A 72,089-nucleotide genomic window follows, 5' to 3' on the forward strand; every position below is an offset into this window, starting at 1 on the left:
AACCAAAAAAAAACTAATGAAGGGAAACTCCAGTTTATTGATAGCCATGCACAAGTTATATGTTAATTACTTTTAAACCAAAATAAATTAACATCTAGTTTAGAAGTTTGCTCGATTTCTGCCATTCATTGGATAACAAGTGTATGGCGTTGGTGGCATATACGACATGGTATTGACGGTTTGACATTCAGCTAATCCATTAAATTTTAAACTGCTTGGTCGGCGTAGTAGCGGCCGAGGCCCATAATTGCATTGCGGGACATAGGAAAACTTTGGCCTACGACACGAATCCAAACCTGATTTGAAAGGCATTGTAGTACAATTTCGCATTCCATTACAGTGTGACATGGGGGCAGATGGACAGCAGCTGTAGTTTGGAAAACACTCCAATGAACCAGCGCATGTGTATGGCTGGAGAGCTCTGGTTACGGAACCAAAGTTGCTGGCTATGTTAGAAATGCAACAATTGGCATCTATTCCAAGCACTACTTCGTCAGGAACCTCGCAGATAATTCCACTATAACAGAATTTAAGGATGTTAATTTATATAGCATTACAGTTAAGGCACTCTATTACACTTACTTCATTTTGGAATATATATTGCAATAAAGCTATGTTGAGATCAGTACCAAAAAGATCTGGAGTGTTCACTCGAAAATTTTGAAGCTATGAATTTTCGAAACTAAGTGAAGAAATAAAATTTTTTTTTACAATATTTTAATATTTAAATTTACTATCTAATATTTTCTCGAAATTTCAAAGCCTATTTAGAAATTCGAAAATTACACAAATTTCTTTGGAATTGAAATTCTATGATACATCATTGTGTAACACCAAGTTAAGAATAATAGCTTTAGAGTATATACTATTTAAAAAGGTACATGGCAAAAATCGGAATAAATGTATCCAAAACCACCGTCTAAACGCGAATTATATGTGCACATGAATGATGTTCTTTGCCGTTTTTCGCTATATGCTGCTATATATAGTATGATCCACCTGACTTCAGTTTTGAATATACTTCTGCGTATAAAGCATTTAAGAATTTTTTAGATTACCACAAGGACTCGCAATGAAAATATTTTTAAGATTATAAAACTTTCTAAGAAACTGTTTTGTGCCTTTCAATAGAATGGTTAAAAACAGGAATTAAATTTCTCAAATGTTCGGAAATGAGCGAAGTTTAGTATGTCACCGATATGGACTTTGACCATCGGAAAATGTGAAAGTGTCTCCCTATTTGTTTATTTCAAATTTATATGTTAATTTCTTGATTACTTGATTTAAAAAAAATACAGATATGTTTTTCGACCAGGTTATTTGCATAGCAAATTTGTAAAAGGGGCAATTCTTAGACTTGTACAAACAAATCATTACAAAATCAAACACATTATTATTATATTACCTGTCAACAACACTAGAATTATTGGTTGGTTAGCAGAAAGCAGTAGTGTATTGCATGATGCAGTCCAATGTAATACACTGTATGGCCTAAAACACTGCATCAATAAACGAGTGGAAAGGAACGACAATATACGTTTTCGGTTCTTAGTTGTTGTGCGCAAAAGTACACCCAAGAAACGCAACGAATAATATTGTTGGCATCTAAATATACACTTTATGGCATATGGAATATAGGCATGTTAATTAAGTTTTATATATTTTAAATTAAAAATTAAATGAAATGGATTATACTGTAGTTTGAAATTATATATATGTAGGTTGCAATTATATATAATTATTTCAAGAATAAAGACGTTGTGAAAAGGTCCTAATATTGCATTATAGCATGAGCATTATTCTGTTTTCTAGATCTAACTAATGTTATGCGTCTATAACATTTAATAAACTTAACAAATTTTATGGGTTTCTATTATTATGTATTATTGCGATGAAATTATGTTCAAGTCAAATTGAAGTGTAAAAGTGTAACTTACACGAATATTATTATTTCATTATAAATCAATGTGAGTTGTTGCTATAAATAACTTGGAGACATTTAAAAAAAAATCAATTGCTCATACTACTGATATGTAGAAATACCGCTTCCGATTACACGTAACTACATTCATTAGTAATATTATCAGTATATTAAAAAATTTTGAAAATTGGCTTTAATAAGAAAAATAAATAAATGATGAGTAGGGACTTAAAAATGTTTAATAGTTATCAGTTTGGACTTTGGAATGTGAATTTTTCTGATGTGTACATCACTATTTTATTCTCGTAAGTTTTTGTAAACACTGTTATATAGAATTGAAGCCTCAGACATTTCATTATGTGTCCTTAAATAAAAAGATTCATTAATGAAAATAATTTTTAAAAAGCACTATCTTATCATGAACTGTTTTTAATTAATTCAGAGGTTATATAAAAATAATTATCTCGACGCAAAGATTTCCAAATATTTGGAGCCTTACAGCATTAGCAATGAGAAAATATTTTGCTTTAATCAATATCATCCAAATATGCACCAGATTACTGAAGTTATATAAAGTAAACCAAAATAGACTCAATGTCGTTCAATGAATGCCATCATTCAAAATCAAAATTATAATCCATTTATTTTTCTCTTTGAGATCTCTGTAGATCTTAAGATCACTGATATATTGTAAAATTTAATAACACTTAGAGTTATTGGATCTGAAGTGACAGCAGGCTTATTTTATCAATTCAAAAAACAAAATACTTCTTGTCGGTGGACTTGGTGGCAAGGAATTATGATTAATTTTTAATTAATAGAGACTTGGAAAGATAAAAAGTACTTTAAATGTACTTTTTTCGCTAAAGTAATACATTTGTTAATGTTTGGCAAAAGTGATCTTAATGTTTTCAGATACTCTGTAATAACGATGTAGATTTTAATAAAATGTTAACAAAACGAGAAACGGCAATGTTATCGGAAAATCCTACATTTTCAGCACGAAGCAAATGTGGTGTGCTGGATGCATACCCACAAGTTTTTCTTCCACAAAGTTTCCAATATACCGGCCACATGATTCAGTGGGTTAAACAACTGAAATCGGGATATAATTGTTGCCAATATCTCTCCACATAACATCTACTGTTTGTTTTATTGTATACGACTCTTGTGATATAAACTGCTGAGTATATTTGTGGAGAATATGTTCTTAACAGCCTTTTTTTCAAACGTTTCATGGAATTCAAGCCTTGTTCTGCAACAGGTTAGAACATGTATATATTGCATAAAATTTCATACATACATATGTTAATAAGACAAAATTAATAAGATGTAATATTTTATCGTTACTGTGATTACGAGTATATAAAATTTTGTTTCCTTTGAATTTAAGAAGGCTCAATTTATTGGTAAAAATACTGTTTCGCTATCTTACGAATAATCAGTTTTTAAATATATTTTTTAATATAATCAGATCAATATAGATCTCTGTCATTAATGAATTACAAATAAATGTTATTTCGTTTTGGAGTTTTGCGGCCCTGTGCCCCACTAGGGAAAACGGACACTATGAAATGTTATTTCGATTTGCAGTTTACACTATGAAACTTGTAAGTTACACTGTAACTTGTAATGATCCTGCTAGAATATAATTTTTTATTAAATAATAATAATTAATTGAAGAAGCTGTGCGTCTAAAAAAAAGTAAAATAAATAAATTACACGAAAGTTCAAGCGCCAGATAACCGCACCAAAAAAGTAAAAAAGTACGTTAACTGCACGAAAATCATGGATTAAAAATAAAAAAAAATTCTGCCGTAAAATTATTTTTAATGTTAAAAAAATGTTCATAAAAGAAGTAAATAAAAAGATATACGACTGTACTCTAACTGTACAGTTAGAGTGAGAATTTATATTGGAATTTGTTCGCAAACACCGGATTTCAGAACTGTGTACTGCTTGGACCCTAGTCCCGGAATTAAGAATTAGAATATCTTACGATATATTGTCATTATTGAAAATTATTTCTAGAGAGCAGAAAACATTGTCAAATAAACATAGTTGAAACTGTTTGAAAAACATAAAGAATCTGTATTTGCATATCAACCAATATCAAATTTTAAAGTTAGAATAGATTGGTAACGATAAAAATTTTGTTTTTATTACCTCCATTTCTATATAACCAATGGAGAAACCAATTGAATAAATCATTTAATTCAATAATATGGCATTGCAAATACTATCATAAAAAAATCAGGCAATTTCATAAAAACAGTTAATTGCGCTACTCGCACTTAGATGTAAACATTAATGGGCCCTCATTAAACATGTTAATGCCTGTTTAAATGCTCCTAATGTTATATCTAATACAAACTGACACAATTATTGCGATTTTAATCAATGTCTCAGCAAAAATTCTGATTAAAAGTTTTTGCGTGTTGCCTCTTTTAATAAATTATTATTATTTAAAAATTCTCATGTGTGTGATAATGATAAAAGTTCAAGTGACTGGGAAACGTTCTAAATCATAATTTTCTAATTGAGGAGATAAAAAAAACGTGTGACTAAAAACTTAGATAGATAACAAAGGTCCGTCCATATCTTTATTGGTTGATTGGTTGATTGGTTGTATGCAGGTATGTATGGCATGTATCATGTATGTTGTCTAGGGAATCACTCGCGAATAACTGAAATTCGGAAAATGAGTGATGGAGCGGTGGGGTACTGATAAAGAATTAATTTGTTAATTACTTGCGCTTATGGGAAGCACCTAGTGGCGATGTTGAACGTAGCTGAGAACATTGTCGCAGGCGTCAGGTGTGCTTGTCTCAACACTTTGGAATTTCATGCAATGCGCTACTCATGTACTAAGCATGTAGAGGCGAGTTTTTTGCCCAAAATAGGTATAGAGACGCTATAAAATTTGCGCAATGAGTAAGCTTTTTAAATTATATAGATCGTCTCAATAAAAGTAAAAGAAGTTAATAAAAGTATCTTAACCGATAAAATTTTTTACTGGGAAAAAGAAATTCGTTCATATGTTCATAATTCGCATGGTCTCACGACTGCTCGACTGCTCGTATACCGTAGAGCTTCGTGTCCGCAACGAAGAGCGTAGTATTGAGTTAAAATATAGAGATAAGGTTCCTTTGGCTATAAATAGGTGAGAGTTATAAGCAGTTAAGCTAAAAGTAAAAAGACATTCACACAGCAAAGGAATACGGAAAACTAGTGAAGCAAAAAGTTGCTAATCAAAAAAGTGAAAATAAAGTATTTAGAAATTGTCGATAAAGAAAAAACTGAAAAACGGACACTTGCGCGTGTATAAACAAAGAAGACATGTTATCGTTTTGTAAATGCATATATATAATATTACTAACAATAATTTTAACACTAATGGTGGTACTGGCTACAAATGTACCACTGCCGGCAAGAAAAATCCCTCTTGCTGGCACTTCACCAAGGGTAACTTATGGATTTATGCAAAATCGTTTATCACACGATGGTCAAAGGCAAACGGAATGGTCAAAGGAGTTCTTAGCGAAACGTGAAGCGATGCCACACTCAGCACCTTACACTGTATCAATACAATTAATGACACCAGACCAAGGCCTTGTACATTACTGCGCCGGGACTATAATCAATGAACATTGGATATTAACGGCAGCTCACTGCCTCAGTTCGAGGCAAGTAGTTGAAAACTCTGTTATTGTTGCGGGTTCACATGACATACATGCAACAGAGGAACAAGAACATGTGCAAATGCGTCATATCGATTATTACGTCGTGCATGAATTGTATTTAGGTGGTGTCAATCCATACGACATTGCATTAATCTACACTAAATCACCATTACAATTCAACAAATATGTGGAAGCTGCACAACTGCCTACACAAAATGAACAACCTGAAGGTTATGGCACACTGTACGGTTGGGGTAATGTATCCATGACTGCGGTTCCTAACTATCCACATAAACTGCAAGAAGCTAACATGCCAATATTAGATTTGGAACTATGTGAAAAAGTGTTGGAAGCACAGGGATTCTCACTACACGAAACTAATTTGTGCACTGGCCCTTTAAGTGGCGGTGTTAGCATATGCACAGCAGATTCTGGCGGCCCGCTTATACAAGAATGTTGCACGTTTTTTGATAAGACATACACCGTTATTGGCATTGTGTCTTGGGGCAAAATACCTTGCGGTCAGAAAAATGCACCATCTGTATTTGTCCGTGTATCGGCTTTCACAGATTGGATCAAACAGATCATTACAACTGCAACCCGCATTGAATAGTAACAAAATTGAAAAATATGAACCAAAGGCTGCCAACCGAAGACTCGAAGAATAGTAAATAAGATATTTAAATATTAGTCAAAAAAAAAAAAAATAAATAATTTATTTATTGTATGTATATAAAATCTCATTAGAAATAAGACATATGTAATTTATGTATAAAAAAATAATTAATTAACGGATAATTTAATTTGTTTTAAAATTAAATATGAATTTTCTGAAATTCTGAATAAATACTCTATTAGTATTACTATTAGTATTAGAAAATCGTTAAAAATAAATGTTTTTAATAAATGAAAATCTTATCGTACTAAAAACTAATGTTTTTATTTCATATTTTTTATTTCTCAATATTATGAAATTTCTCACATAAAAGGTTCTTCTTTAATTTATCTATTTTTACATGAAAAAAGTAAAAATTTTCTCATTAGTCATTATTGGTTCAAAGTACATAAAAATAAGCATAGCAATACGATAATACGCAGAAATTAGCAGGGAAAGACTTATACTTATGTATGTAAGGCTCTGAACACATAAAAATTTTTAATAGACGATAACCAGTTCAGAATATGCATGACGTCGACTTTTTTCACGTGATATCACCTTAATAAGCGAATATGAAATTAAGGTTTAACTTTCATAAGAAATTCCACTGGAGTATCTTTGAGATAAAAATCTACTGGTACTTAATAAATAATGGAATATTAGTGATTAAATATAATTTATAGATTATTTTCTTTTTAATTTTGCCAAAAATATTCGTCTTTTTCACTCCTCTGATGTCATATTATTTATTGTAAAGTATTATCTTTCATTGCTGCTCTTTGTGTAGCTCGAGTTGAGGCTCTCTGGTATTGTAAAAGCCTAGCAAATAGGGAATAATAATGGAGAGAGCAGAATTTTTCCTGTATTCTGGTTATGAGGCCCAGTATAGTAAAGTACTTTTATAATGCTGCTTAGTAAAAGACGATCGAACCTGTAAAAGATAAATCTGGATTTAGAACTTTAGATCATCACTAGTTTCATCCCTGTAACACCTTTTGTTGGCGTACTAGACATCTTGAACAAAAACTTTGAAAATTTATAGCACTCTTTCAAAAATACCCCCTAGCTTAAATATAGTAATATAAAAAACTGTTATATTTAACTATTAACATCGAATAGTTTATAACTAATCTAATCGTGTAATGGAGTATTGTTCGTCAACGAAAATCCTTCTGTTAAGGTCGGAGTACAATCAGTACTCTAAAGAAATTCTGAACAGTGCTGAAATTTAAGTGGAATAAAAATGTTAACATAAAAATATCAACATAAAAATGTCATCACACCACGTATAGCCTATATATGTATATATAAAATAATATATATTATATGAAATACATATATGAAATGGTATTTATTCAATGAAATTCATAATTATGAATAGCAAATAAAAAATAAAGAACGAAATTCAGTTGCTGAAACTTGAAGATTGACAGGTGATAATATGAATATACCTAATATTTGTCTTCAACAAAGACAAGATTAAAGTTGTTTATCAATTTAAATATACAAAAAGGTTACTGCTTTTTGCCAGGAAAACCTGGTCATGACTTTGACCCGAGGTAAATAGCACAGCAGGTTCTGCTTCAGCTTCTGATACTTCATTATACATATTATGGAACCGTTTTTTTTTTCTATGTTATGTTAAATCGATATATTAGCTGAGATATGCAATGGGTTCATATAAAGGTGGCTTGTTATCAGACTGTTCTTAGAATTCATCTTTAAAGTAATAATTTATTGCCTTATTAATGTTACGTTAAATATTTGCAGATATTTTTAATATCTGTTTTGGACATTTTTTGCCTAAGTTATTTTCGCATAGAATCCATCCACAAAGTAAATTTTAGATAAATAAATTCATTAATAAAATTATATAGTATAGAATAAATATTCTATCTAATCTTTGAAGAATTTGCTTTATTATATGTGAGCAGATTGTTCAAGACATAGGAAATCACGGGTTTTATTGCCAAAAACAAAAAGTACAAAAAATTTAGAGTTGTGTTCTAATTATATAAATAAATTATATTGTTAGATTAGACGGATTTGTAATACATATGTATGTATATAAATAAAATACTTATTGTTCTTAAGAGTACTCAATTCAAGAAAATGGCATAATCAGGCTCTGCTTAAATACCCTTCATACTAACTTAATAATTATTTTCTATGAAGAGTCTTACAGATTATGTTCTTTCATTTAAATAAATACATAGGTTCGTTAATATTGTTGACAACGATATTCGATTTAATTTCAGCTATTCAGCTTTCACTAAATTTGTAACGTATGTTTATATATATATTCGAAATATATTATCCTACAAAAACAGGATAATATGGGAATATATTGCTTTGCAGTAATAACTCGATTTAAACCGATAAATTCTATTTTATTAACAATATTCAAAAACACATGGCTTTAACATGTTCAACTGAAAAGAATTAGCTGTGCCAAAATTCTTCATTATCTCCAACCGCTATTCAGAAATGAAAATCTCAATGCTAAGAACAGGAAACTGATATATAACCAAATAATTCGTCCGTCACTTCTATATGGTTGTGTAGCGTTTAGCAAAGCTTCAAACACTACTATTCACCAGCTAGAAATTGCACAAAGCCAGGCTCTGAGAAGACTTTTCAAAGTTCCATGGTACATTAAAACGAATGACATCCTCAGGGACATCAAGATTGATCCCACCAAAAAATACATAAAGGAAAGAGTCCTGAAATTATTATTTGTGAAATCTGACAGACTTACCAACACCACGTTATCAAATCTCAGAATGGTTACAGGCTCTTCGGGGAGGTATGCAGATCTGAAGTCAATTATTGCTTAGTCTGATGAAGTGATAAACAATAATCTAGTCAAGGTGTAGAGAGGGGTTTTGAAGAAATCTCGAGTTAAAAAGAGTATAAGTGCTTAAGTGCACTAGCTCAAAACAGTTTCAACATAATATAATATAATATAATATAATATAATATAATATAATATAATATAATATAATATAATATAATATAATAATATATTATAAAAAATATAATATAATATATAATATATAATATATATAATATAATATATAATATTATAATATATATAATATAATATATATAATATAATAATATATAATAAAATATATAATATTATAATATAATATATATAATATAATATATAATATATAATATATATATAATATAATATATAATATATAATATATATAATATAATATATAATATATAATATATATAATAATATATAATATAATAATATAATATATATAATAATATAATATATAATATAATATAATATAATATAATATAATATAATATAATATAATATAATAATATAAATAATATAACATTACTAATACAATTTTGTATATTGTGGCTATAGTTAAATTCGATCTGATCTACAAAGTTTTTATTAGCGCTACATAATAAAAATTATAGTACTCAACATCAAAATTTAGTTAAAATTTTTTTAAAAATGTGTTTTGTTTATAAAAACATATATTAGAACTATCAGTTTCCACGCAAATTATATCAATTCTAAACCAATTGGGATGAATTTGAACTTGCCATTATCCACATTTGTTACACTAAATGTCAGCTAAACATAGCTGGGTAGCTGGATGGAATCAAGCAGACGACATCAAAGCCCTTAATCATGCATATTGCAGAAGCACGGTATGTGTAGAAGTATTGATCCACACTGGGTTCTTATTCTTAAGATTAAGAATGATGCGGTAATAAAGAAAGCTACGAGTATCAAAACTTCATCATATTTTTTAAATAAAATTTCTTAAAATTCTCCCAAAAATTAATTTTTTCACTAATTTCTTATCACAAAGCTGCACATATGTTACACACTTTCAAGAGATTATGACCTATAATTTATTTGTTGTTACGTGACGCTACGTTCAACTAATTAAAAACTCTTTATTTATTTAATGAACAATTTAAATAAATAAATAAAAATCCGAAAATACCTAATTACTTTATACATTTTTATGACTCTACGGTTTTCTTTGAATTGTTAGTTTTTAGATTTAAAATAATTCAATTTGTTTACAGGGTGTAGATAAATAAGTTAACGTATGTAAATTAACTTATATACTTAAATTACAATATAATTTAACCTAAAAAATAAATATAATAGTATTGTATACTAAATTTTGTATATCACGATCATAAATCAAATCTACTATTGCTTATATCAGTAATTAAATAAACTTTATCAGCTTAGAATGCGTGATAATGCAAAATGCAACATGCAGATACTTAGATTGACTATCTCACCTTCGAAAAATGTTAATTATAAATTAAGTTAAGATTAAAAAAAGAGTATATTATTGACTAGTTGATAAGTAAATAAGTAATTTAATATTTCTATCAAGATATGCAATCTATAAAATTCACTTTGGCAAGAGATACATAGCCATTTAAACTAAGCTACAGTTCTATAAAAAATAGTAGAGACAAGACCATAGTATAGCAAATTAACCCATAGGAGGTGAATTTATGGAGTGTCTTCGATAACGAAAATACTCTACAAAACTAACAAAAATTCAAGAAGAGAGACAGTTAAAAAATTCGAATAAAATGGAAGGCCAAAGAGAAAGATTAACAAACAAAAATAAGAATCTCCTTAACTTAAGAAGAGAACACATAAAAAATAATACATTTGTGCGGAAACCATTCCATAGTTGTAAAAGCTTACATCAGTTAAAAAGAATACTATTTATTGATAAATCAATCATTTAGGTAATGTTCGTCTTACCCATCTTAGAATTAGATCAATACAAGAGATATAATGAAAATTGTATTATGACAACAATATTAATTTTACGGGGATGTTATTATATATGTATTCTTTTATCTAATTTTAATGTTATCTTGATCTAGTCAATGGTTCGCAATAAAGATGTTTTAAAAAAAACAATACCTATTTATGTAGTATATATCATTTCATTCTTACATTTCAATTTTAAACGACAAACATGTTCTTTGTAGAATTAAGACTTTAAAGGAGCAGTTATTATTGTAGTCGCACCTCGAACCCTATCCATCTTTGTAAAGGCCATCAAACGGAAAGTAAAAGTACCAGAAATTAAGAAATAAAAAGTTCGAAAATGAAGCGAAGTAATAATTTTTTAGAGAACATTCTTTTAAAAATGTTGGTTTTCTGATTTGGTTTTAAGATATAACAAAAATGTGAATCTCAGAAGAATTCGATTGTGTGTGTGTGAAATAAAAATCATTGTCATTAAATAATAGACACAATTTAATTTTTCATGGGTTGTTCTGTTTCATGGGTTATATGGTATTTTAGAAAGTGGATAATATGTGAATTCTATCCATAATTTGAATGCGTTTACTTTGTTTAAGTACCTGTTTAAGTTTAAATGCATTGTAAGACTGGAAAATATTTTTGGTTTCATTTGAACAAAATCTTGTAGAACAAAAAATTCTAGCTACAGAACAATATCTGTGGAGGCGATAGAATAAATATCTCAACGGAGGAAAAAATTAAAAAATTATATATGTACACAGAAAAATAACTACAAATGTATACTTATAGAGAGAGATTTAAAAAAAGGACTCTGGACTGAAATGAGATCGTTGATTATGATCTTAATGTGTATTAAGAGATAACTGAGTATCTGTTAATACACATATTGAGATGAACAGATGCATTATAACTTTAAATAGTTTTTCAGAAATTATTAAGCATCCAGCTACAATAAACTTTTATTAATTACAAATATTTCATGAAGTCGTATGTATCGTAAAAATGTAAAAGCAGAATGAAATTTTTTAGAAATTCAATAAAATCTTATCTCGTGTTTCCACTCGAGAAATATCACCTCACTTGTGCGTCTGGCTGTTGCCAAAAAACTCACTTATGTAACCAATCGTTGTTTGTCAAGTGCGCAATTTTACATTTTTGTGAAGCCCGACAGATATCACAGTGGTAGAGGCTTATCATATTGATATTTAATAACTTATAAACACGGAATTACTAATATATTAAAATTTTAAATAAACATTGGATTTGAGCCATTATCATTTTTAATTTCATTAATTACATTTTGTTGATATCATAATAATCAATTCGATTTTATCAAGACCTTTGAGTCTTTCAAAGGTTTAAAATTAAAACTATAGTTAAATTATAATATACGCAGTAGAAATATATTATTTTAAAACATATATGAGGAGAGTTCACTAAACAAGTAAAACTAGAAAATTGAATTAAAAAATTGTGAGAAGTCTTGATTTAGTATAAAACTATTGTAAATTGAACATAATTCATACAAATTGTTTATTAACTTTAAAAAATATATGTAGTTGATGTAACGCTTCTGGCTGCCAGAAAACCTTGACGTCACGAACAAAAAAAAAAAAAAAAAAAAGACATACATAACCGATAGGATAGGATGAATGGAAAGGCTAAAGAAATATGTAGGAAAAAAAGGTAAGTGGGGAAAAGGGAGTTGAGGTAGTTGATTGAAAGTACCTTAGATCAGGACGACAACAAATCTTGACTCCATGCGGCAACGACTTAGGTCAATAGGACTCAAAAATATGCGCTCCCTCGTTCAGAATTAATACCAAACTTTTCAATATTCCTTTTACTTTAATTTATTAATATTTATGTATATATATATTTTTTTTTACAATAAAAATAATTTATAATATAAGAAAAGAAATAATAATCTTCAACTGTTTACCTAAACTAAAATTAACAAAAACATACTTTTTAGTGGATATGAGGGAGTAAATATTAGCTTATGCTGGAGTTATAGAGAATAGACGATCATTATTTTAACAGATAATGTATTTATAATGTATTAGAACTATGCATCTAATAGCTATAACTCTACATAAATTATAGACTCCTATACATATAACCGAATAATTCGTTTAACTTATACATTTTGTAACGATAATTTTGTTTATAACTACAGCTTTGATTTATGTTTCTAATATTTAATAATTTGAATTTCATTAAAACATTTTTTAAAAATTTTATATTTAGATTGATTTACTTTTGCATTTTTCGGAGTTATGATGTATTACAATAAAATTGAAAAAATTTATAGTTATTACTATGGCTGTTTTATTAAATATATTATTGCTTTTTTTTTATTAAACTGTTTCATGTTCCTTTAGAAATGTAATTTTTTTTGCAATCAATTAACACTGTTCGAAATTCGTAGCTTAAAATGGATTTGTTCCAATGACGTAGAAAGGAATTTTTTAACTAAATGGTATATATTTTGTTTAAGTGATTTCTTCTTCATTAGTAGTTATTTTATTGATTGCTGTTAATCAGATATTATCTACTGAGTCAGCGTCATCTTCTGAACTTATCTCATCACCAAATTCAATATCTTCATCAAAGCCATCTTCAACGAACGTGACTGTGTCGTTAATACGCACTGATTCTGGGAACTCGCCGTATGTTTTCAAATTCCTGGCTTCATCAGGTGTGTACTTTAGGATGACGTCAGCTTTTGAGTCTTGATAGTCACGTAAACCAACTAAAATTATGTCACCTTGATTTATCCAAACCTGTACATAGTAAATATTCCTTTGTTAAAAATTTATTGTAATAAATTAATTATATAGCAGGGATGTATGTTATTTGGAGTAAGAAACGGAAGGATCATTTAGAATACAACAATTTGTATTAGTAAGAAATATTGGCATATTCCTTGTTCTCCAAAAAAATATGTATACAGCATTTTCTTTAAATTGTTGATATAGTTTCAGGTAGTGAAAACTACTCCGAAGTGATCTTGATTCTTTGATGCTATTTATGTATACTTAATTGCTGCTGCAAATATTTTTATATAAAAATATTGCTACTTAAAAGCAAATAGTTTAGCGCTTTCAGGCTTCATAAGGTGAAAATAATATTCGTTAGGTACTAAAAAAACATTCATTATATTGATTTTACTCAATATAGCAATTAACATAATTTGCAAAATATTTGGTAGTTTTACTTATCATCATTTACTGTTTAATTAATTCATATTTATTTTTAAATATTATGTACACATACTATGCTTTCAAGCAATAATGTCGTACGTTGTATATAATGAATTGCAATATTTCTTTGTTACAAACATGTACACAACATGCAGGAAAGTAAGTTAATTAAAAGTATTGTTGTTCATATAATTTAGTAAAATTTGTTATAAAATGAAGCAGTTACTTTTATCATTCATATTTCATTTAGAAAGGTATAAAAAAAATAATAATGTAATTGTCAAATCTTCTCAAAGCATTCACATGTGAATTAGTTTACATTACGCACGAACATACACACCCACATACCCAAGTATATTAACTCAGGTTAGAGCTCTTGGAATAAAACTTACCTTCTTTCTGAGTTTCCCCCGAATGTGGCAAAGACGTTTGACACCATCAAAGCACATAGCCTCCAAGCGACCATTTCCCAACATCTTTGTGACCTGTGCATACTCCTGTTGATCCTCCTTGAAAATCAACTCACGTTTTTCAAATTCATTTTCATTCTTTCCACGACGACGATTTTTTCCTCCTTTACCTTTATTCTTAGGCATTTTACTTTAATATTTCAGATATTTTATTGTCGTATAGTAATCTGCGCTGCAGACTTAAGCTAATTATTATTTGAATAGATGAGACAATATTAATTTATAAATCCTTAATTATTTATAATTTTTACAGAAAATTTCACTCACAAATTATACTTGAAGCTGTCGTTTCTAGATTCAAGACTGAAAGGAACGACAAACACCACTTATTTCTTTGTATCGTCTACCTGCTGGTAAGAATGAAAAGGCTTGACTATGATGTGAAAAAAATATGGCAGTCAAGTACGAGTATGAGATTTAGTGTTGCCACGGCGTTAAAATAAATTTAATATGTTTATATGTTTATGTTAAGTAAATATATTTTCTTGTGTTAATATATGTCAATATTTTAAAAAAAGCTATACCGAATTATTATATAACGAATTATTTTTTAGCAGAACGAAACTGCTACAAAACCGTTTGGATTTTTAAGTATATATTATTATTGGATGTTTAGTTTGGTTAGTATGATTAATAGTAGAACTTTTTATAATTTTTACTTAGAATATTCGCGCTAATATGTAAATTTTATGTTAATTTGCTAAATTGAAATATCGTGAATGCATATTATGAATTTAGAGTAAGCCTCGCTGCTCAAGTGATTAAAACCACTATATAGGCCGTGTGCGAGTTCGAGTAAATTAAGGTAAAATAAATTGAAATTTTCTAGGTATTTTTAGCACTGCACTTATGTAACTATTTATTTATTTATTGCACGTATTTTTTATTTTTGGTTAAAAATTTTTAAATTTTTACAATGATAACACCTAATTTACCACATATCTAATTTACCATACCCGAAATTTTGGTAAATACCAACATTCGCTGCCATACCGACATAATTTACTATTTCATTCAATTTACCATCAATTTACTCGAACTCGCATATGGCCATAAAAATGTATTTGTGGATGTACTGAAAAAAGCTGATTGGACCATACAAGCAACAATTTTGCATATTAGCATGCCTGACGGTATGTTAAGCCATAGCAATATTAACAATAATTAAAAATATATGATCTTTCTGTCATAGTAATTATTAGATAAAATTGAAGTGAACTTTACTTTTAGCAAATAAATATGTAATAACATTAGTTATAACAAATTGAGGTAGAATAAAGCAACATAAACAAATATTTACAAGTTTTGTTTAAATAAAAAAGACTTTGTATTTAATGCCGTTCATTAAAAAAAAACAAGAAATATATATAAAATTGTACAGCATTAGTCATTGCTTGGTTCCCGAAATGCAAAGATGTAGTTAACCGATCTCACCAAAAGAAAAGTCTTCATGGCAATGATAAACACAAATTGAGCCGGTCTAACATACCATGGAAATGTGATATACTGATATACTATAGATAAAAGTTTCAAACTTGTACTTTTCTTTTTTTTTAATCCATTCAATATTTTTACTTCGGATACTAAGGTCGTGTGCGAGTTAGGCTAAGTTGATGCTAAACCAAAAGGGAGATTTTTTAGGATGTTTTGCACTGCACACATTTAGCCATTTATCAACACGTATCGTCACATCACTACATTATCGGCACAACTTAGAATTTCCCTCATTTAGAACGCAACTTAGGTCGTGTGCGAGTTAGGCTAAGTTGCGTTCTAAATGAGGGAAATTCTAAGTTGTGCCGATAATGTAGTGATGTGTCGGTATGTGTTGATAAATGGCTAAATGTGTGCAGTGCAAAAAATCCCAAAAAATTTCCCATTTGGTTTAGCATCAACTTAGCCTAACTCGCACACGTCCTTAGCCTAACTCGCACACGACCTAAATCTCTGATTAACTAAAATTACAAAAGTTTTTGTAGTTTTTCTGTGACTAGTCATTAATGACGTTTTCGTAACCTTACATTTTTGTAATTGAGGGGTGATTTTGCTACTCTGGCAAAATATGTAGAATACTATACATTAATTTAGGGTGTTATACATTTCGCTCAAGATTAACCGATCGAAAATGAAAATTGCATTTACAGTGAATCTCGATTGAAAAAGTTGCCTCAGATTTACTGATCGAAAACAGCATAAATTTGCATTTTTTAATAGTTCGGCTCAAAAATCGGCAAGTCAATTAAAAATTAAAATTGAGCTTATATTTAGCACATTATTTGTTAATTTCGATTTTAATTTTATTGTTATTTTTTATTATGTATAATCTTATAGGAATTTAGCAATTTTATTTTTAGTATATAGTCAATTATTTTTGCATATTTTTAATGTTAAAAAATTTCTATTTGAATTTAAAGTGAATGGCAAATTAAAAATAAAACAACATTTCATATTATCGGTCACAATACAGAACTGCCATAAATATACTATTAAGGTCGTGTGCGAGTTAGGCTAAGTTGATGCTAAACCAAATGGGAGATTTTTTGGGATTTTTTGCACTGCACACATTTAGCCATTTATCAGCACGTATCGACACATCACTACATTATCGGCTCATCTTAGAATTTCCCTCATTTAGAACGCAACTTAGGTCGTGTGCGAGTTAGGCTAAATTGCGTTCTAAATGAGGGAAATTCTAAGTTCAGCCGGTAATGTAGTGATGTGTCGATACGTGTTGATAAATGGCTAAATGTGTGCAGTGCAAAAAATCCCAAAAAATCTCCCATTTGGTTTAGCATCAACTTAACCTAACTCGCACACGACCTTAGTCTAACTCGCACACGTCCTAAATAGTAGTTCAAATGAACTTTTGGTTATAATTCTGTATATAACTCCTATTTGTATTTACATCTACATTTTATTATTTCAATTTCACATTTTCCGTATTGTGTTATAATTTTCTTGAATACAATAAACATGTATAATTTCTATTACACGGTCCACGATTACAAAAGTAATTATCAAACAAAATTTTGTCCCTAACATCATGTTGGACCGTGTATGTCGGTTTAACATATGTTTTAGGTGTAAATATTTTGACATTTTGCATTATTATCTTGAATATATGTAGAGTATATATTTAAAAACCTAGTTTTAAATTATAATATGCCACCAAAGAAGGATGCAAAGGGAAAGGACAATAAAGCTGCCGGTGGTAGTAAAAAAGGTGCTGCATCAGGTGGTTCAGATGAAAAAGGTAATCATACAGTTTCGTGCAGTATTTTGTTATTAATATTTTGATTTAAAGGTAAAGAAAAAAAAGGAGGCAACGCGGTTAAAGTAAGGCATATTTTATGTGAAAAACAGGGAAAAATAATGGAAGCAATGGAAAAGCTAAAGGCTGGTCAAAAATTTCCAGAGGTTGCAGCAGCTTATAGTGAAGACAAAGCAAGGCAAGGTGGAGACTTGGGGTGGCAAATACGTGGTGCTATGGTTGGTCCCTTTCAAGATGCGGCATTTGCTTTACCTATTTCTACAGTTAATAATCCTGTTTACACTGATCCACCAATTAAAACTAAGTTTGGTTATCATATCATAATGGTTGAAGGGAAGAAGTAGAATTCCTAACAAACCTAACATTTTTATACGAAATACATAGAAATTTTTGAAAAACTCGACATTTAACTATATAACTCAATTGAAAGCTGCAATGATTATTTTAATAACGCTTGCTTTTACTTGCCGGGATTGTACGTTTCTAGTATTCAACTCCGACTATCCGTTGATATAAAATTATATCTGAACAATAACTTCAGCAAAATTCGTTTAAGTTAAAATTGAACGTATGGAATTTAGATTGATTTTTAATCAATCTGAGTGATAAAAAAGTGATTTGTTGCCCGAAAGAATACCAACCTAATTTAGACTTTGTTGTGCCAGTCTATTGCGTGTCTAATTGCAGAATGTTTCTGAGTGGCGAAGAGATCTTCAAATCTATTTTTATCAAATTGATTTGTATATAAAGTAAACACACGCATATTTAAGGCTGTTTGAGGAATTTATAAGTTCATTCTTTGACAATTTATTTATACTAATTAAGAATTATGTGTACAATTTAAAGATATAAAAAATTAAACAATGTAATTTTTTTGATATCTTTTTTAACATCGTGTCGTTGACATTTTGAAATATTAAAGGTTATTTTTGGTACCTTGCTTAGAGCGAAATATTTGAATAATAATTAAGCCTTTGTACATTTTTATATATGTGTATTTCAATGATACTCATTTTCTCTACTTACAAAATCTTTATTAGCGAGTTTGTTTAAAACATAGTATAGAAAAAATTGTTATTTTTTACCTGCATCTTCTTTCAAACCAACTGTACGATTAAATACAATGCGTTCATTATTTGTATCGGGATCAACAGAAAAAAAGCCAATTCGTTCAAATTGATATTTTTCATAAACTCTCACTTTTCCTAATACTTGATCAGCCATAGCCCACAACACAGTCATAGATTTTTCATTTATATCAGATAAAAATCCACCAGGTACTTCGTTTGGATCTTCAGGATTTTTATGCTTAAAAAGCATTTCGTAAAGACGTACTTCTAATACTATCGGTTGGGATACCCATTGTATAAAAGCTTTTGGTTTTTCGGCTTTTTCTGTGGGCTGACATTCACATATAAGTTCAAGTATAGCTCCGTCAACATCTTTCTTTACTTCTTTAACCGATATAACTAATCCAGCATGTCTCAAACCAACGTTCTGTTCGGGAGATAAACGGCGATAACCTTTTTCTGGCAGTATTTTAAAATCGCTTTGTTCGATATAAATAACGCGATCGAGTAGAATTTTATGAGTTCCTTTTTCGGGATTTTGTGGGAAATTTGGTATTTCTAACTCAATCGGAGCCTTATGTGGAAAATTCGTTATAGTAACTTTCAGTGGCTCCAGTACGACTAAACGTCTTGGTGCTGTTACATTTAGCACATCACGAACAGCTGCTTCTAACATAGAAGGATCAACAGATATTTGAGCACCGGTTACACCCATTTGAGCACAGAAATTATTGATGGCATCGGCTGGAAAACCCCGTCGATGCAGCGCTGTTAAAGTAAATAAGCGAGGATCATCCCAATCGTTTACGATCTGCTCAGTTATAAGTTTAGCAATTTTTCGTTTCGATACTAAAGCGTAATTCATATTCAAACGCCCATATTCCCATTGTACCGGACAATAAATTTCTAGAGCATTGCAAAGCCAATAGTAAGACGAACGACGGGATTGAAATTCCTTTGTACACAGCGAATGCGTGATATTTTCAATTGAATCACATAGGCAGTGAGTATAATCATATGTCGGATAAATACACCTGCAAAAAAATAATAATTAAAAAATAGGTTTAATAATTTTGTACATTATTTCACCATTTGTTGCCTGTTCGATGGTGAGGTATAAATTTAATACGATAAGCAACGGGGTCCATTTTGCCTTCTTCTAAAGTTACTTTAAGGCGTAAAGTAGCGGCGCCTTCTTCAATTTTACCATTTTTCATGTCTTCAAAAAGTTGTAATGATTCTGAAACAGATCGGTCCCGCCAATCACTAGGTTTCACGTTGAATCCTTTCATATCATCCGCCGTTTGATGGCATACATATGCCAATCCTTTTTGTATCAAAATCACAGCCCATTCATATAACTGTTGGAAATAATCAGATGAATGAGTAATTTTATATGGCTTGTAACCTAGCCATTCCACCATAGCTTTAATGCCGATAAAGAATTTTTCTTCTTCCTTTTCGGGGTTTGTATCGTCGTAACGTAAATAACAAACACCACCCTGTGAAGCAGCATAACCAAAATTGATGTTTATAGCTTTAGCATGGCCAATGTGTAAAATACCGTTCGGTTCTGGAGGAAAACGCGTATGTACTTTGCCATTAGTTTGAAGTAAATGCTCTTTTAGTAGGCGTTCAGTATTTTCAGTAACTACGTATCCATCTGTTTTGTAATTTTCACCAGTAGCATGAAAATGTACTTTAGTTTTCATCAGTTCGGCAATAGTGCGGGCCCCGTCTGTTGTTTTACTTTCAGGTTCAACGGCTGTAGTAACTTCACTTGTAATAACTTTATTACCTAAAATGAAAGTAATTATAACGGATATTAACTAACACAAATTCAAGTTTCAACCTGTTGTGCCATTACTTGTTACTTGTTTAAGTTTTTCCTTTTTTTTATCTGCTTTTACCAGCGGTTTTAAATCATCTTCGGTTTTTGGTCCAAGTAAATCAAAAATTTCGACATCGATAGCAGCTTTTATGGATTTGGCATCGGCCCATTTTAATTCAGTACGTACTTCTTGCATAATTTTAAATGAATTAAAATGATAACGTTGAGAGAGCAATGAGTCCTTATGCAGTTTAATTTTTTCTTGAACAATGCGTTCAATTTCTTCCGGTGTAACTTCTACGCCAACACCGCATGCCCGTTCAAACTCCACGATATTTACGGCTATATCTTTTTTCTGTACATATTGAAGTAAATAATCCAAAGCTGCATCAATACGTGTAGTCGTATCCAATTTACGATCGACTATATAATCAACGAGAAATGGCAATTCGTGGATTATTTGTGGTTTTAATTTTGAAGCCATATGGTAAAGCAGCATGCCAACTCCATCATCAAGTTTTTTATTTTTGATATGCGTTAATGCCAATTCCAAATTGTTTGCAATGTTAGCATTTTTAATTGTTTCTTTGGCTTTTTGTTCACTCATCCCAAGAGACCGAAATTTAGTTATTATGTCCAATTCTGCCATTTCACTTCAGTGTTTAATCAAATCTGAATCCAATATTGTTTATAAGTAAATAAACAAGTCTGATGAAATTTTTTTATAATTAACCAATATTCCGCAATGTGGCACCGGGATTCGTATTTCACATATAGAGTTGCCATTTCTGTAAATTTAAAGCTTAAAGTACTAATTATTATATCATGTTTACATTTCGAACGTTTTTTAATGAACTTTGCTAAAGTTGATTCCCAAATGTCAAACGTCTACATTATCATTAAGGGTTTTCATTTTGACAGTTGTTGCTTTTTTTTTAATATATTAGACGTGTTTCAGTAAACAATAGTTGCATTTCACCCAACAATAATCCGTTCAATTTATATGCAATACAATAACAATGGGACATACCAGCAATTTATATGGTTCACATTCTGGTTCAATGTGGAAAGTGTATAAAAAATAAAAGTAGAACGTATTGTATGAAAAAAGTCATTGGAAATGCGATTTTAACATGACACTATGCAATAAAATATATAAACAAAACAACAAGTGAAAACATAGAGTTTGGCGGAAAATTAACGCTTTATCTTTATTTTTAAAATTGATATTATGCAAATTTAAATAACAAAATTTCCAGTATTATGTCCATGCTGATGCACTTCATCTCCCGTGCTTAATACACTTGAACTGGACTAAGAAGGAAGAAGAAGAGGTGTTTTCACTGTGATTCGATTTTTCTATTAAAATCTGCAATTTTCATTTAATTACTATAGAGTTTAAGTTAAGTTTTAAAGCAAATAATAAGCAAAAACTGATATTTAAAAATTCTGACATATCAGTAGATTATATATTTTTTACATTTGAAATTTTTTCAATTATTCTTTTAGCAGCAAAATTACTTACATAAATCAAAACAAAATTTTGCAAACAAACACAGCTGATATTTATACTGCGATGGCCAATTACTTTTACATGTGATCAGTAGGTATTCTTTGTTTAAGACCATATTTTCAACACTAATTACCTCTTGCATATTTAGTTTCAAGTTTTCAAGACCTTATTGCGAATGATACTATCTACTTGATTGTTTGATTTTGTATCTATTTTACGTCCAAAAATATCGTAACTTCTGGACAAAATCTGCATATCGAAAATGCGGCAACAAAAAGTGGACCAATAATGAGGTAAATCTCATTCCATGTTTTCTTGAGGATACAGAAGGTTTTGAAGTAACATATATGTTATATATTTGTCTATCGAGTTTATTTATTTTTTTATTGTATTAGACTCCAACAGCGCAAATATTTTAAAGGAAACTTGTAGCAAGAAAAAATATTAGCGCAATTTGGAATATGTTGCGGTTTAAAGTGCGCCACTTAAGACAAAGTTACAGAAAAGCAAGCGATTGGTGTAACTCAACAGGTTCAGGCCTTAAAAGAAATTATCATCGTTAAGATAAATGTAATTTAGTAAACTCTTCATCGTTAGCTAAAAGGTTTACAATTTTGTGGTCTTATTGTCTATTGGACTATTGTCTTAATAGTCGTGAGGACATCAGTGGACTATTCAATAAATTTTAGAAGTTTTGATGAAATTCCATGACGGCCCATAAGCACTGTGGAAATGTCTTTTACTAAATCGCAAGTGTGGCAAAAAAATGCATGCTGGCCTATATTGGCTACGCCAGGCATTGGCATAACGGTTGCAATCTGTTAAGTGTTATGTTTTCACAAATAGCAAAAAAAGCATAATGCAAGCAAATTTCATTTTGTATAAAAATATATAATTAACATAGATTGAAAATTAAAATGAGTACAAAATTAAGAGGAATGGAAAAAATGTTGAATATTTCAAAATAAAACACTAAAACTTTTCTTTTTTCCAATTTTTAAACTTATGAAATTTTTGAATTCTGTTTGAATTTTTATTTTTATTTACATATAACTTTTGACATTTGATTGCAATATTCGTTGGAGTTTCCAATGAAGGTTCAAAATAGTTCGCTTATTGCGTTGGTAACACTGTTTTATTGGCCGAGATATATAAAATAATGTTGTACTGCTCTGTTATATATATAATTACAAAAATCTAAATTAATTCTGCAATAGCAAAATCCAATTATTATAAGTAAATAAATACAACACAAAAATATTCTAAATGTTCTAAATATTTACAAGACTAATATGCATTCACGATTATTTGAGTTTGTAATGATGCACAGACATTTTGAATACCTCATATGGCCTATGCGAGTTCGAGTAAATTGATGGTAAATTCAGGAAAATAGTAAATAATGTAGGCATGGCAGCGAAAGTTAGTATTTACCAGAATTTTTAGTAGGGTAAGTTAGATAAAAATTATATAAATTAGGTATTACCATTGGGAAAATATTAAAAGATGTTTTAGAAATTAATTTGAAAACTTTTAACAAAAAATAATAAATAAGTGCAATATATATATAAATAAATATTTACATAAGTGTATTGCAAAAAATGCCTAAGAAATTTTAATTTATTCGAACTCGCACACGGTCGTATTTAATTTCATATGTAGATTCTAATATGTGTGTTTTGGCAGCACTAAATTTGTACAATGAAATGCAACACTGTTGGAAATTTACAAAATTTATGCAATTTGTTTTTTTAGCAAGAATATTTTTTGTTTGCTTTTGTTTAATGAGTGTTCTTCAATAATATTGTTTGCATAAAGTGAATTGGCTAAAATGTCGAATATAGTTACTACTAATACAAGCCTGATTCCCGGGACACTTACAGTTAAGGAAGAAAATCCACTAAAAAACATAAACAATTTGACTGACTTAGAATTAAGAGACACTAAGTCTCGACTAGAAAAGCTATTGGAAAGCAAGTACGTTTTAATATTTTGATGTTGAAAAGTAGAATTTTAATAATTGTTTGCTTTAATTGCTAAAAGAATCAGACTTTCAAAACTACCGGATAAAGGGAATCGTGTACAAACTACATATAAACGTGTTTTGTCGGAGTTGAAGCGGCGTGAAGAAGTTCAGGAAGCGGCTACCATGTTTTCTAAGTTAAATATTGCTAAAATTGGTAAGGCGGCATTAAGTAATCTAGAGTGGAATGGAAATATTTCCGAACTTCAGAATAATACCTTTCAAGTCGTTTTGGATAGTGATGATGAGGAGGAAATTGATCCATTACGTTTACTTGCACAAAAAAAAATGCACCGAATCACAAAGGTTTTACCACCTGAACCTAGTCTAATAACAGAAGAAGATATTCAAGAAATAAAAAAAACTCAACACACAAGTCGACATGATGAAAATGCAAAATCTAATGTAAATAACAATGAATACAATAATGTTTTAATTTATAATCAAATTAAAGAAGAAAATTTACAAAGCAAAATTGAAATAGATCATGTTGAAGAGTCTGCATCTGCTGACTCGTCCAATCTTGAATGGATTGATGAACATGTTAAGTATATAGTAAATAAAGAAAATCAAATTGTCCAACAGCGGGAAAAGTTTAAACCATATAAAACCACAGTCTCCAATGTACATGATCCCGAAAAAGAGCGTATCCGTAAAAAACATCAACATTGGGAAGTAACAGCAGCAACTCCACCATTGATTCAACATAAAGCCGCACAAAAGTTGACTTTGACGGACTCTTGTGAGCTGCAAATTCAAATAATGAAAAGGATAAAGGTAAAAGTCATTTGAAAAGTTTTCGTTTATAGATATAAAGTGTTTTTTAATTACAGGAATCACAGGAGAAATATGCACAAGAACGCTTGGCTGCTAAACTGGAACGTTTGCAAAATATGAAAATAAACATACCAGATGCGGAGGAACTTAAGAAAATGTCATCGTTCACAACATATCGGACTGCAAATAACGTTATTGAAGGCAATCTTGTTTTGTCAGACCATGAATTAAATGAAAATGATTAACAAGCAATTTAAAGTAGGATATGCAGAGTACAAAATTATTAAAAGTTTATATTATAATTTTTAATTAGTAATTGTAGATATTTCTTTTTATTTAACATATAATAGAACATTACATAAGCAACATACGTTTTTATAATAATAAACTAATAATAAAAATAGTTAGAGCTTAGCTCATGGAATCTACATCTATGTTCTAATATTTTAAACTTTTTTATAACATTTGTAAATACACATTTTAAATAGTGCATAAATTTTATATTGAGTAAAATTGGGTTGCAGTGGAAGCCTGCAATTCGATTTGACCCATCTTGAATTGCAAACGTTGTAACCACTTCAGCAGAGCTTCTGAAGCGTTCGTCTGCTGTTCTTCATAATCTGGTGCGTAGTCCCTCACATTTTGGAGACGAACGTGTAGAGTATCTGAAAGCTAACAATCATTTCATCAATATTAATGAAATATATTAACATACATAATTATAAGTATTTATAAATTTTCTTTTATAAAAAAATAATTATCAATTTTAGGGTTTTATAAACTTTTTGGGATACTTTGCCAATGGAGGCTTTCGTTCCCTCCTTTTGTTTATTTATATCACTTTCCTGTTAAGTGAAAGTAGTATGATTAAGCACATTTCTTGACATTTCTTTGTACTGTTACTTTGTACATATTTATGTTTAGAATTTTTAGTTTTTTACCTGTGTTTGTGAGGATAAAACTGGACTCCATAATGGTAACAGTTTTGCTAATACTGTGGAGTTTGTTTCTTTAAGTGCTTCCAATAGACTTAGAAAATGCAAGTTAACCATTTCTGACAACTGCGTAAATAAAATATTAGAACCATTATAATATTTTTCGATATCAAAAATATTCACCTTTGCATTTGAATTTTGGGTGAAATCAGTATTATCCTTTGCAGGTTTAGCATGGGAAACTAATTGCAGTATGCATGGGGTGACTTTTGCCCAAAATTCGAATAGTACTCCCATAGTGCTTCCTTCGGTATTGCTTGTGGTATGTGCAACTTGCTCCAAATAGACTGTCCAAAGTTGACACAAAGTAAAAGCATGAAATAACGAAGACATATGCAACACTGATGTTTTTGATTGCTCTGCAAATCCTGCAAATATAACTTGAATATGGTCGGCAATATGACATGATGCTTCTTGCGGCACGGGTTGAGACATAGGTGCACCATGGTGTTGGTGCTGATAGTGCACTGTTGTTGGTACCGCAGGTATGGTAGGTGCTGAATGTAAGCCCAGTGGCCTTTGTGTAAGTGCCATATGCGTGAGTGAGCCAAGAAGTAGCCATGACAGCAGTCGCATGTGTCCCACACATTCGGTGAACTCCTTAGGTCTGTAAATATTTAAATACATGTTTTGCTGAAATTTATATAATGAAGAAGTATTATTTTAACCCTTGTTGAAGTGATGATGGAGCATTGTATAGCCAAGGAAGATAACGTGCGACAGCTTTATTATCACGAGAGTTACCTCTCGACATTTCCAAAGCAAGATATTGAGCTACAGCACCTTTTAATACACCACCAAGTGTGTCCTCTCCTAACCCATTTTGTGTTTGACCATTTTTAAAATTCTTTGAATAATTACATTTTGTTAGTCGAATTAAGTGTCATATTGATCTACTAGTATATCTACCTTTATTTTGCTCAGAGTATGAAAATCCGCTAGAAAATCAATAACATCATTTATGTATTGTCGCAAACATTCTGCTGCATTTGTAGTTAACACCGGTGAAGTATCTGGAAGTCCCTGTATGCTGCCCGGCGGTAGTGTGCCTCCGGCATCCTGCAGTACAAAACCGATAATCATGAGTAAATTATGATCAGGTATATTAATTTTGAATTTTAAGGCTTGCACAAATTCGAATATAAGTTGCCGACAGAGATACATTTTATCGCGATCCTTGGAAAACGATCGCCCATTCAAGGTGCATAGATCATACAACACGCTATGCTCCAAGATCGTATGTTGCACACAGTATGCCAGTATTTTAGAATATGGATCCAATAATGTTTTTGGTACACAATTTAATCGTAACGACGACACCATCAAGTCTAACATATATTCATGGTGAGTCAGATTTGGCATAATGACTATAACTTGCCGTAATAAAGACTCCATAGCTTGCATAGCCTGAGCCCATACTACTTGACCTATACCACCTTCTACCAATACACAATGCAAATATTCGGCCATATTACGGAAAATTGTAGGTAATTGATCGATGGGCAAAGATTTTTTGGCTTGTAGTGATTCACATACCATATAAATAGGACTAGTCGCGTTTAGTTCCTGAAAGTCTTGTAAAGCTTTAGCTATACTACGCAAGGAGTTGCGACGTATTTTCACTGCAACGAGAAAAACGAATAAATGGTTGTAGGATATTTTGGTTAAAACATTTTTATTAGTATTACTTTTTAGTTGTGTTTGAAATATTTGGACGAATATGCCATTTGGTGCCAACTGATGTAACACGCATCGTATAAATTGCAAAGCGACCGCTTGTGCACTGCAAGCCAATGGTGGTCCATTTTCACCTTGCCAGGCATGAGTGCAGGTCAAGCAGGTTCTATAAATAAAAAAAAGTATAATGCTAATATTATATTTGATGTAATATTAGTAAATATGAATCTACTTTGATATAAGTGTTAAAATTTCTGGTAAAAATGGTGCTGCCATTGCTGGCTCGCGATGTATAAATGTTCCAAGTATAACAATTAATATTCCGATTTCTTCATCTGTATATTCTTCAATGACTGCACCGCAGTCTGTGCAACGCTCACATACTGTATAATCACCTACACGTCTTGTGCTCTATAAGACGTAAGACATTCATTATATTTAAAAAAATGTATTTTTCATGTACAAAGAAATTTACCACTCTATTTGGTTGTTGAGCGGTATCATGTCCATTTCCGTTATCGTTGTCATCTTCAGTATCTTCAAATGGTTCCTCTGGTGGTTGGTATGGTGGTGGGGGCCAAGAACCAGCAAATCGTGATCTTATATCTGGCATGGCATTAGAGTCCATTGTAAATGGTACTAATTTCTGTCTTGGTTTTTTACCAGAATCTGCACGTGTTGCTGATACATTGGTACCGGTACCAAAACCATTGGTTAAATGTGGCTTAAGCTCTTGACTCACAGTTTTCAGTATCGAAGTGTGCAAATCCTGAGTTAGTGCTGTTGTAGCATTTGGTGGTGATTCCAAAGCGACTTGTTTAATCAGACGGCGTGGGGAATTTGTGCGGCTGCTTGGCGTCACATCATCTTTGGTACTCTCTGACACATCTAAGCTATCTTGTTTAAGATGACTTATGTCTGGTAAATTAAGGGCATCTCGTACTCGTTCTACTAACGCAGTCACACTTTCTTGTGTGCCAATGGGTAGTAAACGTTCTTGAGTCGGAATTTCAAGTGTCGTTATACTTTTTGTTCCTGTCATCTTTCCAATACTAGCTTCATCTGTTGGATTGGGCATAACATTCATTTTAGATAGAGGCGAGTCTGGTGACCCATATGCTTTCTCGGAGCGTTTAAGTGTTTTACTTGCGATTTTTTTATGGCTTGTACCTAAACGTGAATCATCTGTGCCAGTAGATGACGAAGTTGATGTACCAGCACTGCATTCAATAATAGTCTTATGGCGTCCAATAGGTTTTTTGGAAATGACTTTTTGATGTTGTTGTTGTTGTTGTTGTTGCACATTGCATGATGTATGTGGAACGCTTTGTTGGCGTTTTTTATCTGTACCTTCCGAACTACTATTAGTTGAACGATTGCCATTGCTAGAGGCAGAATGATTTTCTGAAGGTTTTGTTTGTATGTCTTGTAGGGCGCCTAGTGCTTTTAAATGATTAGAGGCGATAGCAGCGAACATTTTAGATGTGGAGGCTGCAGCATTGTCAGTTGTTTTATTTCGTACAGTTATCGCACGGTGTACATCAACCGGTGGGCTTATTATAGCTGTCTCAGCAGTTTCAGTACCAACGAGAGGTGTAACGATCATACGCACGCCTTCTTGTAGACTGTGTCTTGAGTGTGTAGTTACCACCGTAGTGCTAACAGTTTCAGTAGCAGTGGATTTAATTTTAGTGGTATAAGTATCACCTGTTTTAGTAGTAATCATTGACTTCATTGTTTTTGTAGATTTCTGTTAGAGAAATATAAAATAAAACACAAACAGTTAAGTCAGTTAATGCATATATTTTAATATATACTTCATCGGTATATTCGCTAGTGCGTAGAGTACGGTTTCTTAGCGTTTCCAATTTTGATGGTGCAACTTCTTCAAAATGTATTGTATCATCGAAAGAACCCTAGTGTATAAAGCAAGTGTGTTAAAGAAAACTATATATTTATTAGAACCATAAGCTTACTGGGGCGCTACTGCCATGCAATGTGCTATCCGATAAATCACTTTCTGGTATTGCAACGAGTTCAGATTCAGTTTCATCAGCATCAAGGCTGGAGTCGTTATATTTTCGAAATGCGTGTTGTAGTTTTGGTGTAAAAGCAACATTTTGTCCTTTGCTCTTAGAAGCAGCACTTGTGCCTTCTGATGGGAACATAGGACTTGCCGGTGGACTTTGTTCTTTATCATCGGGATCAGTACCTAATGATGGTTGGCTCACATCACGGGAACGTGCAGTGCCTTGAATATCAAGTATGGTTGTAGTGGGTATACGTCTACACTGATGAAAGTGTCCACGTAAACTATTCATAACCATACGTATAGCAGATATAATATAGGCGCTTTGAGGCGGTTGGGTGTAAGCGTATTTGTAAAGTACCACCAATATAGTAAACATCCAATTACGGCGCGGATAATATTCTAGATTCCAAAGTGAATAGTTAAATACTAAATTTTGATAGCAATCAGCTGCAGAGTTATTGGGATTCGGTGCAAAAAGTATTATTTGCATAATGGAAGGTAGTATTAAACCACCGATTAAGTGATTTTGATCCAATACTTGTGGTAGATTAGCGAGGAATGCATTAAAAACAGCAGAAGCGCTAAACAAGTTATAACAGATATGAGTTTTAATAAAAGCAAAAATGTAGCTGTCTCACCGTAGGGCTTCAGGAGTAGTGTGAAACGTTTTATCTATTTGATTGTGTCCCAACAGCAGGAATAAGTGTTTAAGTACAATATTTTGTGTTTTTGTAACTGGTTTATCCTCGGATGGATACGCTTGGTCGGTACGAGACATAAACTGCATAAGTAGAAATACCAGTAAATGAATGGTTTCTCTATCCGATTCCTCCAGTTCAGTTATTCGACTTAACAAGCCAATGAGATTTTCATCATTAATGCCGCCTAAAGAGTGTATGTGTCCATCTATGATAATTTTAATAAAAAAATATTAATCCCTGGATATTTTTAAATATGTAGAACACAATACGATGGGAACGAGCTATATTATTTTATATATTTTAAATCAAGTTTCCATCGTTATATGCACTTTAATTTTTTATACATTAAACATTCATTTATATTTATACTCGTATAAAAAAATTTATAAGATGGACTAAAAATTTATTTGTAGCAATAAAAAGTTGTTTCATTATAAATTATGAATTAAGTTTTAGAAGTCTAAATTGTTAATCCATTTTATTTTATTTTCGTATTTACAATTATGATTTAAAAAAATTACATATAGATTCCATTAGCACACAATATATACACATATACATTACATGGCAGGCGCACAAATTATATTTTTTACGTTTTTATTTCCAAGAATAATACATACCAGTTTGGAAGGGAACACATATATGAGAATTTTTCAACTTGTTATATATATATGTTATATATATATAAATATATATATAATGAATATTTAAAAACATTTAAAATATGTACAATTATAAAATGAAATGAAGACGAAAGCTGAGAACAGATAAAAAAGATCAGATGTGAATAGATTGAATAATAGATATTCTACAATATTGTGAGAGAACAGAAATCTTCTAATTTTTTTGATGTATAATATAATAAAGTAATTATTAAAACTACGAGTATCAGATAAGTAGTAAAATTTTATATGTTAGGCATATATGCATAATGTAAAATCTATTTAACCCTATGAAATAGAACACGTAGAACCATATAATTTAAACTAAGAAAGGATCAATAATAATTTAGCCATCTACCTAATTATTAAACAAAGAATTTACGCATAGTTAACCAATCCCCAGGAATGGTTGTGATTCAAACCACAATATTTAGACGCACAATTAGTTTTAGTATTAAAAGCAATTCGGATAGAATCTAGAGAATCTATATGCGGTGGATGAATCAAAATGGTTAACAGCAATCTCTATTATTCAAGGTAATTTTAATTGAAATCAGTCTTCATACGTACTATATCACTCGTTAGTATACTATAAAATAGCAATACGTTAAGCTCTAACGTATTCTAATTGTAACGAAGGATAAGGATAATTGAATGTGAAAAGCTACGGTAACTCGAAATAATTTCTAATAATTTTAAAATAGATAAAAATAAAATTAAAAAGTATCAAAATCTAATTTTGGACACAGTTTTTAGCTTTAGAAAAGAAGAAACTGATACATATGCATAAGGTCAGATCTGTAAAATAAGTTTCAAATGATTTTCTTGCGTTGACTGATCACAAATTACAACTCAATCACTATTTTTGATTGATGAACTGCGATTAAGACGTTATTCAAAAGAAGTACGCGGGTCTACTTCAAAGTCTCCCACAATATATAAAATAATTTCAATTTCAATTTCTATATGACTAATTATAAAATTTATTGATCGTTTTTTGACCACTTGTGACATCAATCACTTTAATTAAACCCCCTCGGTTAAAAAGTTATTAAAAAAAAAGTTCTAGGGGCTAAATTCTTAGTTTCCTCTCAAAGTCACTAAAATTTAAATCACAACTTCTGTCACTGTGACCATTCTATTGGTCATCGTTTGACCACTAGAGTTAGAATTAAACCAAACGATATTTAATATATTAGGAATAATTTGTCAATTATGTTTGTGTTGGTACCCGTCCGGAATGTATGTGAGAGTATATTTCTCTTTTTTTCCTAAATAGTCAAAAAATTTCAATTGCTGTTCAATAATGCTCAATTGAAATGACTTATATTATATTTGGAGGAGCAATCTGTAAGTTGTATTAAGTATTAAACTCGAGTTGTATGGTAGTGTATATATGCAACAAAACAGATCCTATATATCTAAAAGTCAATGGGAAAAAATAAAAGAAAACAAATATGAAAATTTTTTTAAAATAGTAATAACAAAAACGGTTGAGTGGTTAATACAGATATTAAGATGTCTTGTAAAATAAGGTGTGTTTATTAGTTGCGCTGCGGAAAAAATACACTCGGGTTCAATACCAAAGTTTAATAAGCCATTCAAGGTGGTTTCGAAATTTTTTCTACGTTGAGTGATAGATCGGAATAACATAACAGTGAAGCGTCAACTAGTGTAGCTCTGATATATGATGTAAGCAGTACCAAAATATGTAGGATTGATGATATGAATGCAAGACTGATTAAATGTGATCTTTCTGTGATTGTGATCGGCCTATTCTTAAGAAAATATGAGAAGTAAAAAATACCTTGAATTTGTGGGTGAAGAATCCATTGCACGTGGAAAGCTATACAGACCCAACAGTATTATCTATAGGAAGTTTTAAAAGAATGGTTGCAACTTGCAACCCTATGTTCCATTCGAGGAAATGAGCACAAAAAGTTACTTTATTACTGTATTCTACAAATTTATTCATAGCTCGTATAGGTAAGATAATATTTCTGTCAATTTAATGTCGAAAATGGTTGTGATTTGGTTTACCACTAAGGTTAAAAAGTTAGGTGGTTTCGCGTATTTATCATTAGTTTCACTTCATTCTTTGTTTTACTTCATCGGTTATTTTAATTGTGGCTTTTCAAACTTGATTAATACTGCTCATATAAACACTTATGTTATAGTAGGCTAAAAATTGCTTGGTCTATGTTAAAGGCATTAAAGATATATGAGCATAGTTCAATGTACAATATACAAATTTTGGCAATCTCCATTGCTCAAAATACATGCTGGTTTCATTAGTTAAAGATACTTAAAGTACCGGAAAATAGAGGAAAAGGTGTAGTACACAGTTTTGGCTACTAACTGAAGTGTAAGAGTCGGTTGTACTAAAAAATATTAGTGAAGTTTAAATAATCAATATTGTCTATATACAATACATATCAAATAGGAAAATTAGTTACATATTGAAAAAAATATTGATAAATTCATTATTTGTTACAGAATACTACAGAATAAAATTAAATTTTCTTGGTAGAAGATTATTTTTAAAATAGTAAAATAAAGTTATAAAATAGATAGAGGCATTACGACGAGATTTCCAAGTAAACAATGCACATTAAATTTATCTATGGAAAAAAAGATACGTTAAAAATAAAAAGTTACATCACTTTGACAACGATAGACAAACATGCTCTACAACCTACCTTGGGTAGTCGTTGCGATAGGTGCAGGCGCAGCGGTTGTGCCACCCCCACAGCCGACATCACAAGTACAATGCATCTGTATTGCTGAAGCTGTAGGACTTGGACTTGGTACAGGAGCACCACTCGGTGGTGGTAGTAGATTTGGAGCAGAAGGATGTCGTTGAAAATGTGAATGATGGAAGTAATGTTGGGGCTGATGTGTCTGTGATTGTGTATGTGTATGTGCATGTGTATGAGTTTTACATGTATGGGAATCAGCTTCTTGCAGAGTTGGCATTGGACTATGTGCTGTCAATTGACTAGGCGCGACACAGTGAACTAAGAACTGATGACTTTGGCTATGGGCTGAGGTTAAAGTTGATGTTGTTGCTACTGGTGTATAACTACTTGAATGAATACAATGATAGGCGTTGGAGGAGGTTGGAATTGTAAAAGGAAAATGTGTAGTAGTTGTAATGGAACTACTGTGTGGTTGCGGGTGATGAATAGGGCAAGGATAATTGGCTGGTGCTATTTGAAAGGATGTGGTAGCATATTGTGCTGATGTATGTGTGGGTAGAGAATGACTAATATGACCGCTTGGTCCCAATGGACGAACATGTTGTGAATATTGTGCTTGATTACTACTAGTTGGAATCGTGTGATTGCCGCTAGACCCTAAAAACTGACCCAATCCAAAGCGTGAAGTTTTCCTTTTAAGTATGGGTGCCGATACCTGACGACTATAAATTTTTTCTTTTTCGAGCACTGTAAATATATTAAATATGTTTAAGAAACGGTTACATTTTAACACACTTACTTACCAAATTTAGAGTCCTGTCTAGGAACCATACTAGCCGGTGCTGACATGGTACGTTTATAGGGCCATTTTGTGCCGAAAGAAGCACTAAGTGTTTTTGCCATACTACCACTAGTATCCGATTGGCTAAGTGCTTCACGAGCTTTTAATATTTTTGATGATAACGCTTCACTGCCATTTTCTGAGTTGCGTAGGTCTCGTAGATATGAAATGTCACCACATTTCTCCAAATTGATTTGTGCTTCTACGAAAAGTGTATCAAAGCGATTTAAAAAGAATTCCCAGCTAAGTACTTTGCGATCTGACAGTGAATTATGCAAATGGTAAACCGATTGTAGGACAACAGGGCGATCTACTATAAATAAATCAAATTGTGATTCTAAACAAAATAATAACGACCGTATTGCTGTATCGTGTATGGTTCCAATGTAAAGGGTAGCTCTCTGCGCTACATAAACATTGATGTCATCCATACTTGCTATTAGGTGACAGAAAGCAGTAGCTAATGCGGTTTGTAGTCCCACTTCGGTACGTAATGGTGTTGAGTCCATAAAACGAGTTATAACGGTAACTCGTTCTACAGCGGTAAAACGTATACGCCAATCAGTATCATGGAAAGCTTCTTGCACTACACGCCAAAACACATCTGAACCCAAAGGCAGAGTAATGCAGTGTAATAAAAGGGGAACACAAGCTTGACAGATATGTGAATGTTCAGCATTGCTAAGCTCCCATAAACTGTAAACATTCATAAAGTTAAGTTGATCAAATTCATTTTGTTAACATTATTTATGGTTTGACTCACTTTTTAATTAACAAATTTTCTTGACACCAAATAAAAAAACCGCGATGTTCGCGAGCAGCTTTTGCTAATGCATCGCCGTGCAGTGCCATGACATTGAGACATTGTAGAACGTAGTAAAGAATTTCGGGCTTTTTTATGGTCGGAATTTCCTTCAAATAATAAAAATTTAGAAAACACTAAACAAGTGAAATCTATTAAGTTTTTATTAAGTGTAAAGAGGTAGAGGTGGTGTACTTATTTTAGAGTTTTAAATCAAGAAACAAATAAGTATTCGCCCAAGTGGCGAAGTAAGCTGACTAATCATCTCTCTCTTTCTCTTTTTTGTTGAGAACTGGTGAATGGTTCACCGATATGAATGGATTTGCAATTAAAGTGCCTAAAAGTAGACTACAGAAATACATCTTTTATGCTCGAATGTCTATTGAATTATTTAAAAGATGTTTCTTATAGTAGGTACCGTTTATTAAAAAATAATACAGATCGTCCTCTTAATTCCTTTTATTAACACCTCAAACTTGAACAAGATGACCTTCCACAAATGTGTTCATATATTGTTAGCAAAAGCACCACGTGGGTCATTGTAGTCTCAAGCATAGTTACTCAGTATTCATAGATTATAAAAATGTTTTTAATTTGGTAAAAAAATCCGACTTTCAAAGAAATTATATGTGTAACAAAACAAATTGAGTGAAGTCATTCAACCCTCGCAGAAATTAAGCCAGAAAGCCTGCTTTCATATGGACTGCATTTTTTGAGCTGAAGTAAGCGTATCGTGTCCTGTTACTACATATTAGTGTATTGAGTCGGTAATTAAGTAGCTATAAACTGTAACTGATAAAGATGATTTGAAGAAACTAAATGCCTAATAGTTTACCAAGTTCAAACGAGGAGAATGTAAATGATAAGATTAAAACTAATCTAATTGTCGTTAAAAGAGCCTGATATCGATTATTAAACATATAAGCACCAAAAGACAGTGACTATTGATAAACTAAGTTAGGTAGGAATTGAGATCTAAGAAAACTGAAATTATAAGTTATTTGGCACAAAGCAGATAACATAAAGAAAAAATGTATATAACAAAACTATTAAATTGTGTGATGAATTAGGATGAATAGCATACGATAGGAACAAGTAGAGAGATCTAATAGAAATCTGAACTTCTGTATGAACAACTAAAAAATTAATAGTACATACTACAGATTAATTAATTAAAAATGTTTTAAACATATTTCTGTTAATCTAACAAACTTACCGTTAGTAATTGATGTATATACTGTAGAGTTTGAGGTAACTGATCTAGGGTAAATTTAAATTTACCTACTGAGGTATGCCAAAAATCTTCACCATCTTCTTCATCTTCATCTTCATCAGAAAGACTACCATTATCACCACCTCCAGCTCCGGTACTTCCATTACCTCCGCCATTCTCTCCAAGTACAGAAGCTTTAGTTACACTAACATTGGCGCTGCCTAATTAATAAAGAAACTATTGCGACAAAGAATTTTAAAAACGTTAGAATATCCAATACTTACCAACGTCTGCGTCGGATAAAGTTATAGAACGTGCTATTGCCCTATCCGTTGGTATAATAGAAGCCAGATCTAATTGCTCAGATACTGTTTCAACAGTGGCGGTCATTATCTAATTTGATTTAATCAGATAATAAAATATTTTACACGTTTCAATTTAGGCACATACATATATTTTTCTACATATATGTAGATATATCATTATATACACACAGAATAATACATTTGGGTAACTTTATATGTATTATATATAATATTATTACGAGCGAATACATAATATACATATACGAATATAAATTTGTTGGTGCACGAAGATGACATTAACACACAAAAAACATATTAATATTTTATTGAAATGAATTGTATTAAATTAATATTTGCATATAGATTATGAGTATAAAAAAGTATCTAAAAATTATTATACTCAGTGATTTTTTAATTAATTTTAATTTTGTGATTATCTTGTGCTGTACAATAAACATTTTGTAGTTGAAACATGCACACATTTAATAAATAATAAAAAATATTTTATACTAAAAAATTATATAAATAAAATAATTGAAAATATATTTACATAATATTTTGGTTATTTAGTAATGTTTACAATATATATATATATATTTTATTAATTTTTTTTTTACATTTCAGTTTGATTCCTTGTTTATATTCACACACATACAAGATACTTTGAGACAATATAGTAAGAAATGAAATAAATTTTTTGGTAAATAAAAAATGAAACAAAAAATGTTTTTTTCTAAGTTTTATAAAGATTTTGAATAAAACAAGGAGATTTAATATTTTCTGGAGATACTGATTTCAATACAGATCACAACGAATTTCAGTTTTAGCACAATACTTGCAATTGTCAAAAACATTCAGTAATAAATCTTAAAAGTTAAGTTTAAAGAATTAAAAAAAAATAGTTATGTCAATATATACAAGTCCCGTAGAAATAATAGGTTAATAGGTTTCTTATTCATTTCAAAGTGAACTAATTATATGAAAAACTTTAAGTGCCCAGAGCGGACGGATATACGTGCCGAAGCCATACATCAACATTAATAATAAACTCCCATCATCACTGTGATTGCAGTTTCGCAGTAACTCAAGAGGGCATGCCAAACAGAACTCGTGGCCTTCAAGCGGGCTTCAATAACATCAGAAACACATGAATTGATAATATAGAATTACAAGTATTCAAGCAAAATATTCTATCTAGATCTGCGGACCTCAGGCATATTGTCGGTCATTTTGAGCTCTCACTGAGATCCTCTTATTTTGAAAGCTTCAATGACTATTAAATGCTAGACATTACGGTGGTCTTATAGATCTTAATTATACGAACATTTTTAAACAATTCTATAAGTTAATACACTAGGAGGTTATCCTTACACATTTATAATTTATGTCTTACGATTATGTTACGATAAGAATGAATAGCATATAATTTCTCTCTATGTAACTCGATATCATATAGGTATAACAGTTTCAATTGTATAAGAACATAAACTTTCTTAATAATCTTAGTATGGTACACTTCATAACCATACTTTGAAAAATTTTTTAAGAATGGTTAAAATGTTGTCCTGCAGTAGAAAGTATTAAAAGCTTGAAGATTCTTGAGCCTTGTCGATCCTGTGTGTGATCGAATTTTACAAAAGGAATTGTGATTAATTTAAAAATTTTATACTTACGCGATTAGTAGAAGTGAATGAGTTTTTTAATCGTATCTTCAAAAGTCAAGAACATACTTAACATTTATAGTGGTTGCACAAATATTGTCTAATTCGATTTGGACTAAGGCTAGCAATGAATATTCAGGTCCCTAACTAAAGTATGAAATTTTAAAATCACTGAAAACATTATTAAAAAGCACGTCAAGTAAATATAAAACTCGCATAATTTGTATTCAAAAACCAACCAGACTTGAATTAACTGGATATGTGGATGACTGTAATTAATCTTTTAGTTGCGAAAAATCTATCGAAAATATTAATATATTAATCGAATGGTCTGCAAATTTTACACCACAAATTTAGACATGCCCTGAATTTAGCTGAGCACAAACATAATTTAATTTAGTGAGTAAAAGGTGAGTAGTGAGTAATGGAAAAATAAAATAATGAAATATTTATTTCTTTTCAATTCATTAGTTAAGCTATGCTTTAGTCTCACAAAAGACCCTAGGCTGAGTTTTAAAAAACAACTTAAAAAACTGAGTTTTTAAAGGGTTCATATAAAATGTCTCTTTCCTCTTAAGGAGGGGTTTGCTTAACATTAGCCTGCTCAAAAAAAAGTTTCAACAAATTTTTGAAAAATTTCTCTATTTGGCGGGGAATACGCGGAATTTGAGTAAGAATGTCCAAGGCACAAATGTTTATCTATCTACTCAATTTTTGATTTAATTTTACTAACTTTAAATTTAGTACTTTTTGAATTGTTATTGCCAGCGACCTAGATGTTTACACATATTATACCAAATACCATTGGTAAACTCTATAATCAAAAAAGAGCATAAAGAATTAATTCAGTTATATATATTATGTATAATCGTTGCCACTCTTGTCAGTTCTTAGACAGATTCTTTACATTCCTTCTTAATAAATTTAAAAATGAAGTAATCAAAATATATGATAACAAATTCATCACTGTTAGGATAATTTTCGAGAAGATAATTGGGCTTACTTACTAATTAATATCACAGAAGTAAGCACCCTGATAACATCAAACGAATATTGTAATTTACACGATATTTGAAATATATTTTATCATAATAAGAGCGAAATTAGTAAAGAGGAATGCAAAATGTTTTGTGGATTGCCATGTGAAGGAATGTCTTTATATAGGAATTGAGAGAGTAATGGGTACATTAGGGGCATGGAGTTTAACCCCATATTGTACTGTGATTTCGCTATCGAATCAAAACTTATTCCAACTTAATAAAAATTGATAATGGAGAAATCGGAATGAAAAATGAAATGGTCACCATCAGTTCCATTTTATATGCCTAGCTTAGGGATTGTGCATTATTGCAGAGATAATAGATATGTGTTCAGTCAAAAGAGGGTAGATCACCTTAGTAATTCTTTGATATGTTCAGTCTTCATTAAGATTCAGCAATAAAGAAATGTATTGAAAATTAAAACAATTCTCCTATAAAAGATTTAAATCTACAACTAAGTTGATTATCTATATAACAAATAGTTGATAAAAACGTAAAGTATAAAATGTGCAACTAAAGATACAAATTCATAACTTATAACAATAGACGCTGTACATTAAGATATATACACTTAACATATACAATACTCGTATCAAATAAAATGGTTTAGATTTTAACACCAAATATTCTTCTCATGAAACAGAAAAGCAATTGAATCGAAAGAAATTAAAAAATATATATAAAAAATTTTATGATTTTACTAAAAGAATACATTTTCGAATTTGAATGCACAAAGTACCTCGTCTGTGGCGTGAACTTTTCTCAATTCAATACTATCAATTGAATGCCCATTATCGTTACTCTATAAAAATAAATAGACCAAGAAAAACCAATAAAAAAGATATACGAATTTTGAGAAATCAAGATAGATTTGTTCGACATCGCTGCGAAAAGGCTGTGTGAATTTATTGTAAATTGAAATTATAAGGAAAAAATAAAAATGTAGTAAAAACCAAACAATAATAATAGACGCGATTTTTTATTTGTAATGTAACTATTATTAATAAAATGCAAAATATTTTTCAATACCAATTTTTTTTATTTTTTTATTTAGTAGCTGCAAACGCAAAAAGTGTTTATAATATTTAAACTTAACCTCACTTTTATCTGCAACCTTGAAGTATTTTTTTATTTAATTTATCTAGAAGAACTTAAATATTTAAACTTAAGAAAAATGTGGAAATGAATAAATTAACAAATAATTAAAGTATTAAATTGACTTAACTTTGTATTTGTGTAGGAAATTCGAATTAACGCAAACGATTTAAATTGTAAATTGTATTTAAATTTTTTTAATAATATAATATAATATAATATATTATATTTAATTTATACATATGACTCGATATGGTATACATACGGAACAAACATGTGGCATGTGAACCAATACTCCACCAACGGAATGTGGCTCAGGTTGAGGAACCGCAACTGGCATAGGACCTAATAGTTCAGGCACATTTATAATTGAAAAATATATAAAAATAAGTTTATTAAAAATCTTTTATTAAAATATTTAAAAATTTTAATGAATTAACTTGTAACGAAATTGATTTAATATTTTTATAATTGTTTAGGCGCAATAAGGAAGGTTATAAAAATTTAACAAAAGAAAACATTCTCCAAAGCACCATGCATTGAATTGAAAGTGTGTATATTTCATCTAAATTGATTTTTAAATTTAAATTTATTTTTTTAATATTCATGCATTTAACTGGTGTTCCTTGTTAATGTATGTTTCAAGTGTTCGATAGTACATTATATATAGTATCGTATAGTATAGTATAGTGTATAGTTTATTTAGTAAAAAAATGTAAGTGTAATAATTTAATAGATCTCTAGAGAGATCTAGTTTTATTAAACTCTTTTCCTTGAAACTTATTTGTTGAACAACTTATAGAGTGAACAACTTAAATGCAATTCCATATGTTCTAGACACTGTTTTTTAACTGAACAAAAAAGACGGGAGAATTTGGTTAGACAAAAACAGTAAGTGACTAGTCGGTGTGAATAAATCCATGGTCAATCACCCGGGTGATGAAATAAACTCCTCTGATGTTAAGATTGCAGCATATAAAAGAATTTTGAAAACAGTGTATCAACCAACGACAATGTAATAAATATTGACTTCAAGAGAAGTTTTAAAATGGCGCTTTCCGATTACGAAATTTCCTAAAACGCTTTTTTAAGGTTCAAAATATGTATATGCAAGAAGCATGGGTCTTCTCAACCTGTTCTTATATATGGGTATTTGATCATATTACCTATATATAAGAACTAGAATATAAGAAACAAGATTTATTATTTAGTAAAGTTGTACCTACATTTAGGTATTCATACTTTTCTTTTCTACTTTAAAATTTCTGTATCTTATAGTATCTATATTGTTGTATGATTATATTAAGTATAATTTTGTATTATTATGTTGAACTACTGTTGTGAAATATGGTTCCCATAATGACACTACTCATTACCACTAATAGCTCAGATCTATATTCTGTAAACACGTTCAATAAAAAATAAAATTTGGAGTTTTGTGTAATTTATATAGGCTATTTTACTAGATAAAGTTTCCATTTTCATTTCATTGTTGTCAATCAATAAATTATTTTTATCGATATTATTTTTAGTGATAAGTTATTACATAATGATATGTAAGTATTACATATCATATATTAAGCTTTATATCTATTACATATTATATGTTTTTAAGAACATGGTTTTGCACAGACATTTGGTGCAAGAGCTATATCGATATCTGGCAGAATCCATAAAAATACAACACTGATAGTTATAATCCACATTGTTCATGTAATAAATGTAAAATAATTCTATATAATTTAAATATATAATTAAGTTCCATATAAATAACAACAATTTATTTTGTTGATCTGATTAAAAGTTATTATTATGATATAGGATGTCCTCATGACAGCATCATACAAATTTTGATAGGTACAAACTGGGATAAGATCATTTCTTGTGTTCAATTTAATATTATTAAACAGATCCAATACGATATAATAATAAATTTCATTAAGCCATGTTTTTATAACATGGTATAGTTTTTAAGCATATTGTGTTTTGAAATAAAGCACTAAATGGGAACACCAATAAAAATATTGCATACATATATATAGCTGGGTAATTTCAAGATAATATTTTGTAAAATTTCTTCCCCCCTTTTTGGCACAATTCTCTAACTGTTTTACAATAGCAGTGAGCTACAAAAAAATTGGTGAAAAAATACTTCTCCGCACTCGAAACAATCCAGGCTACACCGCTGCACGAGGCGCTAATTAAATTTGGAAGTTTAATAGAAATATTCTTTTGCGTCTCAATAAAGTGGTCTGTTTAATTAACGTCTATATTGGCTATATCGGACTAATGTTCGAGGTGAAAAAACGAGACAAAACATGATTATCTTATGCCGTGTGCTGGAGAACAGTTACTATATACATCATTAAGTTTTGACCATTAACTACGAAAATATAAATATAGTCTTTAATATTTCAAGCATATTTGTAAATATTAGTTGGTGAAGTTTTTAAACTTATGGACATCCATTGTTCGGAAAAAACTGTGGCGGGGCTTCTGTGTTTGTGGTTTGTGTAGTGTTATTTAGAGTTTTAACAAAATTGCACATTAAAAATGAAATGCGTGTCTAAAATGTGTTTCAATGGAAGTCTAAAGAAAATTCCTCTGGTACAATCCTAAAATTAACATACGGCACTAATCAAGCGTTAAATTAATTATTAAAATATATTGTAAATGTAACAAAAAAAAAATATTATATAGAATATCAACAAAAAATATGCATTTTTAGATCAATTTAAGTATATATATCAGTGTAGCTTATGCGCCATAATATTTATGGTAAAAGCAAATGTATATGCCGGTGTTTTTAAGTAATTGTTTTTAATTAATTAAATTAATTTTTTATCAATTAAGTAAACAATTTAATAAAATAGAAATACGAATTACAAATACGAATTTTGCTTTAAGGTGCTTCACCTGCCATAATAATTATTTTTCCATCGTCTGTAAAGAATTGATCTAGCTTTAAGATTTCTTGTTTTTTAATTTTTGTAATTTTAAAGTTAAAAAAATAATTTTAGATTTTAAATATTAGATTTTGTTAAAGTTAAAGTTAAAGTTTAAGTTTAAGTGACAGATTATATATTTTAAATATTTAATTTTAATGAGTTTTATAGCATGTGAATTTGTTATATATGTATACACGCGTTTGAGAATGAAAAGAGATAGAAACAGATAGAAAGGGTTTGTGAAAAAAGATAAATATTATTGAAAAAGTTCAAGTGTTTTAATTTTATTAGTATAAATAATATTTGTAATAAAAAGTGTGTAGGAGATTGAGCAAATATAATATATATTTCACAGATAGCAGATTGAAGTATACGAGTATATGCATTATCGATCAATTTAAGTTGCTAAGTACGTAAACCATTGCATATCACTTAACTGCATTAAAGTGCAAGTTGGTAAATTAATATTGTTAGAATGATAATTGATAGACAGGATTGACCACTTAAGATTGGATTACTTTTTATTTAAAATTGTTAGTTTTGAGAAACTTTATTTAAATAATGGTTGCGAATGCGTCATTTTATTACACAGTCTACTGACTACTCGAGCGTGGAGTTTAAAGGATTTTAATAACATTTCACATAGGGTGTTTAGTTCTTTAGGGTAAACCGTATTAAATAAATATTCAAAACATTTAATAAAATGTAAAGTATAAAATATGTCCCACCTGCAAATCCGCCTAATGGACCTAAGGGTATTGGCAGAGGTGCCATCGATAGAGAAACATCACGGTCACGCGACTTTTCTTTATCACTTTCTGGTGGACTTTTGCGAGAAGATTTTTCTTCTTCAATTAAATCTTCAATTGGAATCTATAAACAGTTATATAATTAAACCTTTTTATAAAGACATATATTTTATTGAATAAGTTTCTCATAACATACATCTGGTGGTCGCACTGGATTAAGTGGAGCCATAAATTGCACCAACTTTGTCGATAATTGATGCCACATAATAGAAGCTTCGCAATATGCACATTCAGCTACCTGTAAGATCGAGTGTTTTGTTTCTTTGTTGTAATCAGTGGCACATACCCATTTTTACCTTCAAGGAACAGACGTGACTACTAAGACCAACACGCGCTGCTGTAACCATGCATTTAATCAAACGTGAAACGTTTTCGCAGACAGTAGTATGTATTCCCATGTGCTGTTCAATATCTTGCAGTTCCATTTGTTTTAAAAGTATATCTAACATAAGTATGCAGCAAGTGAGGTTATGTTCGGCATCAGTAGAAAATTCGGTATGTCTGTTAGTTGGAGCTTCATCGTCTGAAATTGCCGATGTATTACCAGAATCGTCCTCTACTACGGGTGCTAAATATCAGAAATAATAGTTTACTATTACTATTATATAGATAATAGGAAAATATACATATATTATTTGAAATGAAACTTAATTAAAAAAATTAAATCAACATTATTATTATTAATAATTATACTCAAACCATACTTATACAAAAACATTCTTAAATTCTCAAAAGGTTTCATTACGGGTCATTTTGGCCCGTAAAATATCACCTACATAAACTACGATTATTTGCTAATTCTGAATGCAGATTATACCATGAAGATGATGAGACAACTATGCATATTTACTGTGATTGTCTAGCTTTAACAAAGGCACAGTCTTGTTTCATGTGGAATTTCTGTCACGAGTACATATTAGGTGCTCTTCTCCACATATAGTTTTGGACTTTCTTAACAAACCTTTAGAGAGCTTTGTGTAGTTAAAAGTGAATTTAGTATAATAGGACTATTTTGGCCACAGTACCGGCTGTTGGGCATATAATAACAATAATATTCTTAATACTTTTTTTTGTTCATTCTATAAATTTACAATTAAAAATAATTTATTATATGAGAAGGAGCAAATTATTATGACTTACAAATTGAAGAGCGACGTGGTGGATTTGTCATATCAGCTTTACTTTCTTTTGATGGCGTCTTTGGGCCTTGCTTCTGACTCTCTTTTTCACGCATCAATTCATGTTGCACACCAAATTTCATAATGCGAACACCATCACCGAACATAGCAAATAGTTGTACTAAAGGAATTAATATTTCTAGCTTAGTTAAAATTTGTAACCAATGTAATGCTTGTTGTTGAACTTTTGCGGTTGTTTTTTCAAAACGTATGGCTACGAAATTGTACATGGTTTTCGCGTCAAAACCTAATGGAGACATTTCCGGATCTAATATTTTACTTAAAACAATTTTTAATTCATTTAGTTCCTTTTCAGCAACGTCATTAGTTATTGCCTCCATCCAATGAGGCATAACGTAATCCCAAATTTCCGAAGTAATAACTTCGTAGGGCACAAGACATATCAGACGTTGTAGTCCTTCCTTGAGGTGACTAGTACGTGAGGCTAAAGTCTCCCAATGACCGCCAACTCGTGCATACTCTGGTGGATGAGGTAGCAAGCATGATATAAAAACCTGCAATATAGATTTATATATTTAAAAATTGTACAAACTTTTTAACTAAAATTTAATTTACATTGTAGTGAATACGACAAATTTCCTTCAACCAGTTGCAAACATGTTCCACTTTAAGTTTTTCAATTGTGCTCTCAATTTGTCCTGCAGCTATTAAAATCATATTTTATGTAGAAACGTATATATGTATATGTCACTATTTATTACCATCGTAAGAATATGCAGTTACGTGGAACCAGTGGAACAGCATGCTAAGTATGCGACCTAGAATTTCTACAGGTGTGTCTGGGGTTGGCGTACAGCGGCCTACTAGTAACCAAATACCATATCGACCCAACATTTGTCGCTCATCAAGTGAAATCGTATCTGGTATACCATTGTGGCCATTTTTTTTAGAATCAGAACTTTCCTTTCCCGGTTCAAAATTCAATGGTTTTGTTTCGCGCAACAAGCTAACTACTGATTCCACCATGTGCATTTGCATTTCAGCATCCATTTGCCAAGCAGGTGGTAAACTGCGATGTACCACATGATCACCTCCACGGCGTGCATTATGACGATTGCTATGACACTGTGCACAATATCGTATCGGATGGTTACCATTATAACTGGCACACTCCGTTGAGAAACAAATCGAAAATGCCGATTTTTCGGTTGATCGACAATTTTTATTTTCACACACCATTGAGACTTGTTGCATGGGATGTAGTATATCACCGAATTCAAGATTAGCATGCTCGCGATGTATTTCATTGGCACACTCAATGCATAGATAAAGTGGTGGAGGACAATCGGGTGCATATGTAATGCTTATGCTGTGGTCGAAACAAACTTTTGCTGCTTCCGCATTGCCTGCATTTGGACATTGTTCACGCTGGCAAACGAAAGGCACCATATCATCTGTGGAGATGAAAGAATAATAATATATTTAAAATATAGTGAAACCCATCCTTAATTCTATCCTATAACTTACTGGTTAGTTTGGAAAGTAATACTTTGCGATCAAATAAATTGGCGTCAAATGCAGGCCAATAATAAAAAAGTAATTTTGCTGCAGAAAAACGAGACACTGCAGTTCCGTATGCCACCACACATAGTATATCCTTGACAACATTGTGTTTTAAAGTCATCAAGCATTCAAGTAATTGACAGTGATGTGCTAGGAAAGATTTAAAATAATTTAACAAAAAATTTCAGTTTACGGATTTATAATCTTACCAGGATTACTTGAATATTGTAGAACCATCATTATTACGGAGGAGACAGATTGGCATGCCTGGCATTCCTGTTCATCGGCGCTGCGTCGTGCTTAAATTTTATTAATTTAATTTTTTTTGAAAAATTTGTCAAACAAGATACATACATACTTTCAAAGCGATTTTGCTTATTTAGTACTTATAATTTAGATAAAAGTATTAACTTACTTATTGTAAATGGTAATACATAATAACATAGCGCATTAACAATTTCTTGATGTAAAGCTGGTGGTAGTACAGAAATAGTAGAGCTTACTAAATAGGGTAAATTATCAATTAAATCCTTGTCAAGGAATGGTAGTATACAGCATAGACACTGTAGCAAGGCTTTTCCAAAAACTAAACACATTTAAGTAAAACTAATGAGCTTTTTATTCTTTCATATGAAGGAAATTGAACTCAATTACCAATTTGTCCATATTGTATACAAGGTGCGACATCAATGAGCATAGTTAATGCATTATATAGGTTGCCATATTCTAGATTTGGATAGGCTGACATACGTGTAGGGTCTTCCATTGGATTCCGTATAAGTTCATGTGGAGAAGTGCGTACATCTTTAAGGACAGCTAAAAAGATAGATATGGTGACTATAGTTACAATTTTCAGAATTTGAGAAATGCGAAAAATTAAAGAGTTTATATTATTATAAGATATATGATGTATAATTTTTAATAGTACACATTGATTTTATTTTACTTTGAAAACAAAGTAAAAATATTTATTAATATAAATATATATACATATTTTAAATTTATTTAAATAGTATGCAAATTTTTCTTTTTAATTTCAAGAGACATTTTAATATATATAAAATAATAATTATAATATAATTACATTTATTATAATGTTTATTACATTATAATGAAATATAAGCCTCAACTAAAGTAATGACAAAATACATGAGTTCAATTAGTTTTGATCATTATTATATATAATTTTATATAGAAAACTTACTTAATAGAGTTTGAGAAAAGTATTTGATATTATTAGCAATATCTACGCCAGAGGGCGCTGGTAAAACATTGTGCAATAGGCGTACATGGTATTCATGGAGGCATCTCAGTTTAGCCTGAACTGTACGAATAGATGAAATTTACATTAAAATATTTACTATTGATTCTTATCATTTATATATACTTACAGGCAGCAGCACGAGTGCCCATATTGATGAGTTGCACCTTGAAACTACCAGTCATTATATCAGACAATTCCTTTGCATTGCCAAAACTGCTGCCAAAGGTCTTAGCATTCTTATAAGCGATAAAAACATAAATAAAAAATGATAGTCAATCAAAACTATTACATTAATAATTATTCATATTGTTAAATAAATTCTTAAAAGTACAAATTTTATAATTTCGTAATGCTTTTGCTTAAATATAGGAATGTTGAAGCCTCAAATCCTTTTGATAGTTTTAGCGATATATAACACATATTCAATGTTAGTTTTATTGTAATTTTTATCTTCATATATAAAAATAGAATACTAAACTATTTTTACCTCGAAATTTGTTAATTTTTTCAATATATTTGCAATTTTTTATAAATTTTCTTAACGCACAACTCCGCACAGAAAATGTATCTAACCGAATTTGTGAAAAAGTCTGAAAATTTTTCCATGTGTGTATCTATGAAATTCTGTATAAGGAATTTGCACAGCTGCGTATAGGGTCCACAGTTGAAATATACGTAGCTTTTTTAAAGATATCACATGTACACATGTTGAAAAGTATTTTTTACGTATTTGTATTATAATAATATATACTTGTGTCTCTATTCTTTGATGTAATAATCTCTTTTTATTTAATAAAAAGAAAATACAGGGAAGGAAAACGATTTCATATCAAAAATATATAATTTTTTTGTGGGTGGTTTCTGCTAGTTGTACAATAACTGATAATTCAACAGTCGATATGTGATACTGAGTCGGTACATTTCCCGTCAAAATAAATAGTAAGTCTTGCTATCAGCTGTGTCAAGGACTTGCGCAAAAGTCATCAACATTGTGGTATCTACCGGCAGGCAGCTCGGCTTTTTGCATGTAAACATTAGTGAACAACAAGTGTTTGTTTATGTTTGGAACTAGATAACTAGATGTTTAGATAAATATTTATACCCATGCACAATTATTATCAGCTGCTCTGTTTACTAAATAAATTTGCAGCTGTTGCTTATTCTTTTATCTACAGGTGCTTTTATCTACACGCATTTTATCTACACGGTATAGATGTTAATTGTAGTATTACATGAATGGTTATTGTTAATAAGTAATACATATATATAGTTCGTATTTTTGATACTCGTACAACTTATATTTTCTACAATAGCTAAAGCATTAAAGTTTATATAATTGACTTAGTTGCAGTGGCGGAGCTAGACCAACTCTGCACGTCGGCGACATCAGAATTGCGAGGCCCCCTTTATAACCCAGTTGTAAAAGTAAATAAGTTACATTCACTAATGCGACAAAGTATGATTGAAAGTTTAATTGCTACTCAAATTAAAATAAACACAAATTAAAATAAATGAACTTTCCTACTTTTAGCCTCACTCAATTTTTTTTGAAATTATATCTTAATTTGTGCCAGCTGTTATTTTTGCTTCAGTTTATAGAATTTCCAATGGAGATAGTCTCTCTTGGATCATCATACTTTTCTAGTACGTCTTAATCAATTTTAACTTTGCTTCTTTCTTTCCGTCGAAGCTATACTGACTGGAACTGTGAACCTGAATCTGATTACTATATAAACATTCGGGAATACTTTGAATATGGTTAATGCCATTATCAACCCAAATTGTTGGAAATATTTATTAAGTGCTTAGAATCCACAGTCGGTAAATTTTTGCAAGGCCCCTGCGGCGGTCGCCGACATTGCTGACGCCTAGCGACGCCACTGCTTAGTTGTATTTGTATCTTCATTGTTATATTAGATGAGATACCTGATTAATTTGCATTTATAATAATATCGCAACTTATACTTTTTAAATATTATATCAAAAAAAGTTGATTGTTTCAATTAGTTATTATATTTTAATATTTATTTCAACAGAAAAACAATAAGAAAAAGTTCTTTTATGGAAATACTCAGATTAACAATACAATTGTGTATTGAATAAGGAAAATTATTCTATTTTATTACACCTTAGAAATTTTTAAAGCAATTAATTTTATCAGTAAACACACTCGTATTTACGGCGTTATTCTAAAATTTTTCTTCATTTCGTAACATATCTCTCACATATCTCAATAGTAGGTCCTGATTTCTTTACTGCTTCAGCTGTCGTAGACTCATTCCTTTGGTGCACGGCATAGAGACACGTGAATCCTTTTGTCATTATATACAATCAGATCTAAACATCTAAGAAAGTTGAGAAATTGACTGAGTACTCATAGCATCTATTTGATTATGTGGCACGCAAACTTTTTATCATTTTCATAGAAAATGGAATAGATAAGGAAGTCAATAGAGGTAGGTTGGCACTCTCTTTCTATTAACAATTAAACTGTTATTCTTTTGCATAGAGAACCGAATCATTTAATAATCATCAGTTGTTCTTTTAAATTCACAATTTATACTAACTACTTCAATCTCACATTAATATAATAAACTTATTATCAACTGAAACATATATTATCTTTTCTCCATCCACTTAAATATTTTGCATTAAAAATCAGTACCCAACGTTTAAATATTTAGGTTGTATTAATGTAATATTTTCAGCACTTGTAAGTATTCGGTAGAGCAATTCTAATATAAGTATGACTACATTTTTGGGGTGATATTAATATAAGGCTTAAAAGTAGATTAACAAAGTTTGGTTATGCATTACACAAAATAACCTTTGAACTATTCCGTAAGTAGTAGAACACTGACTAATAATAGCTTTGAGGTAAATATTCAAAACTTTAAACCGTTTGGTTTTATTTTACCAACTGGAAAAATGGCACTTAGGTAAGTGAAGTTTTTTACCACACAACCGGGCGAAAAGCATAAGGAATCTACATTATAACAGTTCATTTAACTGAACCCATATTTATAAATAAATCAATAATATTATATGCTTTTTTAAAAAGTCAAAAGTTATTGCTAAATCTTTTATTATTTTATTATTTAATAACTGTAACGAAACTATACCAAATGAAATTTCGGTGGTGAGTTAAAAACTTAAGCGAATTTGTTAGATATTTCAAAAATTTCATTTTTATAAGTTTACGCTATTCAACTATTTCAACATCATTATAGTGTACACGGTGTTACATATAATTTTGATTGTAATTAAAAAAATTAATTTCTATATAATAAACTTGAGATATATAATGTGAAATGTAGGATTTTGCAATTGTAGTGCTTTAGTCATCTGAGATCTTAAGTGAGTGTATTTCGGCTTCACGCTTCTTTATTTCCTGTTCTAAATCACTGATGCCATCATCATCTTCTTCGGCATCTTCTACCGTTTGCATTGCTGCGGCACTTTGCTTCTTAGAGCCTGACTTCTTGAGATTGAGAGACCTTTTCGAGCTGCTAGATTTTTTAATTCCTTGACCAAAGGAGGAAGTAGCAGCACTACCTAAATTACTTGATTCAGACTCAATGGTGTTAGAAACACTACGATCGTTCGGGACAATAACACTAGGAGTTCCAGCAGTAGATGTAGAGGAACGCTTGAAAAAGGATTTCATGTAATTGGAAATGGAGTTTTTCAAGCTAACTTTATTTTCACTACCACCGGCAACCATTGAAGAGCGTCTATTAAGAGAATTGCTTGATGTTGGTTCAGCAACACTCGCGCTTGGATCAGATGCACTGCTTACTGTATCTAAACCACCACGACTAGCTGTTATTGGAGAACTAGCTAAATGTACTTTGTACTTATGACATTGATTTAATATTAATACTCACCAATTTTTTGCATACCACCCATGCGTAAATGAAAGCGTTTGGAACTTTTACTATCCAAATTTGCGGTTTGATCTGCATCCTCTTCAGAAATAGAATCTTCATTTTTCTTCTTTCGTGATGTGGAAGCTTCAGAAGGGGAATTCTTGTGTGCGTGGAACTTAAAGAAACGCTTTAACGAAGAAGTTTTCGATATTGATGCCATAGTTTCATGTTCAGTAGAATTAGAACTACTAGCTGCACCATCTAGCGAAACCTCTTCCATGTTTGGTGACTCACCAGTTGTACCGACGTGATCAGACATTTTATATGCTTTCAAATGAAATGTAAAGGACTTTCAGAAAATAAATAGTAGATGGTTGGGTTGTAAATTGTTTTATCTGTGATAAAAGAAGTTTATATTTTTTCATATTTTGAAATATATATGTAATAAAACATTTATTAATGGTAACTTTGTTAAAAATTTTTAAATTTTCATCTATTAATTCCAATGAAATAGATATAGATACTTATTGAAAACTAGGTTTAACTATTTGTTTCCATTTTCGTCTCAATTTACTATCTAGCTGTAGATGATTAGTGTGCATTTAAAGTATATTGATTGAAAGTATATTTATTTAATGAAGTATTAAAAAAATTATTGAAAAACGCGTTAAGTGTTGTAGTAAACAAATGGTACTGATAACAATTGTACGACCTCAGCTTAAGAAAGATGATTAGGTATTTTTGCTGGTCATTAAAGTGTGAATTTAGCCTGTTCAGATGATAAGAATTGCATGTGCAACAGCATAGATACTTTGCTGGCAATTAAAGGAGACTAATATCATCAGCAACAAAATAAGTTGAAATTTTGGCAACAAGCAGAAGTGTCTGCAATTCTCATAAACGCAATAGTTTTAACCATCCAATCTCAAATTTTCAAAAAAAGAAGTGTGACTGTAACCAGAATGGAGCAGTTGATTTGAGTAGATGCATTGTTAATGTCAGGAAGCTACAAATAAATATTTTTTGGCAAAAAACTTCAAATATGAGCAACTGCTGCTATTGTAGCTAATAACAATTGCTGAGAATAAAAACAATTGATGCAGCGGTAGTGGTAGAGGTAGTTGAGAACAATATTATCACAGCCATAAACAACAGTTTCTGTTGGACATCATTTGGCAATGACAATGGCAGTCTTCGAAGTTGCATTAGTTGTTGGTTGGAGATGGCAGCAAAAAGTACGAGCATTTGAAAATATGCTTCTGAACTCCAAGTCTGGTAATAATGCAGACATTCATCTTGAGAGTGTTTTTGATTGCTCTGTGGTTTTTATGTTTGTTGGTTTAATGTGAACGTTGCCGGTTAGGTGTTGCGGTTGCAAGTAAACAGCTTGTTTTTTGTTGCTGGCATTTAAACGTAAATATTATGTATATTTGTATAAGTATATTTGTAAAGAAATGATATAAATTTGTTACTTTAAGATAAAATATGCAAACAAAATTCTGTATTGATAAGATCAATTGATTGCCTGCTTAAAAAATTTCTTTTTCTTTCAACCGGCGATAATATATAATAAAACTTTAAGAGATAATGTAGTTTAAGTCCGGAACTCTTTTATGGCTTAGTAATAAAATTTATTTAAATCGATGTGTTTATTTTGCACGTAGTAAACTAACTTGCTTTCGCTCTTTCCATACATTGTATAATAAAATCTTATATAAAATTATTAAAGTGATAAGCCCAAGTGCTATAAAACTGCTTACACATTTTAATTTTATTATTACACACCTTAAATTAATGCGTGAGAAAAGTACAATTTATATTTTTTTAATTTGTTAAGGCCGTTAAAGTAATTACTGCCGAGATGTCAGAATTATTATAGCAACATTGTATCTAAAAATGAGTTTTTTTTATCGATATTTGAAGATTGCTTTAATGTGGACATTAAACTAGTTACTGATATTACTTTAATGCATTATCGGTGTTATTGGAACCAGTAATTGATGGAAAACTTTTGCGACAGAAAGTAGTGTACGTTTTTCGAGTGAGAAAGCCTTTTTCCATGCCTTTTATATTTAGCGTCTTAAAGTTAGTTAAACTAAAAAAAACCACATTTAATCTTGATCATTTAATCATAATGTGATCTTGATTACTTAATCAAGTGCAAGTGCTGAATGAGGGTTTGTTGCTCTTATCGCCCTAATAGTGTGCTTTTTATTTAATTGCATATCTATTGTTTTATGATATTAATTTTTTTCCGAAAAAAGTTTATAATTTAAAAATAAATACAGGAATTCGCAAAAAATGAAGATTTATACAAAGACTTGAGAACCGAGAACGAGCAAAAGTATGTCAAAGACAGAGCGCTGAAATTGTTCGATTCTGTGGAAGTGCACACTAATTCAGAGTTGCACACTCTCAAATCTAAGGCAACATATATTTCGTCAGGAAGATTTCTTGGGCTTCAAAATGTACTTATATAAAATCTTCTAAATAACTTGTTATCAGAATTCAATGGAGCTCTTATTACAGTAGATTATCTAAATGGTCATAGACACTATTGAGTAAAGAGCTTTAGACATTAACTCGCGTTTGATCAAACAAAGAGGAAGACCAAAATGTTATATTAAATGTAACTTTAATTATATTTACAATTTAAACCTGAATAAATGAATTTGCTTTTTCATTTTATTTTATTTTGGACTAAATATGAAATATATAATAATCATTGAAAAGGTTAACTATATTTTTGCTAATTATTCTAAAGTACTAGTAGTTTATTTTAAAAGGGTAGGAATTTCATTATGTTATTAAAAATGTAATTATTTTACTCATACGAATTAGTTATATAAAATATTTTATGAAGCATTTTATGTTTATACATAAATGCTATCAAGATTATAGTCGTTTTGGAAGCTTTTGAAAGTTCTCTCTAGCTCTATAATTGAAGAAGTTGTTTAATTTTGTTCATAGTTTTTCGCAAAACCAACAATCAAACGTATTAGTCGTAGGTTATTTTAGAATTTCAGATGCTTCATTTTGATTATGTGTTAATTGGCATAAATAGTAAAATTTTTATCTCACATTTTAGTTTAAATTATATGGTATACTATATATTGTTCTATAATCTTCCATAAAACTTTGGTACAGAAAGATGACAATCTAACCTGCCCTATAGGGCTATTAAAGTAGTAGTTTTTCTATATCAAGCACGATTATACCCGTATTAAATACGGAAAAATCTTGGATTATTAATCTATAAATAGATTATTATTTAAGATAACAGAATAAATATTTCTATACTTCCTCAATTGAGAAATTGCAAACATATTTATGTTTATTAAATTCGCAGAATCAAAAATAAATACCAACATTTTTAGAATTTTTTAAATAAGTACGTATTTATTTTATCTCTAATGTTTATGCCATCCATTTCACATTAGTTGATCTTGGCCTCTCCGTGATTTCGCCTTACATATATATGAGTTTTTTCGAGTTTCGGCAATATCAAAATTCTTTTCATATATAAAGGTGAATGCACCATTATATATATATATATATATATATATGAAATATAGTAGTACCCTTATTTTTTGAGATGAATATTTAGTAGTTGTGTGCAAAAACTACACTGACAATCTCAATTTGTGAGTTATATTACAATAGATGTTCAATAAGAAAAGTATATAGTATAATAGTCACAGTTTTTAATCGCCGGACCATTGACAAAGTCTAGGTTTATAATTATCTAAAATTTCACAAATAAAATTTGTAAAAATTCATCTTCAAGTTGAAATTACTAAAAATTAAATTAAACGCAAAAGTGTCTCATGAACATTGATTTAGCTTTTTCTCCTTATGAATTATATTAATATCGTCGACACCGCTAAGGACGACTGAAGTCTGTAATGTGAATATAAGTAAATAATACCCATTCGTAAATTTCAAAAAATAAATTAGAAAATAATTTCGTTCTTCCCCAACACATTGCTACGAACTTAAATGAATTTTAAAATTTTATAGTTTCGATGTGGCTTCGGACTATTAAAGTTTATTGGAAGTCTTTCACAATTCAAGTTTATTCTCGAAACAATTTTTTTCTATAAAACTATTATTTCACAGTATAATACATAATATTATTAAATTACTTGTTTTATTTGAAGAATTCGTGTCCTCCTTCCCGCGAATGAACTTTTGTGCAATATGATGAACCGGATACTACATTTTCAAATGTCACTACACTGATATACTGTTTACTCTGGTTAATATTAGTTTACTATTAAAATTACAAGGTTGCATTTGGTTTTTTTTTTACTTTAATTTGTCATGTCTGTCGGAACATGCTTTGTTGTTTAAATATTTATTTGTTTCATAATTGAGCCGTGTGCGAGTTCGAGTAAATTGAAGGTAAATTCAGAGAAAAAGGTATGAAATAGAACGTTGGTATTCCCCAGAATTTCGAGTAAGGTAAATTAGGTCGTATTATGGTGAAAATTTTATAAGATGTATATTAAATAAATAAATTAGTTTTGAAACTTTTAACAGAAAAATTATAAATATGTGCAATAAATAAGTGCAGTGCAAAAAACCACTAGGAAATTTCAATTTACTTTACCACAATTTACTCGAACTCAATTTACCCGTGTGCGAGGCCTTATTTGATGTTGTGTTCTGTTCTATATTTGTGGTAAAATAATTTAATATATTGAAAGTTTAATATATTTAATGTTAGAGGAAGATTACATGTAATTACACTTCTTTATATTGAGATATCATTCTTTGAAGTATGAGCTATTGAACAGAACAAGTTCTTAACGACACAGATTGCGTGTCTTTATATTTTACAAATCGTGATTTAACGCTTTTAATTCTAATTGTATGCTTAGGCCAGATATTTGAGACTACGTGCTAAACAACATTAAGAGTAAATGCCACTTGCTCTATACTAAAAACGCTAAAATTGCTAAAAGAGCGTCATGTCAAACTATTTACTGCGCTTATTCATGAGCTCACCACAATCACTTCCATTTAATATGTAAATCGATCATATTTTATTAGCCGGCGTCTGCCAATTTGGTTTAAATATCAACGCGTGGTTTCTGATTAGTTTTATCGTTGCATCTTATTCTTGAAGTGGTCGTTGTTGATCGTTGTTGGCTGGATTATTTTGTTGCAGTTGCAGTTGCAGTTGCTGATCGTTATGATTTATTTTATATGTAGCTGGCGAGAACTTATGTTGCCGCGGGCTCTTGTCGCTTTGGTTTTAATTTTAGTATTTTGCAGTGTGATGATTTCTTGCCACAAACCCGTGCGTGAAACTTCCACTAAAACTGCTCTTTCCACTCAATATAGTCGGCAACAAGTGCTCTTAATAAAAGTGATTGAGTTGGTATTAAGTGTTGTGGTTTTTAATTGATGAGTGATATTATTTTAACACAATTGTTGACATCTTTAATTAATTTAGTAACTTTAGCGTTGGCAACGATGTTGAAATGACATCCAATATATGTATATAATAAGCTGTTTAAAGTATATTGAAAAGCTAGTTGAGAGAATATAAAACGAGTCAAGAATTGCTTTGGAGAGGTATTTAATAAGAGTTTATAAAAAATGTCAATAGGTAGAATTCATATAGGTATAATTTTGACGCTCAAAGCTATAACTATATATTAATTTTAGTGACCTAATAACTTAGGTCCTGTGCGAGTTAGGCTAAGTTGATGGTTAACCAAATGGGAGATTTTTTAGGATTTTTTGCACTGCACACATTTAGTCATTTATCAACACGTATCGACACATCACTACATTATCGGCACAACTTAGAATTTCCCTCATTTAGAACGCAACTTAGCCTAACTCGCACACGACCTTAGTGTCATATTTGGTTTGTTCCACGAGCTACTGATAGTAAAACTCAAGTAAAACACAAGTAAAGTACAAACTGAGAGCGTAACACAAATAAAATTTGGTGAGAAAACCAGTGCCGTGCAAATGAATAATACAAAAACTAAAACAGCTGATTCACACATCAACACAAATTTTACTTGAAATAAAATGTACGAGTAAAGTCTGTGTAGCATTTTAAAATATCGACAGGGATGTTACGCTCTCTCAGATACTCTCATTTATACAGTGTTAATCAAAGTTACTATGAGTAGCTCGTGGAACAGACCTATTATACAGAATCATGGTAACACCAAATTTAAAATTGTTCTTTTTAGTGTAAAATAAAACAATTAAAAATGATAGTAAAAGAGAAATATCGATTTAAATTTGGTTACGGTGACAAGTTATAAATGTTAGTTATGAATGTACGACTATAAGGATCAAATATGTGCATTTTTGTAAGTATATCAACACAAAAATAAATATCTTTTTGATTTAGGCAAAAAAAAAAACCTACTTAGTTCTTTTAGTCTCGACATTGGGCGTTTTCTTTTGTGAGCATATCACAAAAGAACAACCGCTTATTTTAAAAATCACATATGAAACAACAACACTGCTGGCTTATTTAGTCCAACCTTTTTGAAACCGCTTAACTAATAAGCAGCGTGGTTGCCATGACTAAAACCTCGTCTATTGTGAACGATTTTTGGAAGTACATATGAAATTTCCAGTTCACGGCCAGCTGTTAACTGTGTTTGAAAAATAATAATATACAATTCTTTTTAATTTTCAACTGCCAACTGCAGTTATTTAATACAACATATTGTAATAAATTTATTTTGCTGTTTAAAAATGAGTGAAACGTAAGTAATTGTAGAACTTAAAAATAAAAATATTAAGGAACTCTATTTTTTTAATTATATACATATTTATAGTCATATTGTAACATCACGAAAACGGAGGCCGGAGGCTGTTGGAGGCCGTTGTGAAGTGATTAAATCCATAATTAGTTTAGTTTATTATTTTATTTAGTTTATTTATTTATTTTTTTTATAATTTCAATAAACACAATTTCTTTCTATATTTTGTTGTTTGTACTTTATTTTCAATATTAAGTTTTAAATCTAAATAATATTTTCTCTTGACAAGTAATTAAATAGGTTTTGTCTTAAATGAATTGAGTCATCCAACTCTAAAGTATCAAAAAATTCTGGTTGATCTGCCATTTCTTCCACACTATTGTGTTCGTCATTGTTTTCGCAAAAATCATCCTTACTTATACAAATGTTGTGCAGAACACATACACTGGCTACGATGACGGTGATTGCAGCCAAATTACTTTGTTCTGTAAACTTTGATAGTCTGCGAAAGCGACTTTTTAGTAGACCAAAAGCATTTTCTACTACCTTTCGTGTAGAGGAATGCTTTTCGTTAAATTTTTTTTGGTTTTCATCTAAGTTTCCATAGTATTTGAATGGGGACAGAAGCCAGTTTAAACACGGATAAGCAGTATCTCCAATAATAAATTATGAGTTTGGAAATATTTCACTCTGATTTAACTGTGTACGTCGGTATATATCAGATCTTCTCAAAACTCTAAAGTCGTGCAAGGATCCAGGTTCACCACAACTAATATTCAAAAATTTTTTGTTATTTTTCTGTTAACATAGAATAAGTCTGAAAAAAACAAATTTTATTCACAATCATTTAAAAAATGAAATTTTCTTACCAATAATTGCAAAGAATTATTCATTTTGTTAATTTTCAATTTAAATTTTATTATGTGTTTTGCAAATACAAACAAAATTTCCAGTTTTTCCAGAGTTGTCATCGAAAGTAGTGCTTATTTCATTTGTTCTTTTGTGACATGCTTACAAAAGAAAACGCCTCATAAAGAAAGTGAATTTGCCGTGACCTTTTGTCATATGACTATCTGTATATCATCACTCTTAATGAAAATAACGAGAACACATTTTTGGAATTGATACAATTAAGTAAAATTAATTATTTCAACTTTATCACATAAGGGATTATTTTAAAGTTAAAAGTACTAACACTTGATATTGTCATATCTGATATATTATATAAGTTATTTGATAAATGTTAATAAAAATTTGGTTTGAGAAGTAAATGATTTTTGGTCATAATAGTTATATAATGTTCAAAATACTTTTACACTGGCACTACATGTCCTTGAAAGTGTTTTCATGAAGATGTTACATTGCTTTTGCTTAACAGCTGATTTATAAAATCACATTTGAAACTAAGAAAATGATAATTGCCCAACAAGAGTTTACAAGTAGAAGATATAAAGTAATATGCATAAAAAGAATGCGTTTATTGGTCACATACACCTTATGTTACACCGATATTATCAACAATTAAATTATTAAAATTTTCCTTTATTTCTGTCAAAAATATCAAAAAAAGCTCTTGTAAAAGGTGTGCTTACGAATACGAATAACATTTTGTATGGCTAAGTGTGAACATTTGCTACTTGTTTACTCATTTTTGCTAGAATGAGGCATTTACGGCTATTGTAAACGTATATAACGTCAATATAAGGTGTATATCTTTGACATAAATGCTCCAATAAAACAAGTAAAGAAGTAAAGTATGACATGTAAAAAAAAATTCAAACAAATTTGCAGTTGAATTTTATATAAAAGTTTTTATATATAAAATTACGAGATCGTTATTAAATTCGTTTATATAATTTTCGAACTTCGAACATCACTAGTTACTGCTAAATGAGCAATATTAACGTTGTATTATTTTTCTTGCAAATGATTTATAACTTTTTGCTTCTATTTTAATGATTTTGTTTTGTATTTATTCACATTAATGAACATAGAATTAAATATATATATAAATATATTTATAAAATATTTAAATCTACTCATTAATACCCACGACAGCTATAAATAATAAATAGCTGACTGGAGTTTTCCATTATGTTCCAAAAATTATTCACAATAGATCAATTTAAGATTTGGCACCATTGTAGTGCGACATGCTTATTCGTTAAGCACGTTCGGAAAAGTAAGCTTAATTTGACGCATTTTGTTTTTGCCTTGCATGTTAATTTTTAAGCACCACGTGTTTTATTCGAGCATTCATGTCAAATAAATACATCTATAAACCTATATGCCGTTTATTTATAGCTATAATTTTTTCTTTCAGAGTAGGAAAAGAATAACATTAAGTCTGGTTGAATTGAATTATGAAACATATTTTCAGTAGACATTCACAATAGACTGATTTTTGAATTTGGCCTCATTTAAAGTTTAGTCTTAAATTTTTTTGTGAGTAAAACCTAACTAACCTAACTTTTGTAATATGCGAGTATTTTTTTGCTTCTCTGAAAGAAAAAATTATGGGTTATATATATTTTTGATTATAGTTTTATTAATTATAGATCTGACAATATAAGATGCTGATAATTTTGAAAAGAAAGACTTAAGCAAATAAAGTAATCAAGAACTTTCAAATGTGTTTAAATTCTTCTTAGCAGATTGATTAATATCTTTTAGGGCATAATTTAAATATTGCTAGCTTATGTTATCGTCCATACTCTTCTTTTTAGTTTGTCATTGTTCTGAAAACAGACTTTTGCACATTTATATCTTATGTATATTAGTAATAGCTTTCTTAAATATTTGAGAAAGCTTTTTTTAAATGAAACAGATCTTTTTAATTAAATACATTAAACAATTGTGAACCAATTCCATGATACAATTAATTTGTTATAATAGAACCACTTGTTATTTTCGTGAATAAATTGCAGAGTTTTTGTTTAAATTATATGCAGAAAGGTAAATATTATATGACACTATATTTTTAGAAGTGTATAGAATTGGCTCGTTCTTCGAAAACTCTGACTTTAAGTGCTCTCTGGTTTTTTAAATGGAAGCGAAAACGTTTATAAAATTATCGGAATGAAATAAATTGATATTTACTGTCTAAATGCTATGTATCTTTTAAAAATTCATTTCTAAAAAGTGGCTTTAGCAGGTAAAGTCTCACAGGACGGATAACTGTATATTGCACGATACCTTTTAGGAAAATCTTCTAACCTTTACATAAATGCTCAAGACAATTTGAGGTAGTATATGTATCTATAAGTTCATTTTGTTATGATATAATATATATAATATGATAATATACACAAGGAACTAAATAAAGTTGTCGTTGCGGTTTTACACCTTCCCGGATTTATTACTATCCTACTTAAATGCACGTCAGATGCGTTAATTAAATGCCCGAAAATTTTGAACTTTGTCTGCAGCATCAGCGGTTGTTTGTGTTGTGGTTGTGGAATATTTTCATGTTGCATGCATGCAAAACTTTGCACGTGTAAACACAATAACTTTTTCAGGATTTATATGGTCAAAGGTTCTCGGTGGCTCAATGTAGTCATTATTAAAGCCATGATCCACTTGTTTTTATTACTTTATTTGTAAGCTGAGGTTGGCGTTTTGGCGTTCGTGTGCGGCATCGGCATTGTTGTGGTGCTGTGGTTTTTACGCTGAATGCTGTGACGATTGTTTCAATTTTGGTCCACGAACCTTATATTGGGCGGTATTTATGAAGATAAATAAAATGAGATAAATATAAAAACAACAACACTTTTTGCTTCCATTGTTGTCCTTTTGTTGCTTAATGTGGTCATTTGTTTTTTATAAATTTATTTTAACTTAATCTTTTCATGTGTGGCTTAAATGTGTAAACGAAACAAGCTGTAGAGTTGGGACAGTGGCTTAGAATGTTTGGATTTCTGAGTTTATTTACTGCGAAATTATATTATTATACTTAAACTGATTTCGATCATTTAATTTCTAATCTTAAGTATTTGACAACATTTTTTAATACTGGCCGTGTCGCCAGCCAGCCAGCCGATTAGTTGCTTGCTGTCGCCAGTTGGTGGTACCGAGCGTTACCATATCGTTGCTCACCTGGTCCCTCCGCCGAAGATGCGGACGTCCTCTACCGCGGATCCCATTTTTGAACAGGGATCCTTTTAAATTTTCCGCACTACGCCTTTGTAAAGTGACTTCAGCTACAAAATTAAGTTGCTAAGCTCTGGGTTATTTTTTCCTTGATTCAATAGAAAACATGTTGTCTTTACTTCGAAGTGTATCATTATTGTTCGCGCTGTGAACTACTTAAAGGCACATGGTGAATCTAATCGCTTTCTAATAACATCTTTTATCTTGCACATAATGTTTTTGTTAGATTGTCCATCAATTTTGTTTTGTTAGTAAAATAATGAAACTTTTTTTGTAACTTAGTGATACTAAACAGTTAACATTTTAATAAATTGCAACCAATTTTATTGTATTTTTAATATAAGATCTTAACTTTTTTAAGACTAATAGAGATTTAATACTTTGTGCGGCTTGGCTTTTGTTTTGTTTTTGTTACTAACTTGTAACTGCAGTGTTTACGAAAGGAAGTTTGCAATAGATTTTACAACTGATTAGATTTAGCTTTCCGATATATAAAAACAAGTCAGCTCATTTTAACAACCTAACCAGAATGAATATAATTAATTTAATTCATGTACTGAGGTGATATCGAGGTAAACTATTCGTTTTCGCAATTAGAAGCTATTTAAATGTTGACTCCCACGTTCTGAACTTATGATCAGTGCCTGGAGTATGAGTAAGTTAATATGGGATTATCCACATTACAAGCTTCTGATTTGACAGCACTATTTCAGTATAATATGCCAAACAGAATTATGTGTTTAATCAAAGATCTTATACACAATGCTTATTACAAAAATGGTGACGAATTTCTTCCTATCCAATTTATTTTAGGGACTAGGGTTATTTATTGTTTGTTGTATATGTGAAAGAAAAATTCGTCGAAATTGGGGGTAATGAAAATTAATAACTAAGTAACTAAAGACTATTGCATTCATAAAAATTTGCTGTATTTTCTGGTATTTAGTATGATAGTTTATTTCCGTACTCTTTAGAAAATGATGAAAAAGTGATTCAAACAATCAGTTCTGGATCCCAGAATTATAATTAAAATTTGTGACTTTTTATGACAGTTATGATACTCCTGTCGTTTCAGAACAATTTATAAGATAATTTCTGAAATGGTATTAACATAATCAACAGCATAACCACCATCATACGATGAACTGCATCCTGCTTGGATATATGTAAAGCAAAGAGAAAGAGCTTATTTAAATTATACTTAGGAATTACATAACAATTAATTTAGAGAGGCAGTATAACCATCTGTATGAGACGAATCGCATAATGCATAAATAAACTAGATATAACGATCTGCTAAGAGGTGATTAAAATATTATTATGAGTATAATTGCCGTATAATGGTTATATAGCAAAGCGCACACGTGAAGATTAGGTTTTAGTGGTGGCGACCAAACACGGGACGTAGGGTATGGTGGACTTTAACTACGATGTGATATGTATGAGGTTTTTGTTGCCACAATGTATGTTTGTTGTTTGTACTACTGTTTTTTATTAGCGATAGATTTCATTCTATTGATTTTTGATTGAATAAATATTTTATTTTGAAATCCGTCTCCTTACATCTGTCTGCTGTTATTTGTCTTTATTCTGACAGTGAAGTAATACCTAAAATAGTTAAAACTGTTGTGAATTTTTCAAAGAAGTGAACCTGTACCATATATCGATGAAAATGTTTATTTGACTTATTCAGCAAAGCTTTAGAAAGCTTAATTTATGTGTTTTAAGATTACTGTATGACCATCAATAAAATATTTTTAAGGCTAAATACGTTGCGATAATTTAAAATATCTTTTTTTATAAATCTTTATTTAACCAACTAAACATAGATTGAATGATTGATTGTTAAATGACAACTACAATTAATATTCAAGTTATTTCAGATTTACAATTTTAATTATAAAACAGTCTGTGAGAATTGCTAAATAATTAGTATTTTCTCACATCATTTCCACTTTTATCAAATACCCCCGAACTCAGTTGTTTAACAGTTTTAATTGACACAAACGCCTGTAATTAAGTTTTTTTTTTACCAGTTTATTATATTCAGAAACAAACAATAAACCTCAAAGTGTTACGGTGTTGGAGCGACTGGCGCTAGTCAGACCCCGTGGGTATTTGAAAATGCAATAATAACCTTGTTGTGCATCATGCATAATATACACAACTCCGATCTTTACTCATCCAACGTCCGAGCGTTGTTCTGTAGATCTGTCGATCTGGCAGTTCGCCCGTCCTAGCATATTTTTGAATACTCTTTAGTGATGCACTCATTTAGCACTTAAAACAGCAAAATAAAAATCGAGGCTAATATAAATATGAAAAAACTACATTTAACTTAATTTGCATAATGATTCAAAGTTTTGCATTTTTTAAATACAAACAAAATATTAAGCATATTTGCATTTTATTAGCAGTCAAAATTTTCACATTACAACGTTTAGTTAAACGCCACTAAGCCAGCCGAAGCCGAAGCCAAAGTGTCATGCAAAAATTGTAATTAATTAATTTGAGATTATATGTGACATTAGCACAGCTTATTTGTCATTAATTCCATGAAGTAAAGTGACTTACATTTTTTCGTATTAATTTAAATAGTGCTTTGCGAATTTTCTAGTTTTATTTTATTTTTATTTAATAAAAAACAATGAAAAAAATTTTGAATATTGATTAGTGTTTTGTGTGGGTGTTTTGTGTATTTCACAAAATGAAAGTCAGTTTATATTTGGAGAATTAGGATTGGAAATCACTTGGAGAATGTTTTAATATTAACCGTTATTTTTTCTTTCAGAGTTGCAAAAAAATACTCTCAACTTTCGAAAAAAACATGTGAAGCAATAACAACGCTCTTAAAATACTTCAGAGTTAGATTTTAGTCGCTAAAAATTTTAAGTCTGAGTTTTAGTGCTATAGTGATTCAAAAATCAGTCTATTGTGAATGTTTACTGGATATATGATGCAAAATTCTAGTCATTCACTAAAATCATATGAGCAGTTCATTTACTAATAAATTCATATACATAAATAAATAAATTAATTTAAACATATACCTAAGATAAAAATGCTTGCCTTTGCCCTTCTAATATTCATGTTGTTTTATTCATTTAAATTATTTAATTTTTAGTGTTTACAATAAAAACTTATATAAAAAAACGTTTAATATTTTTTAAAAGTGATGCCAATTTGTTTCTTCCAGACTTAATGCTGTTTTTTTACAACTTGGAAAGAAAAAATTTACGGTTATTATAATCGATTTCTTATATACAACACCGCTTCGTTGGAAACTATGAGTGTCATTATATTTTGAAGGTCATTCAAATAAAAATGTTTCAATTAAATTCATTCTTTAAGACCTCTACTTTGTAAAGTTACATTTTTTAAATAGCTCCAAAATAAATATTACCCTAAAGGTGTAATACAGAATCAGTACTGATAGTATATAATAAAGTTTCCTTTTAGAAAAAAAAAATAAAATAAAATTTTAATTAGTTGAGGAGTTCGTAACTAGATAACAACAACAATTTTATACAATATTTAGATTATAGCATTTTAGTTATATTCTTAAGAACTCAGATTTATGTAAACTTGACACTGGAAATAAGAGCCAGTCGGATTAATATTATACGTGTTTATAGTAATTGTTCTATATTTATTTTTTTTTAATTTCTTGAAGTAACATTAAATTTCTTGTCATACCAAAATTTCTATTGTTATTAGATTATAGTCGCTGTAGATATTTTCTGTAGTTCAATAAATTAGATATTTTGAAATTGTGTATTTAAGATATTAATTCCGGCTCGATATTAAGATCAAACTGAGTTTTATTGCTGCTGAAATGTTTCAACAGGTTCAAAGCCCTAAGCCTGACATTTACAGTCCAATAATTATATACGGACTAATAAAAACAACAAGTATTTCCAAAGATCATTAATGAGGAATATATAGTATATAGCAACACTCGAAAGTGCTGTCTGGTCCAGATAAAAATATTAATTAATTAAATAAGAAATGTTTGCTGTTGCTCATTATTTTTTTTTGTTTGAACTTTTCTATTTAAAAATAATTTCTTCCGCCATATTTGACTACTACCAAAAAAAAAAAAATTAAATTTATGAACTTCAATATATTTAGGTTGAGTATTATTGATTAAATATTTTTATTCTTTCATCTATTACTTATAATTGCATTGTTATAAATTAAACTCAGTTATGTTAAAAAATTAAATCTAAAATATATATAAACGGAGTAAATTTTACAAAATGTATGTCAAGTCACTGTTCGTTTCAGTGCATACGAGTATTCATATAAGTACGAGTCCGAATATGAGTTCATTTGTAGACGCACAAATGATAAAGACTCCACAAATGATTGGATTGCACCGTTATTGGGTTATAACCCATCAATTATATTGTAATAGCTGCTTGATGTGTAGCCAAACATAGACAAAACTACTTGTTCTTTTAGCGATGAGTATTCAAATAGGAGATTACTTATGATTTAAGCTTTGTGCCCAGAACGTGTACACATTTACTAGTTTTTCGCGAATGCTGCTGCATCATCTTTTTATCAACGCCATCAAATTTTCCAACAGTTGTGCCACTGATCAACATAGAACGTAAATACTTGTACATTTCGCTGATGTCGTTGTCTTCCTCCTCTTTGAGTGTCCACTAAATGTCAATTAAGTGAAATTTACCACGAATACACAAAAACAAATACGATATATTGTTTATTGCATAGAACATATGAAACAATACAGTATGCAGCATCCAGCATCCAGCATCCAGTTTTTGCCAAATAGCACAAGTGGCACAAAATGACTCCAGATGCAGTACGTTCCAGCTGGTAACATTGAAATCGTGGTTTGAACGTGTATAATTTTGATTGGAGCGGAGAAACTGTCAATTGAAACTTTCATGTAACTTTGTAAATCGCATTAGAAATGAAATTTTGATGGCATTACTTAAATTTTTGTGTAGAACATCCGGATATAAGTAGGGGTTTAAAAATAGTTTATGTTATGTGTATAAAATAGTTTTAAATCGTTACATTACTTTTGTTTAGAGATTTTTGTTTTTTAAAGAAAAACTTAGTTATATATTTTTGGGAACATAATAATCTTTATATTCTAATAAAGTGAAAATATATTATAATGTTCTACTACAAAATTGTAGAGAAACAACAAGAGATGCATTTCATAAAAATTAAAGACTATCAGAACTATATTCTCTTTGCTGACAAAATTAGACTGTTTTTATTAAATTGATTGTACAAACTTCACGACCATCTTCTAGTATAAAATCATTGTTGTATCTAGTTTATATGCTGCGATAATTGCTATAGTCCCAGTATGATAATTTTTAACTCAGATTCAAAGGCTTCAATTATGAGTTAGGATTTGATATATAAACATCTAGTATAGTCTGAGATATAAATTGGAAGTTCAATACAATATGTGATCAGATCGACAATGAAACCTTCCTAGTTAACATAATGCTAATAAAGTTAATATAAGGCATTACATTTTTTTTAAATCAAGCTGAATTACTACTCCACGTTCCACGAGCTACTCGTAATAAAACTCAAGTAAAACACAAGTAAAGTACAAACTGAGCGCTTAACACAAACAAAGTGTCAAATTACGCTCTTTAGATAGATTTTCAAGGAACAGCTTTGTGTAAAATCTGGTGAGAACATCAGTGCCGAGCAAATAAACAAGATAAAAATTTAGATTCAAACCAAAACAGCTGATTTACACATCAACACAAATTTTACTTGAAATAAAATGTACGAGTAAGGTTAGGTTAGGTTAGGTTACTGGGGCTGTCCGAAGACTCAGACCATGAGGTCCATTTTGATACCCTAAAGAATTTGACACCTGTCCCTATAACCACACTTTCTTTTCCTAGAAAAATTTGTACTGTCATACCATGTCTTGCTAGTTCATCTGCTATACAGTTGCCTTGGATGTCCCTATGTTCAGCGATCCAAATAATCTATTCTAATAATACTATTCAGCTAACACCATAAGTAATGTCAGACAATTCAATACTAACCTCGAGTAAATGGTCGACGAGATTTAAGATTTTATAGCTGCCTTGCTGTCAGTAAATATGTTTATAAAATTAACGGATGAAACATTGTGTTTCGGCCAATCTGAAACACCAACATAGCAGATACTTCACCTTGAAGAACGCTGCAGTGATCTGGTAGCCTAAAACTCATACTGAGATCTACTTTAGGACAGTATACTCCTTCTCCTACTTGTCAATATAACTTTGAGCCATCTCTAAAGAAGTTAAGGCGATTATCACTCTTGTAGTGCTTCCCTAGAAGGAATTAATAATTCAACATTTCTGTCCACAATTGTGATCGCTGTACAGTATAGATTACTGTACTACGATCACAATTGTGGACAGAAATCTTGAATTATTAATTCTTTCTAGGGATGTATGAAAACACTATATCCGGAATGAAATCAATTTCTCTGAGGATGTGACCATGCTTCCATCCACAACTTCTTCCAATTCCTAGTTTTCTTAACCGTAAAGCTGCCTCAGCTACCTCGCCTTTTGCAGCGATGTTGATAGGTAAAACATTGAAGATAATATTCACGGCAAGTGACGGCGTTAATTTTAATGCTCCGCTTAATATCATTAGTTCAGTCCTTTGGACCTTTTCCAATCCAAGACTCAGAGAATAGTGTTGACCTATTCAAAGTATTTCTCCAAAATAATACTCCATATAGAAGAATCGGTTTTACCACCACATTATACATCCATTAAATGGACTTCGGTGAGAGTCCCCCATCTTTTACCTGTAGCGCCTCTACAACAGTAAAAGGCAACCATTGCTTTATGAGTACGTGCAACAACATTTGGTTCCCAGTTCAGTTTTCTATCAATTATGAGACCTAAATATTTGGCTTTATCATTCAGCGTCAGAGTTTGATTTCCTAGGATAGGTAGTGTGAATTCCGGAATTTTATATTTCCTAGAAAAAAGCACTAGTTCCGTTTCGGTTGGATTTATTGATAATCCGCTATGAAGGGCCCATTTGGATACTTTATTTAGATTACCCTGCATTACCTTACTTAATGTACTTAAAAATTGTCCATATCATCCGCGTATGCGACTTCCTGACAACCTGCGTTATCTAGATCAATAAGAACACCGTTAACTGCAGTTAGTCATAAGAGGGGGGAAAATACTCCTTCTTGTAGTGTCCCCCTATTAAACTTCTTAGTTGCTAGCGTTCTCACTGCGCTACGATTATCCTATTAACCAGCAGTTGGGTAATGACTTCAATTACTCTATTGTCAATTCCTAGTTTTCTTAATGAGTTGACGATTACTTGAGGAAGGATATTGTTGAAAGCCCTTCCATATCTAGAAAAGCGCAAAAAGCGTATCCTTTGTGCTGTATTGAGCTTTTAATCGTCCCAATCAGTACGCATGTTGTGATTTTAAAAGTCTATTATCTGGCATCTCTTTCCTAATAAAATGCTCCAAAAGCCTCTCTAAAGTTTTTAAGACGAAAAGGAAAGACCAATCGATCTAAAATCTTTAGGTGTGATATGTGAGCTTTAGAAATAAAAACAACCTTTGTCAATTTCCATTTTCCGGTATATGTGCTACAGAATGACAATCTTTAAAGATTGGTGTGAGCCAGTTGCAAGAGATGTCCTTTATTACCTGAAGTTGGGCCGGTGTAATTCTATCCAGGCCTGATGATTTTTATGGTAGGAAGGCATCTATAACCTATTTAATTTTCCTTCTGTTGACAATATTATTAACCACAGATGAGTCACATGTAGAACCTTGGTTTGTTCCAAGATTATTTAGTATGTCGCTATCTGGGAAGTTAATATTCAGTATACTGCCGCCGATTCTTCGCTACTATGTGTCTACCCATAAACGTCGTCTTTTAAGTAGACTAGATTAGAGGGTTTCTTCGAGAGAATGCGCCTAAACCTTGCTTCTCCTTGGCAATCTTCCACGTTTTCACAGAAGGCTTTCCATGAGCGGGTTTTGCCTCCTTTTATTTCATTTTTATACATTTTAGGATTGGCTTTGTAGATGTCCCAGTCCGTGTTACTTTTCTTGGCCCTGTTAAACAAGTTTCTACTCGATTTCATAAAATTTCTTATTTCCTTGGACCACTATAATAGTTTTTTCCTAGGATATAGAGGAAGTAGATTTAATAGATTGGTTCGATATCTACTCCAGTTGGTATTACGTTAGTCCCGATAAGGTTTCTTACCTGGACATTGTAGATTTATATAGAATTGAATGTAACGATGGTCAGAGAATGAGTGTTCATCAAGAATTCTCCAATCCTTAACCTCAAGATCTGTAGTTTCAAAAGTTATCTAAAAATCTAAAAATTATCTAAAACTTCTTTTCTGCCTGCAGTAATAAAAGAAGCTTCTACTCCTGTATTGCATATATAAAGAATATAATCTAGAATAAAATCAAATAATAACTCACCTCTTTTATTTATGTCCGAGCTTCCCCAGATTGTGTGATGAGCATTTGCATCGGCTCCAATCACAACACTAGTCATCTCATCCGCTGCTGCAATCACGAGCCGCTTAAGTATTTCCGGTGGTGGATTTCCTATATGGTCGTAGGCCATGTATGATGACACCACGGTTTTACCGTCGATTTCT

At 30.4% G+C, this 72,089-nt stretch overlaps 8 protein-coding genes and 1 long non-coding RNA gene across 17 annotated transcripts; 4 read left to right on the forward strand and 5 right to left on the reverse strand.

The window, feature by feature from the left end:
- Positions 1-14: 14 nt before the first annotated feature.
- LOC119686111 lies at positions 15-705 on the reverse strand. Its single transcript, XM_038100576.1, has 2 exons — positions 583-705; positions 15-517 (listed from the first exon to the last, which is right to left on the reverse strand). Exons 1-2 carry the CDS (start codon positions 585-587, stop codon positions 100-102), a joined length of 423 nt encoding a protein of 140 aa, XP_037956504.1. The 5' UTR covers positions 588-705; the 3' UTR covers positions 15-99.
- Positions 706-5,127: 4,422 nt separating this feature from the next.
- Positions 5,128-6,294, forward strand: LOC119686112 (chymotrypsinogen A-like). Its single transcript, XM_038100577.1, has one exon. It carries the CDS (start codon positions 5,261-5,263, stop codon positions 6,215-6,217), a length of 957 nt encoding a protein of 318 aa, XP_037956505.1. The 5' UTR covers positions 5,128-5,260; the 3' UTR covers positions 6,218-6,294.
- A 6,595-nt stretch (positions 6,295-12,889) lies between these two features.
- On the reverse strand, positions 12,890-15,117 carry LOC119686113 (eukaryotic translation initiation factor 1A, X-chromosomal). 2 transcript variants are annotated; one of them, XM_038100578.1, is made up of 3 exons: positions 14,995-15,117; positions 14,650-14,912; positions 12,890-13,837 (listed from the first exon to the last, which is right to left on the reverse strand). In XM_038100578.1, exons 2-3 carry the CDS (start codon positions 14,851-14,853, stop codon positions 13,595-13,597), a joined length of 447 nt encoding a protein of 148 aa, XP_037956506.1. In that variant the 5' UTR covers positions 14,854-14,912; positions 14,995-15,117; the 3' UTR covers positions 12,890-13,594. The 2 variants fall into 2 exon arrangements, with proteins under 2 accessions (XP_037956506.1, XP_037956507.1); XM_038100579.1 differs by having other exon boundaries at positions 14,650-15,117.
- Positions 15,118-17,816: 2,699 nt separating this feature from the next.
- Positions 17,817-18,401, forward strand: LOC119686114 (peptidyl-prolyl cis-trans isomerase NIMA-interacting 4). The gene is made up of 2 exons (XM_038100580.1): positions 17,817-17,980; positions 18,032-18,401. Exons 1-2 carry the CDS (start codon positions 17,890-17,892, stop codon positions 18,340-18,342), a joined length of 402 nt encoding a protein of 133 aa, XP_037956508.1. The 5' UTR covers positions 17,817-17,889; the 3' UTR covers positions 18,343-18,401.
- Positions 18,402-18,982: 581 nt separating this feature from the next.
- On the reverse strand, positions 18,983-21,760 carry LOC119686116 (probable glutamine--tRNA ligase). 2 transcript variants are annotated; one of them, XM_038100583.1, is made up of 3 exons: positions 20,936-21,760; positions 20,158-20,866; positions 18,983-20,102 (listed from the first exon to the last, which is right to left on the reverse strand). In XM_038100583.1, exons 1-3 carry the CDS (start codon positions 21,546-21,548, stop codon positions 19,073-19,075), a joined length of 2,352 nt encoding a protein of 783 aa, XP_037956511.1. In that variant the 5' UTR covers positions 21,549-21,760; the 3' UTR covers positions 18,983-19,072. The 2 variants fall into 2 exon arrangements, with proteins under 2 accessions (XP_037956511.1, XP_037956510.1); XM_038100582.1 differs by having other exon boundaries at positions 20,921-21,754.
- A 642-nt stretch (positions 21,761-22,402) lies between these two features.
- LOC119686117 lies at positions 22,403-23,362 on the forward strand. The gene is made up of 3 exons (XR_005252876.1): positions 22,403-22,502; positions 22,561-22,750; positions 22,808-23,362. It is a non-coding gene; the product is annotated as an uncharacterized LOC119686117 (long non-coding RNA).
- Positions 23,363-24,133: 771 nt separating this feature from the next.
- Positions 24,134-25,631, forward strand: LOC119686119. The gene is made up of 3 exons (XM_038100591.1): positions 24,134-24,389; positions 24,456-25,212; positions 25,269-25,631. Exons 1-3 carry the CDS (start codon positions 24,244-24,246, stop codon positions 25,455-25,457), a joined length of 1,092 nt encoding a protein of 363 aa, XP_037956519.1. The 5' UTR covers positions 24,134-24,243; the 3' UTR covers positions 25,458-25,631.
- On the reverse strand, positions 25,625-49,235 carry LOC119686118 (protein unc-79 homolog). 6 transcript variants are annotated; one of them, XM_038100590.1, is made up of 32 exons: positions 49,146-49,235; positions 48,786-48,894; positions 48,599-48,718; positions 48,049-48,210; positions 47,810-47,980; positions 47,604-47,693; positions 47,359-47,544; positions 46,593-47,285; positions 46,447-46,535; positions 45,833-46,385; positions 44,989-45,260; positions 44,829-44,930; positions 44,612-44,756; positions 43,852-43,908; positions 41,201-41,280; positions 40,580-40,642; positions 37,119-37,227; positions 36,838-37,055; positions 35,583-35,731; positions 34,782-35,515; positions 34,648-34,725; positions 30,555-30,822; positions 29,861-30,497; positions 29,702-29,800; positions 28,360-29,634; positions 28,117-28,295; positions 27,896-28,050; positions 27,117-27,829; positions 26,876-27,054; positions 26,331-26,814; positions 26,154-26,273; positions 25,625-25,884 (listed from the first exon to the last, which is right to left on the reverse strand). In XM_038100590.1, exons 2-32 carry the CDS (start codon positions 48,838-48,840, stop codon positions 25,711-25,713), a joined length of 8,409 nt encoding a protein of 2,802 aa, XP_037956518.1. In that variant the 5' UTR covers positions 48,841-48,894; positions 49,146-49,235; the 3' UTR covers positions 25,625-25,710. The 6 variants fall into 6 exon arrangements, with proteins under 6 accessions (XP_037956518.1, XP_037956516.1, XP_037956517.1 ...); XM_038100588.1 differs by lacking the exon at positions 43,852-43,908; XM_038100589.1 differs by lacking the exon at positions 40,580-40,642.
- A 2,635-nt stretch (positions 49,236-51,870) lies between these two features.
- On the reverse strand, positions 51,871-56,809 carry LOC119686120. Of its 2 annotated transcripts, none has more exons than XM_038100593.1 (3): positions 56,673-56,809; positions 52,546-52,854; positions 51,871-52,480 (listed from the first exon to the last, which is right to left on the reverse strand). In XM_038100593.1, exons 2-3 carry the CDS (start codon positions 52,844-52,846, stop codon positions 51,996-51,998), a joined length of 786 nt encoding a protein of 261 aa, XP_037956521.1. In that variant the 5' UTR covers positions 52,847-52,854; positions 56,673-56,809; the 3' UTR covers positions 51,871-51,995. The 2 variants fall into 2 exon arrangements, with proteins under 2 accessions (XP_037956521.1, XP_037956520.1); XM_038100592.1 differs by having other exon boundaries at positions 52,546-52,922.
- Positions 56,810-72,089: the final 15,280 nt, after the last annotated feature.

This window comes from Teleopsis dalmanni, chromosome 2 (assembly GCF_002237135.1).
Source record: "Teleopsis dalmanni isolate 2A chromosome 2, ASM223713v2, whole genome shotgun sequence".
Lineage (NCBI taxonomy): Eukaryota > Metazoa > Arthropoda > Insecta > Diptera > Diopsidae > Teleopsis > Teleopsis dalmanni.

Bases quoted from the DNA above. Each gene is read 5' to 3' on its own strand.
- LOC119686112 (XM_038100577.1), top strand. From the start codon at position 5,261: ATGTTATCGTTTTGTAAATGCATATATATAATATTACTAACAATAATT.
- LOC119686113 (XM_038100578.1), bottom strand. From the start codon at position 14,853: ATGCCTAAGAATAAAGGTAAAGGAGGAAAAAATCGTCGTCGTGGAAAG. The intron at 13,838-14,649 runs GTAAGTTTTATT...TACTATGTACAG, and splicing joins GGGGGAAACTCAGAAAGAAG to GTTTGGATAAATCAAGGTGA.
- LOC119686114 (XM_038100580.1), top strand. From the start codon at position 17,890: ATGCCACCAAAGAAGGATGCAAAGGGAAAGGACAATAAAGCTGCCGGT. The intron at 17,981-18,031 runs GTAATCATACAG...TTTGATTTAAAG, and splicing joins AGGTGGTTCAGATGAAAAAG to GTAAAGAAAAAAAAGGAGGC.
- LOC119686116 (XM_038100582.1), bottom strand. From the start codon at position 21,548: ATGGCAGAATTGGACATAATAACTAAATTTCGGTCTCTTGGGATGAGT. The intron at 20,867-20,920 runs GTTGAAACTTGA...CTTTCATTTTAG, and splicing joins AACAAGTAATGGCACAACAG to GTAATAAAGTTATTACAAGT. The intron at 20,103-20,157 runs GTGAAATAATGT...ATTTTTTTGCAG, and splicing joins CATCGAACAGGCAACAAATG to GTGTATTTATCCGACATATG.
- LOC119686119 (XM_038100591.1), top strand. From the start codon at position 24,244: ATGTCGAATATAGTTACTACTAATACAAGCCTGATTCCCGGGACACTT. The intron at 24,390-24,455 runs GTACGTTTTAAT...AATTGCTAAAAG, and splicing joins GAAAAGCTATTGGAAAGCAA to AATCAGACTTTCAAAACTAC. The intron at 25,213-25,268 runs GTAAAAGTCATT...TTTTAATTACAG, and splicing joins AAATAATGAAAAGGATAAAG to GAATCACAGGAGAAATATGC.
- LOC119686118 (XM_038100584.1), bottom strand. From the start codon at position 48,840: ATGACTGGTAGTTTCAAGGTGCAACTCATCAATATGGGCACTCGTGCT. The intron at 29,635-29,701 runs GTATATATTAAA...TTTCTCTAACAG, and splicing joins CTAGCGAATATACCGATGAA to AAATCTACAAAAACAATGAA. The intron at 26,815-26,875 runs GTTAAAATAATA...AAATATTTACAG, and splicing joins CCATCATCACTTCAACAAGG to ACCTAAGGAGTTCACCGAAT.
- LOC119686120 (XM_038100593.1), bottom strand. From the start codon at position 52,846: ATGTCTGATCACGTCGGTACAACTGGTGAGTCACCAAACATGGAAGAG. The intron at 52,481-52,545 runs GTGAGTATTAAT...CTCCAATAACAG, and splicing joins GGGTGGTATGCAAAAAATTG to CTAGTCGTGGTGGTTTAGAT.